Source organism: Uranotaenia lowii, chromosome 2 (assembly GCF_029784155.1).
Source record: "Uranotaenia lowii strain MFRU-FL chromosome 2, ASM2978415v1, whole genome shotgun sequence".
Taxonomy (NCBI): domain Eukaryota; kingdom Metazoa; phylum Arthropoda; class Insecta; order Diptera; family Culicidae; genus Uranotaenia; species Uranotaenia lowii.
In genome coordinates, this window is record NC_073692.1 from 45,185,018 (window position 1) to 45,245,965 (window position 60,948).

The 60,948-nt window shown below is 38.4% G+C and overlaps 2 protein-coding genes, 2 long non-coding RNA genes and 1 pseudogene across 7 annotated transcripts; 2 read left to right on the forward strand and 3 right to left on the reverse strand.

Annotated features, from left to right (window-relative positions):
• The first annotated feature begins 8,446 nt into the window (after window positions 1-8,446).
• Window positions 8,447-24,279, forward strand: LOC129745109 (repressor of RNA polymerase III transcription MAF1 homolog). The gene is made up of 3 exons (XM_055737955.1): window positions 8,447-10,011; window positions 21,046-21,323; window positions 21,705-24,279. Exons 1-3 carry the CDS (start codon window positions 9,667-9,669, stop codon window positions 21,766-21,768), a joined length of 687 nt encoding a protein of 228 aa, XP_055593930.1. The 5' UTR covers window positions 8,447-9,666; the 3' UTR covers window positions 21,769-24,279.
• LOC129745110 (uncharacterized) lies at window positions 21,599-26,912 on the reverse strand. 2 transcript variants are annotated; one of them, XR_008737078.1, is made up of 4 exons: window positions 26,005-26,912; window positions 25,593-25,869; window positions 25,448-25,523; window positions 21,599-25,353 (listed from the first exon to the last, which is right to left on the reverse strand). It is a non-coding gene; the product is annotated as an uncharacterized LOC129745110 (long non-coding RNA). The 2 variants fall into 2 exon arrangements; XR_008737077.1 differs by having other exon boundaries at window positions 25,593-26,912.
• Window positions 26,913-27,912: 1,000 nt separating this feature from the next.
• LOC129745366 (uncharacterized) lies at window positions 27,913-29,951 on the forward strand. The gene is made up of 2 exons (XR_008737122.1): window positions 27,913-28,399; window positions 28,472-29,951. It is a non-coding gene; the product is annotated as an uncharacterized LOC129745366 (long non-coding RNA).
• Window positions 29,952-30,050: 99 nt separating this feature from the next.
• Window positions 30,051-31,823, reverse strand: LOC129741334 (cell division cycle protein 27 homolog; annotated as a pseudogene).
• A 945-nt stretch (window positions 31,824-32,768) lies between these two features.
• Window positions 32,769-60,465, reverse strand: LOC129744714 (ubiquitin carboxyl-terminal hydrolase CYLD). 3 transcript variants are annotated; one of them, XM_055737378.1, is made up of 10 exons: window positions 60,321-60,465; window positions 53,185-53,843; window positions 51,928-52,939; window positions 36,112-36,448; window positions 35,859-36,046; window positions 35,645-35,799; window positions 35,362-35,580; window positions 35,069-35,303; window positions 34,679-35,002; window positions 32,769-34,610 (listed from the first exon to the last, which is right to left on the reverse strand). In XM_055737378.1, the coding sequence occupies exons 2-10, from the start codon at window positions 53,647-53,649 to the stop codon at window positions 34,417-34,419; spliced, it is 3,129 nt and encodes a 1,042-aa protein (XP_055593353.1). In that variant the 5' UTR covers window positions 53,650-53,843; window positions 60,321-60,465; the 3' UTR covers window positions 32,769-34,416. The 3 variants fall into 3 exon arrangements, with proteins under 3 accessions (XP_055593353.1, XP_055593354.1, XP_055593355.1); XM_055737379.1 differs by having other exon boundaries at window positions 53,185-53,687; window positions 60,321-60,456; XM_055737380.1 differs by having other exon boundaries at window positions 53,185-53,700; window positions 60,321-60,435.
• Between the last annotated feature and the right edge of the window lie 483 nt (window positions 60,466-60,948).

Genomic DNA, 60,948 nt, shown 5'->3' on the forward strand with positions numbered 1-60,948 from the left:
TTGAACTTTTTCGCCAAATCACGCAAGGAGATCCCAGGATTATTGTGAACTGATCGAATTACCTTTGCTCGCAGCTTCCGGTCATATGTTCCACTTTTACGCCTGGTTTGTTTTGCTCGATCCACCGTAAGGGTCTCCCGGTAACGTTGCAGCACCGAATTTATAGTCGATTTTGGATAATTCAGGAATTTCGCGATCTTTACTCCTGACCACGTCAGTTTCTTTACGTGAGTGTGCAGAATTTTCTCTCGCCTTTCGCGTTCCATCGTCGATAACTTTTGACTGACTGCTTCAATCTTGAAGAAATTTTCACCACTAAGTAAACGAACCATCCGGATCAAAACACTGTCAATAGATTCGTGATGTGACAACTAGGGGCGCTGAAGTAAATGAAAAGATGCGACCAGATTCTATGTGTAACAGACTTTAGCGTTCAGGCACATAGCTGTAAAATTTTGGTACAGCTACTTCAATGTATTTTGCTTTTAATAAAGAATCGCACTGCAGCTCTATCAACTCTAGTTGCAAATTATCAGCAGCATTTTTAGGAGCAAACGAAAATGGAGATACAAACAACGAAAATTCTTGCTCGTATGAATTAAGGTGACGAAAACGGCTTTCGAATGCGTCTAGTAACGATTCTATGTGAAGTACGTATATGCCAAATGATGCAGCCTCATTTGATCTTTTCAGTTCTTGACACGTAGAGAAGTTCACAAGGTTATTCTTTGGAAATTTAGTTGATCCATAACCGTAACGTCGCTTGAAAGTTTTTTACATCATCACAAGCAGTTATGATTTTTTTTTCTTTTCCTTGAAGCTTTAAGTTCTAGTCTTGCAGGTGGCCAGTGAGATCAACGTCAAATGCCAAATCCCGAACCCAGTCGTCTGCTTGAAAATATTCAACAGGTTCACCTTTCATTTCCAAAAATAATATTATTTCCTCTCGTAGCAAAAAAAAATCTTTTTAATATTTTGTGGCAGGAAAGTCAGCGTGCTTCTGTGTAGTAGGGAATTTTGTGAAAATTTAAGTTGGGGCTACGCGGGCCGCATTGACCAAAGCCGCGGGCCGCATGCGGCCCGCAAACCCCCAGTTTGACATGCCTGGTCTAGAACCATTTATTTTTTGAAGTTTTTCTAACCTTTTAATGGTTTATCCAAAGGTAAAACATACTTATCATTGTTAAAACACTTGTCTCATCTTTATCATTATTTCAACTCCATAAATTTTAACAGAAAATTTCCCTGGCTACATCTTTATCGAAAACATTAAAGTGATACAAATTGAGAGAAAAGAGTTGTAATGCCGCAAACAGAGTTATTATTATTTCATTTGAAAAATCTATTAAAAATTCTCATCGCTGATTGTACCAAGACCGAAAATAGTATCCTGACGACTGTGTTATTGATTGTAGAGTGTTTAATTGTTCAGGATGGTTTCTTTAAATTGAAAAATAATTTTTCTTACGTAAATTTGATCAAAATATTCTGAAGAAAAGAGCATACAGGTATATGGTAAAGGGTGATCGGTCAAAATTCGGTCAATATCAACTTGACGTATTTCTTTCAATTTTGCATTTAAAAAACCTGAACATCCCTCATTTTGAAGGTGTGTGTGTGTGTAGAATGTTGCTCCTATTTTGATTTTGGAATTCACTCTTCAGTTGTCAAAATGCCGTCCAAGGAAGAAGAGCAGCATATCAAAATTTTGTTCGCGCATCGCGAAAATCCGAGCTACTCGAACGCAAAGCTGGCAAAATCGCTAAAAGTTGCCAAATCAACCGTTACAAATGTAATTAAAGTGTTTGGATAACGTTTGTCGACAGCCAGGAAGTCTGGATCGGGGGGAAATCGAAAACCGGAAGTCGCTGAGATGACAAAGAGAGTTGCCGGTAGTTTCAAGCGAAACCCTAACCTCTCTCTCCGAGATGCCGCAAATAAGCTGGGTGTATCGTCTACAACCGTGCATCGAGCCAAAAAACAAGCCGGACTATCGACTTACAAGAAGGTAGTGACTCCAAATCGCGATCATAAACAAAAAAAGACGGCCAAAGCGCGATCCCGGAGGTTGTACCCGACGATGCTGACGAAGTTTGACTGCGTGGTAATGGACGACGAAACCTACGTCAAAGCCGACTACAAGCAGCTTCCGGGACAGGCGTTTTATACGGCTAAAAGAAGGGGAAAGGTAGCAGATATTTTCAAGCACATGAAACTGTCAAAGCTCGCGAAGAAATATCTGGTTTGGAAAGCCATCTGTACCTGTGGCTTGAAAAGCAGCATTTTCATAGCTTCCGGAACTGTCAACCAAGAAATTTACGTGAAAGAGTGTTTGAATAAACGTCTGCTGCCTTTCCTGAAGAAACACAGTTGTTCCGTTCTGTTTTGGCCAGATTTGGCATCTTGCCATTACGGTAAAAAGGCCATGGAGTGGTACGCCGCCATCAACGTGAAGGTGGTTCCCATGGACAAGAACCCACCCAACACGCCAGAGCTCCACCAAATTGAGAAATACTGGGCTATTGTCAAGCGGAACCTAAAGAAGACCAAATAAAACTGCTGAGGACGAGCAGCAGCTCAAGGCAAACTGGCTTTCTGCGGCGAAGAAGTTGGACAAGGTGGCTGTACAAAATCTGATGGCAGGGGTTAAGCGTAAGGCCCGTCAATTCGGATTTGGAAAAGCGGAAGCCTAACTGAATATTTTTCCTGAATTTTATACTAATTAAACTTGAAAAAGAAATTTAATTTGATTTTTAAATAAACAATTTCACCGATTTACACGCGTTTTCCCTTGACCAAATTTTGACCGTATCAGCTATTGCTATTTCTAAGTATTTTGGCATTTATCATTCTTGTGTATTTTTTTTTCAATTTGATCCTGTGTTCCTTTTTATATTTCTTACATTTTGATCGTGTTTATAACTTTTGTCATTTTTGTGCCCTTAGTTGCTCTAAAACTGGCTTAGTCCAGAGAGTTGATTTTCGGTAAAAATTGTATTCAGCGAAATAAACATTTTTTTAAATACATTGAGAGTCAGGCATCGACGTGAATTTGCTTCCTGTACCTATTTTACGTCTAAAATCTTTTTTATTTAACCCTCAACTGTCCCGAATGTTTATACCCTTTACAAGTTTAGAGCTCTAAGACAGTAAATTTTATACCCCTTACTTAAACCGTTATATCTCGCTCTCAATGGATTTGCTGATCTACAACCTTTTTCTCGAAGCATGTATTTTTTTAGGTTATTTTCTTCTCTGATCTTAAATTACATAAAAATGGAAGATTGTAGCTGAATACTCTGACTATCATATTTGAATTACGTTACGAGGTTTCAAAAACTATAAATCTTGTACAAATCGGTTGAGAAGCAAGAGAGATGAAGCGATTTTAGGCGAAGAGTGTCAAATTGACACTCTAGATCCCAAAAGGGAGTTTTTTTTTGTCTGGGCTTTCAGGGAGTGTCCAGAAAATAGCTATGATGTAAAATTGAAGATTATATGAATTTATCGAGTGTACCTGAAGAAATTTTTCTATTTGAATGTGCCTGAATAAAGTTACCAGACCTCGAAACTAGTTTAAAACTATAGCTAAACCGATCTTTTGTTTTCTTAAGGAGATCTTGTTGGGCAAAATTTTTCTGCAAAAAATTTTTTTTAATGTTCTTTCTATTTTGAACTTCGGTAACCAGCCAGAATATTAGAAATCAATTTTACATATTTCTGCCTTCATATTTAAAAAACAACTTTGAACTTCGAACCCATTTTAATTTTCTATGATGGCATGCTCAAATGCTACATTTTTCAGCAATTTTCCGACAAATTTTGACTAATTTACCCTGACAACAAGGAAAACACAACACGACAGGAAGGCCAAATATTCGAACCCATCTATAAGCAAAAAAATTGGGAAAACATATGTGTTTTTCAAATCCAGGAATCGCGAATATTCGCGACGTCTTTTGTTTTGTTCCACACTCTGCAATGCTGCTGCCTCGATGACAATCCCAACAAAAATTTCGTGTTACTGTTTCTCCGTGCCGATATATGTATGTTTGCGACAAGTTCGCACCATGTGCACACCATAAATCGTGATCACGATCTCAACCCGGTCCCAATACGACGACTTCTCCGCGCGCTGCTCAGCTTCTCGTCGTTCACCTTACCACGCACGTCTGATCAGTTTTGATGAACCATAAAAAAATGTGAATATCACACTTTCTGAGCTCTCGTTTTTTTTTTCTATCGTGCCTCCAAAGATACTTAAATTGTAATTGAACAATGAAGCCAAATCATCTCACTTATGAAGCCATTAGGTTTGAGTTCAATTGTCGCCGCCCGCGGAGTACTCTCGGCTTGACGACTTGCGGTTTTGTTCCATGAAAATTTCGTCTAGCAGCACAAAGAACACTCATACACTTCAATTAACGACGTTATTTAGGAAGAGTTACTATCTCAGGGGATTTTTACTGTACAAGATTTAAATATTAACCTTTGATTTGTATACTGTACCGTAGTCGTGACGGGTTAGATGTATCCAACCTATACGGAAAGCCCTTCAGTTTAGAAGAATTTCCTAATTCTCGAAGCGATTGAGCATAGATAACCCTGCCTGTATCGTAGGCGGGAGACTTTATATGCGCAAAAAGCGATTTGCAGCGCGGTAAAATTAGTCGGGACCGAATCGAGTGGCACTTGCCGGGACGACTGAGATACCTACGTATTGCCTACCGCTTAGAATGCTACCGAAATACTGACTAAACTAACCGATCCGGGATTGCTGCGGCCGTCGCCTGAAAATCGAGAAGATCAGAATCATCGCTATCGTACATATATCGTGCTTTGAGAATGAACAGAAAAAAAAAGTTCAGTCAGATCACGATTGCAAGTTTCTTCCCATTCTCATCTCGGTTTTTGCGCTCTACGATACGACGCGTGTGATCGCGATTTATCTGCTCTACTACAGTCCTACTTGAATTGTTATTTATTTTAATCTCTATTATTATCATTCTCATTCATCTGTTTTTCTCAACTGTGGCTTTCTTTCATTTTTCAATGAATAATTTCGCTCGTCATATAATTCCGTTTAAGGATTGTTATTTTTCAACAAATAAACTGAAAACTTTTGGAAAAATGAGTCAAGGTATAGTGAATTTTAATTCTAACTTCGTATTCTGAATCTTAGATTTGATTATGTATTCTGAATTTAAATTCTCTATCTAAATACCTGATCTGAATAAAAAAAAAACAAAAAGAGGTATATTGAATTCCACCTGAATATGAATCTTCTGAATTTGAAATTATATTTCCTACTTTTAATTTCAAATTTGAAATTTTAAATCTTTTTGATCCTAATTGCTAAACCTGATTGCTGCTGATTTCTATTTCAGAATCTGATTTTTAAAATGGAATTCAGGACATGACAAAAATGACAAACTTGTCAAAATTGTCTAAATTGTCATAACTGTCAAAACTGTCAAAATTTTCAAAATTTTCAAAATTGTCAAAATTTTCAAAATTGTCAAAATTGTTGAAATCGTCAAAATTGCCAAAATTGTCAAAATCGACAAAATTATCAAAATTGTAATATTTTCAAAATTGTCAAAATGGTCAAAATTGTCAATAATGCCAAAACTATCAAAATCAAAATTGCCAAAATTGTCGAAATTGTCAGAATTGTCAAAATTGTGTGCCATTGAACTTGCACCTAATCCTGAATTTCAATATCTAAGGCCTGTACTCGAAAAAAGGCACCTGAATAACTTTTGATTGTGTGTATTAGCTACGAATGTAATGTTTACATGTGCAAAATTTGACATTTTTTTCAAGTGGTTTTTAAAACAGCAACCAATTAAAAAAAATGAAACAAATTTTGCGCAAGGTAGTGGAAAATCCAGAAAAGTCCTGCAGTTAAAGCCTGAGATAGCCGGACATCAACTAGCTATTTGATTATTATTAATTTGGTAAAATCGTTGAAGCAGATCAAGAGAAGCTAGTGGTGATCTGCATGGAAATGAAATAAAAATGTAGTTTAATAGGCTCTATCAAAGCAAGGAAGGCGATTGGTTAATCCAATCCCAATCTAATCCTTTCGACTCAAGAAGTGGCCAAAAAGTTTAATTTTTATTTCTTATTTCTTATTCTGAATTCTGCATCTGAATTATTTTTATGATTTTTTTTAATGGCTATTTCGGTGAAATGTTATACAGACCCCGTTCGATTTTGGCAACAGACCCGTACATTTTGTGTTGCCAAAATCGATCGGTTTTTTTCTCAATTTTTTTTCCCAGTTATTTGTACGAAATATCTGTTATTATTATCAAACACGTTATTTTTGGTCAATTTTCGACCATTTGTAGTCATTTTTTTATCATCATGTTTTTGAAGCATTTTACACTTTTCTTGTTGTGTTTATAATGTTTGTTTTCATTTGTCATATTTGCTGTTTTTGTCGTTCTTCATAATTTTTTAGTTGTTTTTTTGTCATTTTCAGTCTTTTGCTTGAATTTGTTTTTTAACTTTATGCATTTTTCATCTTTTTGTCATTTTTGAGTACTTTATAAATTTTTTTAAAAACTTTTGTTTTTATTGTTGCATTTTATCACCACTTCAGAACATAAAAACGTATTTATGGTGTTTGTCTAAATTAAATTGATCCTGTTATAACGAAAACTAAAAGGTAATGTTGATTCTAAAAACCGTTCGATTTTGGCACATGTGCCAAAATCGGATGTTGCCAAAATCGAATGTTGCCAAAAACGAACGGGGTTTGTATTCTTTGAGAAAGATTATAATAAAATTGAAGATGTTGAAAATGAGCGAAAGGGTCATTTTAATCTGAAAAACTTTTCATCACATATCTGTAACAGGTGATACTGAGTCACATCGTTAATTTTGAAAGGTTACTAGAGCAAAATCTTCATACCAGATTTATGTCTATATATCATGTCCTCATGTCAATGCAGGTAAACCCTTCTTGGTACTCTTCAACTCGTGTTTTCATCCCAGACTACGATAATTCTTCTGTCCAGTTTGATTTGTCCATGCAGCAGGAAATTCGTGGAATCCCAAATTCGCATCGCCCACTTCAGATTCCAAGAATTTTCGAAGCTAAATATAGACACGTCGATGCTGACAAAATGTACTTTACCGATGGGTCTCTAATTGAGGAATCAACGGGATTTGGAGTTTTCAACGAAATAGTGGGCAATGAGAAGGCAGACTCTCTGGCAAAGGTGGGGGCGACGGAAGGCGACACGTATCCACGTGAAATCGTCTTCAACGAATTCTACTTCTTGGTACGATGAAACTCTCTTGTCAACTGGCAGCGCAAATGGGACGAGGATGACAAGGGTCGGTGGCTCCACTCGATTATCCCAAAGGTAAGCCTTAAACCCTGGTTTAATAGGTTGGACCTGAGTCGGGATTTTATTCGTATATTTTCCCGTCTCATGTCCAATCATTGCTCCTTAGACGCGGTACTCTATCGTTTTGACATTGCTGGCAGCAATTTGTGTAGTTGCGGCCAAGGTTACCATGACATCGAGCATATTGTTTGGTCGTGTGAGGTCTATCTTGTCGCCAGAACAAATTTAATAGACTCCCTTAGGGCCCGAGGAAAACCACCTAATGTTCCAGTTAGAGATGTACTAGCTGTGCTAGATTTGGACTACATGTTCGAAATCTACCTTTTTCTAAAAGCTATCGATCTTCGTCTATAATTTCTTTTTTATTTTCATATTTCCCTTTCTATCTTCCTTTCTCCTCTCACAAAATGTTAAGTTAAGAAAACAATTGTAAACAACAAAATCGATTTTGGCTCCTTAAAGCCTACAGGTATGAGCCGTTTCAAATAAAGAATTGTTAAAAAAAAGAGTAGTTTTGTAGTTAAAAAAATGTCATTTGACCCCCTCCGATACGTTAAATCAAAATATTTACTGATATTATATAACATCATGTTTCGAGTACATCAGCGTGTTGACTTTCGTCGAAATGGCAGACGAATTTTGCCAACATCCATAACACGGAACTTTAACATTAAATTTTTCAAAATATGCAAAGGGACGTTACGTAACGCCCTTAGAGGAGAGAAATGTTCAACATCTTGCTACGCCGTGTGGACTCTAAAGAGAAAAAAATGATACGGATGCGTTGCGTAAGGAGGAGGGGGTTTGAAAATGATCCAAAAATGCGTTCAGTAATATTTTAAGGTCCCTAATAAAAGTGCTTCATATACGATCTTATTTAATTTTATAGGGAGGACGGTTTTTAAGGAACTCCTCCTTGAAAAGCCTTTTCGGAACAGGCTCCCTGCTCATCAGCTCTTGGTCTCCTCCATCTCACTTGCTCTTTGGCATGTTATTATATCTTCTCTCTCGTTCTAGTTTTAGGAAACGATGCTCTGTGCTCAGCTGCAGCTCATTCATTCCCTTGCTCTCTGTGAATTTCTTCAACTTCACTTTAGTCACGAACGCCATTGAGAACGATCATCGGAAGATTTATACCAATCGAAATCCGCAAGCCTATGCTCAATATCGCATCCTAAAGTGGTTAAAATCGGTCTTAAAATTGTGCTGAAACATCCCTGAACGTGCTACCGTATATTTCGTGTATTCGGAAAGTGTTTTCGGTTGTTAATTTACGGTTTAATATCGCCTGGTTAAATTTACCAAGAGCAAAAATGATGGAAAAATATAAGTCCTCATCTTTGTACGACTATTTGTAGCTGTAGTGGTGCACCCGAGTTTCCCTTGCTAGTGAAACGATACGCAATCGATTGGTTGTGTGAGTGTGTGGAAAACGCAAAAGCCCCGAATGTGTGCTATCTCTCTCGCGCCGTGTTGACAAACTTGGCCAATCGGGAAGTATGCTTTGATTGTGTGAGTTAATTTGTTATGACTCTGTGAAGGGCGAGAAAGACGGTGAAGTAAAAATAGACCACCAGGGTGAGAAATTGAGGTAAACCCAAAATCGAACAAACGACGCGTTTGGGATTGTTGCTTGAAACAGCGAAATTTTTTTAACTGTTTCTATATAGCTTGTGTATCGCAGTGTTAAAAGCAGACAAGAAGAATAATAAACTCAGAAACGTTATTTGTGATTTAATCATTGTTTTTGATTACTGGATATCCAAGGAATTATTGTCCAGTTGATAAAGTAGCGGTAATTTGTTAAGTTACCGCCGGACTAGACCAGTATTCAATGTGCCCACAGAGAATACAGAACAACAGTAATCGCCGAATCGTCAGTACCACGATATTAAAAAAGAGACTGAGTGTACACCCGAAGACCATGTTCAGAATCGCTCCCCGAGTTAACAACAGTCTGATAAAGGAAAGGTCACCCAAGATGGTCAAGTACTCAGCAGCTCTTCCGCAGGTCTTTAGCTTGTTGCCACACCATCACAGCTGTTAAGCAGGGTCAGCTCCGTTTTGTGAAGAGCGTCAAACCTCTGTTGTACATCAACATATTAGCTTAGTTTTGTAAGCTCAACGGCATCGTTCGAGGGTGTTGAAAATTGTTCAAAATACGTTCAAAATTGTATAGGATCGATTACTCTGTCTAAACACAACCGTTACATAAGATTAACAAAGCAGTACTGAAACTAGATACTGTTAGAAGAAAAACAAATATATCAATCACATCATCCCATCCAAATAAATAATCGATATGAAGCTCTTGGAAAGCACTAGCTTTGAGGCTATCAATAATGCCCTGCATATGCAAACGGGCGATGCGACCATTCATGGGCGCATCGAAAGCTACAGCTGCAAGATGGCTGGCAATGATAAGGCCCTGTACAAACGGTTCACTTCCGAGCAGGGTCCGGCTGATTTGCAAGCCCTGTCTCCACCGCAAACGTTGCAGGATTTGTCGCCCCAGCTATTGCGTAGCTCCCTCTCAGGGGACGAAGGCGTCACCCTATGCGACACTATTTCGCGCAAGACGCTGTTCTATTTGATCGCAACGCTCAACTCAGCGTTTGAGCCGGATTACGATTTTAGCGATGCCAAGGTAAGTCACTTTATTCTACATCATTCTGCTTCATAGTACAAGTACTTCCATCAACAAATCGTCTGATAGGTATTTACCTACTTATTGTTGACATACTTGAGAGATTCTCATAAATTGTATAATATTCTTATTGTGTGACAAACATTGTTTTGTCGCTTGACGAGCACCAGAATGCATCCCATTAACCAACAATAAAAAAAAACCATCACACTTGGGTTTATTATTTGTTACTTTGTTTGTTTTGAACAGCACCCAAAGTAAAATAAATTAATGCGCAAACGAAACCAAACCTCCAACGAGCAGCTCAAACTGTAATAGAGGTACAGGAAGAGAATCGAAGAAAGCGTTTTCGTTCTCACCACGGGGTTTGGTACCTGCTCTATTTTTAGGACATATTTTTGTTGTTTATTTTCTTCGGGCGTCCGTTCATTGCCCAGGCGGATAAGAAACAAGTGTATACATCTAGATGGTACATGGAAGCTGATTTTGTTTTTTTTTTTTGTGTGATTGTTTTGCTTTTCACTTGCTCGTTTTTGCGCAAACATGCCCCGCAATAAAAGGTAACTCTTCCTTCTTGTCCCTTATGACCTTGAACAAAACATAGATTGACTGTTCAAGAAAATATAAATTTTCCTGAGGCCTTGATGGCTTATTTCAAAAACTGTATTTTAAATTATTGTTTCGATGATCGATCATCTTCATGTTGTGAAACGCTGCTTTGATTTTTTTTTTAAACAGCCAGCCGTAGTAACTGTAGCTAGTTTTCAACCTCATAGAGCCACAGTCATCGATGGGCGGCCGGTTTTCGAACCGTAGCTTCCACCGATGGACGTACCACTACGTCAGTTAAAATACTATGTACGGGCATGGGCACGGGGCTCGGATAAAGTAATGTAATACACCAACACACAGATGAAGGAACGTTTCAACACGGAACATTGGCCTATTCCAAGTACGAACGTACGCAACTGTGCCTTCTGTATCATAAGGTCGAATGTTTTTTCGAAGAAATGCTGGGAGAAAGAAATACATATCTACGGATAGCGTTTTCACTTTTGTTTCTGAGCTGTATCAGTACGCTTCTCCACTTTAAGCATTTTATTTGAACTCAGATGAAAGAGTTGTACATCTCTGTTGGAAGTTAACATACAACCAAGGTCCAAACCAACAATAGGGGGTAAATAACGCCCCTACATGTTTTAATAATTTATAGCTGACCCGGAGTGCTTTGCTACACCTGGTAAAATTAATGAAATTTATAAATAAAATAATTTAAATTTTAATTTTCGTAAATTGGGTGAATAGGGACATAGAGGCGTATCGGGACACAAATGGGAAAAAATGTTGTGATCCATTCTTGTTCCTTGATTTATTGCATAAGAGCAAATATAAATGTTATTTATGTTGCTTGAATAAATTAAAATAAATGTTATTTCAAGCATGAAAAAAATCCCCAAATTACATAACATAAGAAACGTTGTTTGGCATCCCTTCAAATAGTGATGTGGCACGTCCACATGTTTGATATATGGTGAACATTTTTTCAACATGATTTTGGCAAAAAACATGTTGACAATTAATTCAAACTGCTTCGAACGGGGATACATTTTAACAAAACATTCCTTATGAGGTTAATTACATAACATAACAGCAAAAATGTTTAATATGCCCTAAGATTGTGGAAAATATTGTTACTTTTAACACATAAAACCGCGAAGCAATCTAAAGCCGGGAAACACCGAAATTCGGCATACTTTTCAGTACGCGCTGGAAATTTTTTTTTTACAAATTTATTTTTTTTGGGTTACCGAACGTGTTGTATTAAATTTTATAGAAAAGACTTTTATCATGTAATTTTTTATTGACATATTTCCCTTTCTATCCACCTTTTTCGTCTAGACTAGTGTTAAGCTAAAAATACAAATTGTAAAAATACAAAACGAGTTTGGATCCTTAAAGCCTGAAGGTATGAGCCGTTTCAAACAAAGAATTTACAAAACAATGAAATTTATAACATTGGAGTTATGCTTCTAAAAGTACCACATTCGCGGCAAGCGAAGAAACGAGATTTCTTGTATTTGATCCACAATGTGTTGAGATGATCGTAGAGCAATAGGGCTTTCAGCTTTCGCAGGAAGTCTATCAATCGAAACCTATTTTTTTAGGTTTTTCTTCAACATTTTTTTGAATATCAGTGAAGGTGCTAAAAATGTGATTACTGGGGATTAGAAAAATCAAAAAATATTTGCCAATTGAAAAAAAACATGCACTGATTTGTATTTTAAATTTCAAATTGTGGGAGCTAAAATGAACGGATTTTTTTTTTATTGTTGAACATTTGCTAAGCACACGAATTTCTCAATAAATGAGCAACCCACCTGTTTGGTGCACAAAAATTAATGTTTAAAAATTGATATTAAACCTTTCAACTTTTTTTTATCTTTGCATAAGTTGGGTCCAGGTCAACACAATACACCATTTAAAATCAAACGGGAGAGCAGCATTTGACAGAAATATTACGGATTACTATAATCATTTTCCCGTTCATTATTTCAACTGTTTTGCTTTCAGCCAAAAACAGCTGTTTAATGTTTTGACAACAACGTTGAGAGTATTGGTGAACTTCTCGCAAAACTGACTTTCTTCTCAGGGCGACTCCGTCCGTTTTTCGAGCGAACCTAGGTTGCCTCTAGAGCAATAAATGAGCACGATGACAGCAGTTAGAGCGAACCTAGGTTGCCTCTGGTTTGCCTCCAGGTGAAAAAAAATACGGTATTAGATAAATGTCATTTTCATGTGCCCACACATGCATTTTAATGCCCACACATAATCACCAGATATATGTATTTCAAAATGTGCTTGCTCATATAGCTCTTTGCGCTCACGCAAAAACAATTTGAAGAACTCGTCTCCCCGTTTGCACTCACGCAAACATCACACATATGCGTTCACGCAGTACTCCGTTAGCTCTCACGCATCTAACGGCATCTCATCTGCGCTCACGCAATTTTTTCGCAGCAGGAAATAGTTTGCGCTCACCCTAACAACTTGTGCTCACACAAGGAATTTCCCAACAGCACATGATTTGCGCTCACGCTAACAACTTGTGCTCACACAAGGAACTCTGCTACAGGACATGATTTGGGCTCACCCAAACAACTTATGCTCACACAAGGAACTTCGCAACAGGCGATTTGCGCTCACGCAAACAACTTGTGTTCACACAAGGAACTTTACTTTCACTTAGCTTAGCTTGATTGACTACTCACATCCACCTTAAGTCATTGAAACCGAAATGCCGTTAAAAATTCGGAATTATACATTTTTTTTTTTTGTAAATTCTTTATTTGAAACGGCTCATACCTTTAGACTTTAAGGAGCCAAACTCGTTTTGTTTGATAACAATTGTGTGCTTATATCTAGTTCAATTTTAAAGGAAAAAGAAGATAGATAGGGAAATATGAAAATTAGAAGAAATTATAGACGAAGATCAATAGCTTTTAGGAAAAGATATATTTCGAACACGTAGTCCAAGTCTCTCACACCCAGCACATCTCTCACTGGAACATAGGGTGGTTTTCCTCGGGCCCGAAGGGAGTCTATCAAATTCGTTCTAGCGACAAGATGGACCTCGCACGACCAAACAATATGCTCGATGTCGTGGTAACCTTGGCCGCAACTACACAAATTGCTGCTAGCAATATTCAAACGATAGAGTACCGCGTCTAAGGAATAATGATTGGACATGAGACGGGAAAATATACGAATAAAATCTCCACTCAGGTCCAATCTATTAAACCATGGTTTAAGGCTTACCCTTGGTATAATCGAGTGCAGCCACCGACCCTTGTCATCCTCGTCCCATTTGCGCTGCCAGTTGACAAGAGAGTTTTTTAGAACTAAAAAGTAAAATTCGTCGAAGGCAATTTCACGCTAGTACGTGTCGCCTTCCATCGCCCCCACCTTTGCCAGAGAGTCTGCTTCTCATTACCCTCTATCGAGCAATGAGAGGGAACCCAAACAAAGGTGATGATAAAGCGACGTTTTGATAAAGCACTCAAACTATCCCGTATCTTCTCGAAGAAGTATGGCGAGTGCTTTCCCGGTTTTATTGAGTGGATTGCTTGAACAGAACTCAGACTATCCGTTACAATAAAGTAGTGCCCAACTGGCCTTGAAGCTATACTGTCCAAAGCACAATGAATAGCTGCTAACTCTGCTATATACACAGAGCATGGTGACTCGAGGCTGTAAGAGGCGCTAGATATTTCGTTGAACACTCCAAATCCTGTTGATTCCTCTATAAGTGATCCATCAGTAAAGTACATTTTATCAGCATCGACGTGTCTATATTTAGCTTCGAAAATTCTTGGAATCAGAAGGGAGCGATGAGGGACCGGGATTCCACGAATTTCCTGCTGCATAGACAAATCAAACTGGACAGAAGAATGATCGTAGTCTGGGCTACAAACACGAGTTGGAGAGAATGAAGAAGGATTTACCTGCATTGACATGATGACATGGTATATAGACATAAACCTGGTTTGAAAATTTTGCTCAAGTAGCCTGTCAAAATTTACAATCACCAGTGGGTTCATGACCTCACACCTGATGAGGAACCGAAGTGATAGTAGATTGAATCGATCTTTCAAAGGGAGTATTCCTGCCAAAACTTCAAGACTCATGTTGTGCGTTGAGGGCATACAGCCCAAAGCGATGCGAAGACAACGGTATTGGATACGCTCGAGTTTGAGGAGGTGAGTTTTGGCAGCTGACTGGAAACAGAAGCTATCATATTCCATCACTGAGAGAATAGTTGTTCGATACAATTTTAAAAGATCTTCTGGATGGGCTCCCCACCTGGTGCCAGTGATTGATCGGAGAAAATTCATTCTTTGTTGGCATTTTCCTTTCAGATACTCAATGTGGGCTCTCCAAGTACACTTGGAATCAAACCAAACCCCAAGATACTTAAAACACCTCGGTTGAGTGATCGTTCGGCCTAGAAGTTGAAGCTTAGGTTGAGCAGGTCTACGTTTCTTAGAGAAAACAACCATCTCCGTTTTCTGAGGAGAAAACTCAATCCCAAGCCCCAAAGCCCAGGATGACAATCTGTCTAAAGTATCTTGTAAAGGTCTGAGCAGATGAGACTCAGTAGAACCTGTGACAGACACCACGCCGTCATCTGCAAGTTGTCTTAGAGTGCAGCCTTCAGAGAGACAACTGTCGATGTCATTTACGTAAAAGTTGTACAAAAGTGGACTCAAACATGAACCCTGTGGGAGGCCCATGTAAGAGGTCCTTTTAATTGCAATATCTCCCTGAGCAAAGTTCAAATGTTTCTCACAAAGCAAGCTGTATAAGATGTTGTTCAATAGAGGAGGCAGACCCCGGGAGTGCAATTTGTCTGACAACACCTCTATTGAAACTGCATCAAAAGCTCCCTATATGTCTAGAAACACTGAAGCCATTTGCTCACGTTGAATTATACTTTTAAAATGATATAAAGTTCTTGCTTTCCATAGTTCATTTCATCATAATAGTACTAAAGTATTTCGAATTTCACACAAGGAACTTTACTTTCAATATACTTACTAAGGATGCAATCATCATCCCATGAAACTGACATTCAATCATAAAAATCCCTCGAGATTTTCGCATTGCTTTCACAATTACCAATTTGTAGTTCACAGCAGGTTGCGAGGAACGAAAAATAATGTGTACTGCAACTGCCGGTACAGGTACAGTACAGCTACCACCTAGGGAAATATCGAATAAATCTGATTTCTTTGGGTGGAAGATTCGTATCAGTAAATCATCAACGTTTTCACATCCCATCCTCGTCGCCAATTTGTAGAGTGCAGTTAAATCATTTCCCGATTTGGAAACGTTTATTCTTCTATCAAATACTAAGCTTCTAATTTTCACGTTTTCACTCCTAAACTGTCAAATCACTTCCTTCATCTTTTTCAATGCCGTCTTTGATTATCCATAAACTTATATTTGTTATTGATGTAGACCAGTGATTTCCAAACTTTTTTCACTCACCGCCCCTTTTGCAAAATTTTCGAGCTCAGCGCCTCCCTGGGCAAATTTTCAGAAATTAAAAAAAAAATTATAATCTCGATTGTTAAAAACCATTAGCTTTTGGCTTTGTGTTCTTGTAAGACTAAACTCAAAATTCATTCAAATTTATATGAGGTTCTCAGAGCCAAATGGGTAGGGGGTTTTATAAGTGTAAAATCGTTCGATTTTGATTAGATAATGTCAAACGATTCTTCATGTTTCAAACTATATTCCGTATTTTTCAGATTTTTAGAATTTTATTTGCATACTATTTGTTCGAAAGATAAAGGCAAATTATTGAAAAATGACCAAACATATCAACTTGTTTTCTCGAAATCAGCTTTTATGCATTTATACCTTTTTTACTCTAAGGGCCTCATTCATATTGCATAACCTCCAGTAATAACTTAATTCTATGTAAAGTTTCCTGGAAATTTACTTGAAATGATTGATTAGTTTGTTTTGATATAAAATCATATATCTTAAATTTTGGTAAACAAAATTCTATATTCACCATTAATTAGCATAATTGAATACAAACTTATTATCAAGCCGGTAAAATAACGAACAAAATAGTATTTTTCTTGATATCTGAATTTGAGTCCTGTTCAAAATTATGCAACAAAAAAAATCCTTCATATTTTCTTTCCAAAAAATCTATTACTTAATCACAGATAATGCCTTTTTATACAGATTCTTTCGAAGTTTTGTTTTGCAGATTTTTTGATACAATAGATTTCAAAGATTATCAGGAGCAGCCATATAAAATTGATCTTTTTAAGTATAAAAAAAAATTACAAAACAAGATCCACATATACAGCGTATACAAAATCTGGGACAATTTAAAAAAAAAATTAGAGCAAAAATTTATTTGCAGCTTTATGCAATTATAGATATTTTAATCTTGAACCTGATGTATAGTTCTGTAACGTAATTTTATTCTTTTGCATCGAACTTACTAGTTATTATTTCTAATCTACATTGTGTCGTGATTTGTGAAAATATGAAGTACGACCTCACCGCCCCCCTGAGCCCTTTTAACGCCCCCCAAATTTCAAAAATTGAGCTCCCCGCCCCCCTGGAAGCTCTCAACGCCCCCAAGGGGGCGGTAGGGACCACTTTGAAAACCACTGATGTAGACAATCACAACCAGTGATGGTAAATTTCGCCCGTCACGCTTGACTCAACTAGTTTTGTTTCATCAAACAACTGGCACTGTTCTCAATTGACGGAGCCTTAGGCTGATGTCATGCTGAAGCAACTAGCAACGCGACCTACAACGCAACGTTCACACGACTAACCAGCTCTCATTTGATCTCCATGGAAATCGCGCAGACCTGTCATACTGGTCGCTTTGTATAGCGCGACCAATCTGATGCCAATGTGTTTTGTAGCGCGACTAGTAGGAAATCCAATAGGAATATTGTTTTTTCTCGATTTGAAGCAGTGATTCCGGGTTTTAAGCACAATAGTAAGAAGATCTGTCCTAACTTGTGATAATAAACTAAAAAATATCTTAATCGGCGAGAAAATTTTCATGAATTCTTAGTTCCGGCAAAAAAAACAAGGAATTTTGTCGGTTCAAATTTTGGCATTCTTGCAATCCGGGTCGTGATTTGATGAGTTTTTGATGGCTCCCGAAAGAAAGGAGACGATTCAAAGCATTATCAGATGTAGAGAAGTGATGATTTGTAGGGAATTTCAAAGTCACATTTCGCGCCAGCATGACATACCAATGCGTTGCAACGCAATCTTATTGGAACGTTGCGTTGCGTTGCTAGTTGCTTCAGCATGACATCAGCCTTACTACTCGCATGACGGATAAAGCACGACAACAATCAACATTTCTCCATCATCGACTGGCGAAGCTCCTACACATGGTCAAAGTTTCTCCTGAGAGTGACTGGCAAATCTCTTCACACTTCGATCGGCTGCTGACGGCAGGTACAACTAATTGAACGACTTGCTGGCAGAGAGCAACAATAGCAATAAAAAACTGAAAACGAGCTTGCTGGCAGGAGCAACAATAATAATAAATGCTTTTCTTGTTCGTCTTCGGTCGTCTTCGGCTTGCTGGCAGGAGCAACAATAATAATAAATGCGTTTCTTTTTCGTCATCGGTCGTTTGAATGCGATTGCTTGACTACACGCAGAGAAAACTTGGATTTTGAAACAAAACAAAACTGACTTTGATTCAAAACACTCAGTTTTTTGAATCAAACTCCTGTTTTCTTTGAATCAATGAATTCTCGTTCTGATTCAAATGAATAATTTTTGAAAGAAAGAATTAATTTTTTGAACTGAATAATTTTGGAATTTGATTTTAAACAAATTCTTTGATTCAAAAGACATTTTTTCAATTGCAAATGTCTTTTGAAACAAAGTAAATTTTCTTTCAACCAAAGAAAAATGTTTTCAACAGAAAGGAATAATTTCATTAAGTTAAAACTTCAAACTTAGAAGATAATTTGGATTGAGCAAGTACCGAATTTCGAATAAAGTTTGGCCGGTCGTGTTAAAAATCAAAACTAGTGAATCAGAGATAGCTATTTAGGAGGATTCAGGATGAGGAATGCATACCATGGTAAGTGCGTGTTAATCCATTAGTCAAAAAGTGAATATTTAAGATTTTATATAAACTTTTGCATTGTTACAGGACCACGGCTGATTCCGCCCAAAATCCAGCGGTCTGATTATCTTCGGGCCGATTTTCAGCGGCAATCACCAGTTGGATGACCGGAGTTGCTTCCGGAAGTTTATTGAGCGGTCCAAGAAGAATGCCCTCAGGCCAAAATTTAGGACCGGTTAATTCCATTATAGTGAAGCAGTGTTTGTGTTAAGTTTGTAATAAAAATGAATTTAAGATGTAAATTGTTTCTTTTTATTGTTCAAAATTCCTAATTGGAACTTCTGAACAACAGAAAATATTTCTTCCAATTGGAATAAAAGGAAATAGATCAATGAACCAATCCTTTTAAATCTAAATCTAAATTACATTGTAGCAAACGAAAAAGACTTTGCATCAAATGAAACTGTTTTTTGTTTCAAAGCATTAAGATTTTGACTCAAAGATTTTTCAAAAGAAAAATTCTTTGAAACAAAGGAAAATGTCCTTGAACCAATGGAATTTTTATTTATCCCAAAATCAAAGGAAAAAATCCTTTGTTTTTGCTGCACTTTCCTTTGAAATAAAAAATCTTTTTTCTGCGTGTAGGTTATTATTTTAGCTTCAAATGACTGGGGAATGAATGACTGGCAAACGAAGTGACTGGTCGTTAAGGAACAGTCAATTGAGTTTGACGGACCAAGAGGCTTCACAGTCACAGCTTCACGCCTCATGACGATGACTTTTGCCAAGCCTGATCACAACACTTATCATCGAGAGGCGATCCTACACGTATGTCTGTCTGTCTGTCTTTCTCCTATAGAGTAGACTCGCAAACTACTGCACCGATTTTCTTGAAACTTGGCAGATGGGTGCTTTTGAGGCCGGGGAAGGTCTCTATTAACAATTTTTTGCATAATTTGAGAATTTATCAAGCAAATGGAACCAAATTTGACATTCGTGAGCATATGATACGAGAAATGGTTGTATGATTATTTGAAACCCCCCCGTTATTTTATTGAAGACATTATATTGAAAGAGGGTAGGAAGGCTTCCATCCCAAACTGGAAAAAGATTAGAGCACAAGAAATGGTTCTATTATTATTTGTTATTTGAAACACTACTTTCGTCCAATATTCTTTCATATTTATAGGAGGGACAGGGGCCCTAATACAATTTGTAGGCATAACTTGAGAATTAATCAACAAATGGAATCAAATTTGGCATGGGAAGATATTTGGGTATGAGATGATATGTTTCTAAGATTGTCATAAACCCTTCCGGCTGCAGTGGCGAGAGGGGAGGGGATGAGCGGGTCCCATATAATTTTGTTGTATTGCTCAAGTACTAATTAACCAATGGAAATAAATTGATATGTTGTTAAGGTGTACAGGTTATTATAACCCAGTTACCCACTCGGCCCATAACCTGTTAAGATGGATAGGTTATGACATCCCAATTACCCACTGGGCCCATAACCTGTTAAGATTGATAGAGTAATCGATTAAAAACGCGATTTGAAACTCTTGTTTAAGGTTTAAGGTAACTTTATTTGAGACGAACACAAGGTATAGCTTATAACTAGATCGGTTACATTAGTGATGTTTATATTTATTTCATGCACTTTCTTCCACGTGCTTATTTCCTATTTGTAGAACCATGAACATTTAATCCAGTTGTCCACTAGATTCCGTTCAATATTGTATCAAACATTGTATCCAATCTCGTGCAATGTTCCGTGCAAGTTGTCCGTTTGACAGATGACAGCTGACAGATGAAGTCTCCACATGTGGCTGTGTTATTGTTTGTAGAATGTCAAATTGATATTGTGTTCAATTCACTCGACTTGCATCTAACCGATAGTTCCCGAGTGAAATGATTTCTCAACATATGTAAGATTATACCTACAAAAAATGGATAATTTTCAAAAATTTCATTTATTTTAAGAAAGTGAGCAAAGCACACCAAGTCAGCTAGTAATAAAATACTTAATTGACATATTGAGATATGTCCTCTTTGCTCTCTCATCAAGAAAGCCATGTATGAGCATGTATGAGAAAAACCGTTACTTACATGATCTAGCTAGCAATCAAATCAGTTGTGCGCCAATCTCGAGATGAAATCTGGAATGGGCTGTCCGGGATTCCACAACTCCATGGACGTTTTCGCACAAATTAGCCAACTTGTGATCTCGACCTTTTTCCAGTATTCATGTTGATCGAAACATTCCTTTCTTAGATTTATCATGGCAGTTACCTAGGTCCTGTAGCTGAGAAAAACGTTTTTGTAATTATTCTATCTTGAAGTCCAACATTGATGCTGATAACTCAACGGTATTTCTTTCCATCTCAACTCGTTTCCAGAGTCACGAATTCAGCAAGGAACCGTCGTTGCAGTGGGTCCTGAACTCGATCGAGGGGAACCTGTCGGCGGTGGCCGGCGAGCAGTACCACAAAATTCGTACCGCTCTCTGGTCCACCATCGAGGACGAAATTTCGCTGAACGACTGCGACATCTACAGCTACAATCCGGACCTGAATTCCGACCCGTTCGGAGAGCCCGGTTGTCTGTGGTCATTCAACTATTTCTTCTACAACAAGAAGCTTAAGCGCATCGTCTTCTTCACGTGCCGGGCCATCAAGTAAGTATTTTTTCATGTCTTTTTTTTTTGGGTGATGTGTATGAGAAAGTAAACCATTCATCTAAAGCTACTGGCCTAATTCTTATCGTCATGAAGCGATTTCGTGAACCTAGACAAAAACGATGAAAATAGATAACAGCCGATAATGGTTCTTCAAATGGTTAAGATATTAGGAACTGTATCTGGTAGATGCAAAGACTTGATAAAATGACTGCATTTACAAATAGCTTGAGGGAAACGAATGCCCGTTGAATCATACTCTAAAAGCCTCAGAGTTCAAAGTGATAAAAATCTTTATCAATTCCTCGGTTGAATAGGATTTGGATGTTCTAGCAACAACTCCCTAGAATAGATTCTTATCTAGACTGTTTGTCGTTACAGCTCGGTTTATGCTGATTCTGGATTCAACAGCGATTTCGCTATGGAGGATGAAGAATGCTATTAAACTACAAAGGACAACGAGACGGACGCGGTGCGTGGTAATGTCTTAACAGTCCGAAATACAGATCAAACCTTATTTTCATGAAAGCAACGATAATTTCCACTTTGATGCTTTTCGACTTCCTTTCGGGACAGAAATCTTAACAGACAATTATCTATCTACAGAGAAATAGCACTTAAGGAATCAGGTTTACTTTTCTTTTTTTTTTTTAACAATGCATACATACTAAAATCATCTTAATGCTAGGCAAACAAATTTGTTTTTCTTCAATGAAAAGTAAGGTCTTATAAACGGTTTTCAAGTTTCGTTTCACGATAATTAGCAGAACTAGAAACACAGTTGAAGAAACCAATAAATATATCTACCGCAAAAAATATCTAAGAAATATTTTGAACAATTTTTCGTAAACACCTCACAGCACCGCACCGTTACGTGAAGGCAGGTGAGAGCTGCGGTGTGAGAATTCACGTAACAGTGAGTGCGCGATGCTGGCAATGCGTAGCCAACTGGTAAAGAAGCATATTATATAAACAACACAATAACTGGAAGAGAATTTTTGCTTAGATTTTTAAGAATGCTCTTATATTAACAAAGATATCAATCAATGTTCTAGAATAAACTTAGAAATATGCTTGTACTCCAGACTGCAAATGAAGTGAAATTGATAATCCAACAATTGAATGTTGAAATCTCTGATTTGATGAGACCATTCTATGGTCAAAATGTGTTATGAAGTAAATGAAAAGAAAAAATATGCTAGGGTCAGTTACATTTCAGATTGCAGTCGCCAGTTGGTGAAATTGCCCCTGATTTTGTTTGTCAGTAAGTTGCTTTTCTGATAACGAGGTTAATTGGAGAACGTATAGCCCTAAATATGATCTATCTATTGGTCGAATTTAGAATAAAAAGCAAACTCTTTGAGTGAATACCGATATTGAAAAGCTCTACTCCAGAATAAGTAAAATCAAACGAAAACGTAGTTCTGGATTGGGTATTCGCTGACAAACATTAACAGTATTCTAGTACACTCAGTGGGATAGGGCGGTTCTCCTGGCAGTCGGAACATTTCCGTGTTTTGCTACAGAACGTGTTTTCTGCCGGGTTCGCAAGTGAGAACTATTTCTTTGACTGTACTCTGTGATATTAGCTCATTAAGAAACATTTAGCCATGTAAGACATAACCAACATCATATTCTGGTAACGTTTATTTTTCCGGAGATCTTTTTTGCCTTGCAATATATTTTTGTTATATGTAGGTTTTTTATACTTTTTTCAGTAGCTCCATTTTTTTAACCGCACATAGTGAACCACTATTTGAAAAAAGAAGCAAAACTAGTAAAGTGTAAACTTGTCAAAGTACAAACAATTTTCGGATAGAAGAACAAAAGAAAATCATGAAGCAAAAGATAATTAATAATAATTCGATAGATGGACAACATTTTTTGGATGGTTCACTCTAAAACTCCTAAATAAAAACAAAAATTAATACTTTCACATATGATTTATTTTATAGAAGTTTGTACCTGTGTTTCCAGCCAATTTTTAGTTTCCTTGTAACAATTTCTTAGTTGAAGAGTAAATTAAACATCCGTACAACCACAAACTTTGTTTTTCATAAACAAGTTATCCCAGTAGAAAGTTACATAATAGTTCTAACAAACAATTTCTTATGGTTAATTTTGCACATATCTTGAGAGTACGATTTACAATCACAGTATACATTTTCGTTACTCACTATCGATCTTTTCCTGTTCCATATGAACTTTTGAGTTATGAATGAACCAAACAGTCAGCTTTCACCAATTGATGGTCGATCACATGTGAGCACATGTTCGCGTATGACATAGTTAAGTGAAACATATTTACAACATAATATCGTCGATTATGATCTCAGCTCAAACTATCGATCACTCTTTTTGGTGGCTGTCCGGACAGTCACGAGTAAAATAGGGCAACAAGCAAAGCCATTTTCTAGTGATACACAAAAACTGACTGACTGATAAGCTGGGTTCTGTGGGTACCTTCACAGCGCTTATCAGTTGTTTTTTTGTTCAAGCTCTTTATTTTAAATTTTGTGTGATCACGTTAATCACAGATGCGTCGGTTTATTTACCTCTGACACTAAAAATAACACACAGTTTTTTTCTGTACTTCTCAAGGTATGTACAAAACAGGACACCTTATGAAATTTAACTTTTGCGAGCTAACTCATCCACATTCAATGATAAAAGTATGTTTTAATAAATTTTCCCGTTGAAATCCCTCTGGACGGCGAGGGCTACGGCAGTTAAATGATTAGATGCAGCATATAATAGAAACACTCGTATATGTATTACTCGTTAGCGGTAAATTTGGATGATAAATGAAGCAAATCATTGAACACAACATATGAAGTATGATGCTATTTTAACGTTTTCTTAATGTTTGTTTTTGGATTAGGAATTTGCTCTTCTGAACTACATAAACTTAACTATCTTAAAATACTGTAGCTATTAAAACCATTGAAAAATATAACCGATGCTTGTTCCTCTGTATATCACAGTTCCCTATAAACTATTCGCTTTTTCACTCTAACATAATAAACAATGTTAACGTTGACCTCACTTCGTTCTTGATAAACTTCTTAGGCTCTTAGGTCTGATAAACTTCTTTCGAATAGACGATGCTCAAATTACTTTCTTCGAACGATTTTACGTTTTTAAATAAGTACACCAAAGGTTATTTACACGTGTAAAAAATTCGTGCTAATCGCAAAACACCGTGTAAATAAACGCACTTTCTCTGAAACTGTGAAACTTGGGACAATTAGTCATGTAACCCGAGACCTGGGACTTGGGACATAAAACCCTACACCTTAGACTTTGACACTTGAGGCCTAGGAAATGAAACATGGAGCCTTTTACCTCACACTTAAGACCTCTTAGACCTTGGACATGATGCCTGAAATCTAAGATCTGGATCTGGGACATGATAACTTATACTTGAGACATAAGACATGAGACTTGAGTACTTGAGACCTGGCCAAGGCCTGAGATCTAAGGCATAAAATGACACGTCAGACATAAGAAGACACAAGAAGAAAATTGGCTCAAAGGAGAAGATAGAAGTTTTTCTTCTTTCTTTTTTTCTCCTGCTCCTCCCGCTCAACATGTGCAATGCTGAAAATAAGTCGTGATTGTGCACTTACATCATGTCCTCTCCGGAATGGCATCGCATGTGTAGCGAAAACGCTCATTCGGTCAACAATAAACCATGCGATGGTACTCGCGCGTGGTTGGCTCTGAACAGTGCCGGTTGACTCCCACGCTTCGATGGCTGGATGATGAGGAGAATCTTGCTCCCGGAAACTGGAGGTAAACGCTGCGCCATGCGCGTTTAAAATTTGTGTCGCCCTCCTGAGCGGATTTTGCTCCACTACGACGATTCCTGGTCAGCTTGCGGGTTCTGCTCACGGACTCGGTCACTGTCCGGTTCCTGTTCGGCTTGCGGATTCGGTAGCCGTTCGGCCTTCGGATGATGCAACCACCCGTGTTGTTGTCAGTTGTGGAGAAGATGCGGAGAGGACCCATAAAACTACGAAGACGAAAACTGCAAAAGGAAAACAAAGAGAAGAAGAAAAAGATCCCTGTGGCCATTTTCGTTTTGAAACCCTGGCCATATTGATTTTCTTGATGTTGCTCACCCTTTTCACTAGGGGCTCTTTTTAGGCTTTCTTTTCCTTTTTCCAAGTGATTTTGTATGCCTCGTGGTGGGCGTATCTGGTAGGCACAAACGAATAAAATTATAATTCGTTTTGTTTCGCAAATTGGTTTAAATGTTGGACTCACCGACTTTGCAGTAATCTTTTTTCCGTGCTCTTCTTGTATACGGACCGTTCTTTTGTTCCCGTACGGTTGGCGTAAGAAAAATGGGAATTTGTTCCGTTTTCTTCTTGGATCCGATTTTAATTTTCGACTCACCGATCTACTGCACTTAACCGGCTCGCCAGAATCTGGTATGGAGGTATCACCCGGAAACAGCAGTGAATCACTTTTTTTGCCTTAAGCAATCGTACCAGCTATGTGTTTCCAGATTAGTCAACTGCATCGCAAAACGAAGTGCCGGCTGATTGGTGAGGGACAAAAATTCCAGTATGTGGTCAAGCCTCTAAACAAAATGCTCATCGCTCTTTTCAACACCTTAGTAACTTTCTTCCTACGGTCTATCCATCTATTATTTCAAATCTATAATAATACTCACCGATAAAGCCGCTTAAAATTTTTAAGAAACAATGTCCATGAGAATATCATAAATGACGAAAAGGCTAGGCTAAAAATGATCCTAGGACTAAGGTCTCGCGCCAAATTTGGCGTTTATTCACGATTCCAGCGTAGGTAACGTAATCATCTTCTCCGTTCTTCGTAAGTTGAAAACATTAATATTGCTTATTGAAAATGGAAATTCGAACACCAAACAACTGTTTCAACTTAGTGACGATATCGGCGAAAGAAAACTCACGTGGATGGTTTGGCAGACAGAAATTCACACACTTTTCGTGAACGTTAATGCTGAGGCTCCTCAACAGCAGGCGAATTTCTGCATCCAGATTTTCTCCGTCTTTCAAGGATAGGTCCTCGTACTTCTGCAACCATCGATCGAATACCAAACCGTTTTCGGAATCGTAACAAAACTCCTTGATATTTGACGCCAATGACTCGATGATGAATTCTGGACCGCTTGCTGGCTGGACCGGGGCTTCTTGATTGTTGAACTTTCAAAAAATTGTTTTACAAAAGTGGACTTTATTCGACAAAAGGCAAAACTGAAATGAACTTAATCTTCACTTGTTGATTTTCCTTAGTGATTTATTGTTGCTATCCTAGTAGGGAAACACTCGCCTACTAGTCGGTTGGTAATGAAACCTAAGAAAACTTCACAATCTGAATTTTTCGTTGGTTTTCGGTCGGAACTAAGCGTGATTGGCCTACTGCCCAAACACATAGAATAAGCTTAAAAATTCTTCACAAAAATGTAGGTGCGGTTATAGGAAGTGATCGCTCAATCATTCTGAATAATTTCAGCTATATTTGCATCTTAAAACACTTATTCGAAATGAACTATGCAAATTTTATGTTTTCCGCATACACTGCACATTGTTGTTTAACATCAGAAAGATACTTAGCTGTCATGAAGACATGCGATAAATAGGGGTGCGGTTATATAAAGGCCCTTATTCTGCGCCGCGCGTGACGTGATGATTGTAACCTCACCTCGAAGTCACCGTGAGATTTGTCACCTTATTCCCGTAGTCGACGTGGGTAAAGTGACAGAGGTTCATTCTGGGTGAGTGGCCGAATGAACGCATCTGTCAAAATGGTAGAATTTGTTCTGTATTGTTTTTTTTTGGCTCGCAATTCGAATTTTCCGAGCTGATTTTCCAAGTTTTTTGTGATAATTTCGGTTCGTAACTGGCCATCAACGGGTCGTAAGGTGACAGCAAGCAACAAAAAAAAAAAAAACGGGCATTATTGTGCGCCCTAAGTGAAAACGATGAATCCGGAATTCGCATCGAATAGAACAAAAAAAAGCACAACAATTGATGGCTGCTGCTTCAACCAGCCAGGTCACAAAAGGCGGATTTCATCGCGGGACATGGCGAAAGACGTGGGATACTGCGAGTGAGGAAGAATAGTTTAGGGCAGGACTTCGAAGCCGAACCTTAAATTCCCCTTCCCTTACTCGGTGCAAGGGAAATTTTCCTCCAGCGACGGGAATCGAATAAAATGGAGTGAAGTGCTATATAAGTGTGTTTTTTTCTTCATGTTGAATATTAACAGTGAAATAAAGTTAACCGTCGCCCAATTTTATATGCTTTTTATTAATAACGTCTTGTAAAAAAAATGTTTCGCTGTATGAATAAATTTAAAAATACAAATATGAAAGTGATTTTTTCTTAATTGATTCTTAAACCATCATACTGTAGTGAAATTCGTTATTTACAGCCTAACTTCTCCGTTTTCAATAAAATTTCTTTTAAATTTCTATCTCGTCACCACCTGAAAAGGTACCGACAATTGTCACCTAAAATGGTCACGCAAATGCGACGATTCTCACTCAAGGTGACTACGAGAATAGGGTAAGAACTCACAACGTTCCAGGGCTGATAGATCTAGGGTGGAACAACTTTGACACAAAGTAGGCAAGGTGGAGAAGTGGGCACGCATGCCAAAATTTTGACAGCTTATTACATTGTTTACGTTTTGTGTCAAAGAAAATCAACGAAAAGTATGACGAAAAAGTCGTGCTTTGGTAGTGGTGTTTTATATGACGTCACCACCAACTTGATGTAAATCTTTTTTGTTTTTGTTTTACAACAAACAACAGTGACTGTAATGCCAAAACGGAAAAACAATCTCCTAGCTCCTCGGGCAAAAGTCGTGAAGCCCGATCTCCAAGCACTGCCTCCAGCAGCAGTTCCTCCTCAACGCCCTCCCTACTGAAGCAGAAAGTTAAACTGGAACCAGAATTTTTACCAACCATTCCCCAATTATCGCCCGATACCGCTGAACCAGGTCGTGATGGATTGTGTATTTTCCAACAACTTGACCACTTGATACTTGTACTATCAGTGAGTTAAGTATAGGAACTTTCGTCTGTAGGTGTTGCTGATATTGTAATTGGTGAATTATTGTTAACAAACATTCACATTTTTTCTCATATTCCACAGAATACTCCAAGGCAACCTGCAAAACACTTTATCTGTTGGACCCCCTCCGCATCAACCCGGAGCTGATCGAGCACATCCTACGATTTAACGTCGATGGCGATCATCAGTGGCCCCAGGAGGGAACGATTCTCATCTTCCTCCCCGGGCTGGAAGAGGTCAAGAACGTTCACGAAGCCCTGCTGGATAGTCGCATGTTTGGCCCCCGAGAGGATCGCTTCCTGCTGATACCGTTGCACTCGACGCTGTGCAGCGAGGAACAGGCCCAGGTGTTCCGAAAAACTCCCAAGGGAAAAGGAAAATTATGCTGAGTACCAACATCGCTGAAACTTCGGGTACCATTGACCATTGACGACCACCTAGTGATGAGAACATTGATGCCGCCAAGAAACAACTGACTGCTTCGGGTCATCATTTAGCAGCATTATCGGTAGATGTGCGGATAGGAAAGCTCATGCTGTTTGGAGCTATTTTTCAGTGCCTGGATAGTGTGCTAACGATAGCGACTTGTTTTAGCTACAAGAGTCCGTTTGTGTCTCCCTTCAACAAAAGGAACGAACCAGAAAGTAGAAAGCGGCTGTTCGGTATTGCGAATAGCAATCATTTGACGATGCTTAATGATTACAGGAAATGGAAGGAGACTTCGAAGCGCAGTCGATATGCGACCAACTGTTTTGCCGAAGAGAATTACCTGTCGACCAAAACGCTTCACACGATCGATGAAATGAAGCAACAGTTCTTGGAATTGCTGGTGTCCATTGGATTTGTTCCACTAGATTTGAGTAGTCATCGGGGGAAATTTATTAAAGATGAGCTACAAGTAGCTTACCGGAACGGAAATAAATTCTAACGGAGAGAATAACCGGCTCCTAGCGGCCATCCTATCCGCTGCCCTCTACCCAAACGTCATAAACCCAGAGAAAAGTTTCATCAGTGGAGCGAGTGGTGCGGTACCCAAACTGCCTCAACCGTCCGATCTTCGTTTTAAAACCCAACAGGATGGATACGTTTTCTTTTATCCGTCCTCGATAAATGCCACATGTGGCCACTTCAATTCCACGTACCTGGTCTACCAGAAAAAAAGTTAAAACGTCCCGGATCTACATTCGGGAAACCACAACGGTTCCGCTGCTGCCGATGGTCCTGTTCTCGGGCAGCGATCTGCAGATAGAACTGTACTGGATGGTGGATTGAGCTGCAGGCGGAAATGATGAAATTCTTACGCCTCGAGCTGGCTAAAATTTTGGAGCTTAAAATTTCCGATCCGTAACACTAGGTTACAGCTGTTGTACTTTAGAAGAAAAGGAATAAATGTTACATGTTTGTATTTAAAAGAATATTTCCTAATACATACAATGTAAAGCTATAACGAGCCAAACTCGTTTTGCATTTTTACAATTTTGGTATGCTTAGCTTAACACTTGTTTAGAAGAGAAAGAAGGATAGAAAGAGAAATATGAAAATAAAAAGAATTACAGATGAAGATCAATACCTTTTAGGAAATGATATATTTCGAACATGTAGTCCAAATCCATCACAGCTAACACATCCCTAACTGGAACGTCAGGTGATTTTCCTCAGGCCCGAAGGGAATCTATGAAATTCGCTTTAGCGACAAGGTGGTCCTCACACGACCAAACATACCATGCTCGATGTCATGGTATCCTAGGTTTTTAACATTATTGTATTCTATTCAATTCGACAAAAATGCTGGTTCTGTATTAAAATACTGACAAAAATATAAACCAAAACTTTGTGAAATATTTTTATTTTTGAATATTGATGAAAATTACGGAAGTTTATAAAAAAGACTGGTTGAACGATTTATATTATTTTATCAACATGAATCAGCCGGAAAATGTTAACGGCAGCTTCATAATCTCGTATCTCGTGGTGCGACAGGGCGATCATACTTTTAACCCAACTGCTGTTGTAGTGATGCGATGGAACGTTACTGAAGCGTTCGATAGCCTTTGCGCACTCGTAGCTCTGTAACCGAAGATAGTTCTGGCCGAGTTCCCGCAGCAGTGTCATCAAGCCATCGGCGCTCTGTTTTTTTCATGGCCAGCCCGTGCTGTGCCATTTTCTGGGCACTGTTGACACTGTTGTTGATGAAAACTTTTTCACTTAACGTTTCACTGGAAGTGATGGTTTCGATCTTCTCCTTTCCATCGCTTCCGGTTGAAGACTTTCGTTCATGGACATTTTCCAGCAAGCTGGCCGTACTACTGTTTAGATTCTTGCAAATTCTTATGTTAGGTTTAAGCGGCGGAGATCGAGATGCCACGAATTTATAATTCAGTTGAGGACTCTTGGTGTTCTCCTTCACTGAATAGTTGTTGTTGCTAAAAAGCCTGGAACTTCGCCGTACATTATGGGCCTGCAGGGCACCGCCGGTCGTGTTGGATGTTCGCAGCGTCATCAACTGGCTGCCTGTCTGACTAAACACAATCGGTTTGGTGTTTGTTTTTTGTAGCTGCAGCAGCATCATTGTTGTCTAAAAAGAAAAAAACTGAACTTAATACGGCAATAGGAAATCGGGATAGCTAATGCTTACCGTAGTATCCATTTTCCTTTTAATTATGTTGCACATTGTACCTAAATTGTGGTGGCCACGCAACTTTTAGTTACTGCACAGGAGAGCAATTTTCTGCTGTTCACTTTCGGCTATGATTTGCTGTTGCTGTATCGTATTCAGCTGTTGTTGGATTTACGAACCGGGAGGTTGTTGCGGCTGATGACAACCGGTGGCCAAAGTCGAGAACTGCTGTGGCGAAGGTGGCATTATCAAATTCGATTGGTCACTGCTTAAAACTGGACTATGCATTATAGGTAAAACATCGAAACTAGGAATGGTAGGACTCATGGTGGCTAGATACTTAAACTGTTGCTTCCGGAAAGGGGTCCCCACTTCCGCCCCTGCACCACTGCCTGGAGTTTGTTCAACATCTGTTATACTAGATATATTCTGACTCTGTTGGAGCTAAGGTTGCTGTTGTGGAGCATTATTTGGTGTATTGATTATATTCTGTATGGGACCCCAATCTGATCTAGTGGAGTAGATAAATGACTACCGCTAATTAACTGTTGATGCTGCTGCTGTTGAAGCTCGATTCCGACGTCCGGGTTAATAATAAAACTGCCACCACCTCCTACTCCTCCTCCCCCACCTCCGCCACATCCATTTCCGAACCAAACCACCGACGAGTTTAAGGCCGTTGGCTGACTAGTGGCAAATATATCGGTGCTCGAAAGCTGAAACACTTCCGTCGGATCCGGTTTCTCTCCACGCTGGCATAGTTCGGCAACGATTGCCTCATGAATGGGTTTAACTTCACCGCCCTCCGACTGGCATCGTTGGCCAGTGCCGCACGTTCAGTCTTTTAGCAGATCCTCGACGACAACTTCAGCGCAAAGCATCCGATATCGCCGAACTCGACACTTCGTCCAGATGCCGTACCCGCAAGAGATCATCGTTGATTAGAGTTTGCTCAGCTTCTGAGCCAGAAGGAACAGACTTTCCTCGGATTCCGCTGTAGGGGAGAAAGATGTTAGAATTTATGAAAAATTTACGAAACCAAAACGAATTTTAAATACGCACTGTCACTGAACCGATATTATTCAGTCGCTCAATAATCTAAAGCCGGTGATACCTGCGTGCTTGATGCACTTTGATACCTTCTTGTTTTGTAAACAATGTCACAGCATGGCTGATTGGGATTTTTGACATTTTACACCACCCTAATCTATCAGCCCTGACAACGTTCATCCGAAGTGACGTTTCTCACCTAAACCGACTGCTAGAATAGAGTGACTTGGGTGACTCGACTATCGTCACGTCACTCGAGGCGCAGAATAAGGGCCCTTGTTTGTGTATTTATTCGAAAGTTTACATTGAATGAGGCAGTTTTCGGAAAAAAGTGAAAATTCAATTTTCAATTTTGGAAATTTAATAATAGCGGGGAATGGGAATAAAAACAGTTCTATCAGATTTTAAGGAACGAGTCCTACTGGAATTTCATTTTTCAACCATTCTCCATCGTTTCCATTAAGTCACAATACCTAATTTCGTCGCGTTGTTGAGTTGTTGACGAAATAAGATTTTTCACGTTCGTTTTCAAGTGAAGTGTACCTAAATGGCCTCCTTTAGTGAGAAAATGGCTACTCTGAGGAAAAGATACCATTTTTGCATAAAAAGCAAAAAGACATTCGTACAGCGCATTTATTCACTGCTTTAAAAGCTTTACGAATATTATTAAATGTCATCGAAAATAAAATACACATACATTAATTGTTGCATTTTTTTTATATTTTCAATGTATATTCAACTAGGTACAATTTTGTGTCAACAGATTTGGTGTACAAGGTCATACAGTACACACGATAAAGGTACCTTTCTTCAATCAAATATTCAGTCCACTAAACGATCAACGACCGTCGTCCTCGTTGAGAATTCTCGTTCCACATCTAATAGCGCTTGAAAAATTATGCCTTGATAATTTATTTCATTTGTGAGGCATGCAACATGCTAGATTTTCTATTTGTATGTTAATATTGCATCAATCCGACTGACAACCGTCTGTTTGTCTGTAGTTTCGATACTACAGAAGTTGAAGTGTTGCTTTCATATAGTTCCGATAGGTAGGTACGCAAGTTGTGAAGGTAAATTAAACACTTCAGATCACAAATGGAAGAGCATGCATTTCTTTTAGATTGGTAAATATTGCATGATGTTTTGTATTAGTGTACGACAACAGTTTCAAAAATCATCTGAATTAAAGATTATATTTTTGATACAGTCTACGGTTTTTTGTATTAGATACTATTTTAAGTTATTTCTGATTGAAAGTGAATAAACGAAACCATGGGAGCCTCTGAGGTTGCTAATCGTTTTGTCAGCCGCTGCTTACAATATTAGATTTTTTTTTGCATTTTTAAATTTTAATTAAAGCTTTCAAGTCACGTCAATTTTGTATCTCTAATTATGACTGCTAAACAACCAAAGTGGTTACAATTAAAGTACGAACATTCAAAAGCTACTTATTGTGATGTTTGCATTGCATTCTTTTTAGAATTACTAACGGTTTGTCTTTCAATATTTGTTTCTCCTTTGTATCGTTAGATTTGAACTATTTGATTGCTAGTTGAGAATACTTGCAATTAAAAAAAATAGTTTTGTATATGAGTCCAAATATATGTAACGGTTACTTCAAAATTTAGGTCTTAAGGCCCATTTACACTTCACGTGAAAATTTTTTATTTCGTCAATAACTTAATGACGCGACGAAACTAGGTGTGGTAACATAGTGAAATCGATGGGGAATTGTAGCAAAATGAAATTCCAGCCGGACTCGTTCCTTAAAACCTGATAGAACTGTTTTTAATTTGATTCCCCGACTGAACCAAAGCAATCGAAAGATTCCTTTTAATTCAACCACGGTACACACGGTACATACCGTGGTTGAATTAAAAGGAATCTTTCGATTGCTTTGGTTCAGTTGAATCATTCAACCAAGTAGGCTCATACCACAACAGATTGATTCCCCGCCATGAATGAATTTCTGCAGTGAACAACGGATGAATCAAAATAAAAATAGTTCTAGGAGGTTTTAATGCATAATGAACGGCTGTAATTTCATCTTTCAACCATTCCCCATCGATTCCACCATGTTACACAGGCTAGTTGTGTCGCGTTTTTTAAGTTATTGTTTTTTTACGTTCATTTTCACTCGAACTGAAAACCGGGCTTTATACAAAATAATGACGAGATGTTTCAGCAAACCCTTCAAGATTACGATCGATTATTATTTCGTTGCTACGTACTTGGTACATATAAGTATGCAGTTACAAAGGTGTGTAATTAAATGGGTTCCTGAAATAATGGATATGAGTTTGATAGGACAGTTATCGTTCCTTTGGAAAAAAAAGTAATCAAATAAGCGAATAGTCTATCGATACATCATCACGTCCGTACTCTGGTACATACACATGTACGCGTCGCACAGCAATCTTTTTGCGTGCTCTGGCAACATCTTGTCGTTGGTAGCCTCCTCGTTCATCTGACGAGCTCCTTCTTCCGAGAGCCACAGCGGTAGATCGGGCACAGGAATCATTTCCGGAATGTTGTAACCGTTTTGTTCGCCTGAAAAAGGTTAATAGAAGAAAAATGCGTTATCTATAGAAGCACACAACACGGCTAAATGTTAAAACCTTTTCGGTCGGCCATCGAATCAAAAAATACCCAGGGGGCATCCTGCCCGGAAGCTGTCTTCACAAACGCAACATAGTGCGAGGTTTCGATGCATACGACGGCAAACAATTCCATGTACAATCGAGGAATACGATCATTCAGATCTAAACACTTGATTTCACTCGGAACGGACAACGGATTTGGCTTATGTTTATGACGGTCCCCACGGAGGTGAGCTTGCTCGAAGCAGGTATCACAATAGCCGATGTTTTCCAGTTGATTGGTGTAACAATCGTGACACTCCTTATCTGCTAGTTTACCACACCAGGAACATTGCCGAGGTGCTGAAAAAAAAGGTTCTGGTTAGATCTATTGAATACAATTTTTAAGCAAACAACTGGTAACCCTACAATCTTCAATAATGTCGGTAACTTCCAATATTTGAGACGGCAGAATCCTCGGGTACATTTTGAAATTTTTACCAAAGCGTGGCATTTGTATTATAAGACAGGACGGGACCTCTTTCAGCTTAATGCTTGATGTTAGGAAACTTTGCTCAAACAGTTGCTGCACCGAGGGCAACTTCAAACTGTCATCTTTTTCGACAAACAACTGGTAATAGAAAGTGTCCAAACCGGAGCTCAACTGGTGGGAAAATACTGTTTATTATTTCTGTTAATCGCAATTCAAATCTTATCGGTACCTTTAGAAATGGATCCGCTCTCAAAATCTGTGCAAGAAGACTGTTCAGAAATTCTTCAGGATCTTTCTCTTCACTTGTTAATCCGGTTACAGAGCTGAGTCTATCTAATAGTTCTCGTAATTTCATAACTCGGTCAGCCCGTACAAAGTGGTTTTTCCGGAGGGGATTAACAATTTCTTCTCTCAGTACTCTTTGAACTTCTTCGTATTGTAGATTATCCTGAAATTAGAAGTGAAGGTAGATTACTTTTATATTTCCGAAATATTCGTATGAGCACGCTTACTTCTTCCTCGCGTGGCCTGTAAAGCAAGGAATCAAACACGCTCGTGAACGTGAACATTGAAAAAAGAGTGGCGTCCAAATAACAAGAGTTGTGGTGTCCTTGAATGCCCTTAAATTTTCCACAAATGGCTTTTAAATCGTTTTGCTCAAGGATTTCTGCAAATAAATCACACATTGAATCATTCAACATACAGTCAAAATGAGGTGAACCCAACTTAAAGGAGCAATATCTTCGGTTACAGGAGGACAATCCACTTTGCCGAATGTATTGGTCGCAGTAGATTTTGAAGAGGAAGCTTTCACAGAGTTGATTGAATGCGGTCCACTATCATCGAATCGTTTGTCTTGTCGACATTGCTCCGGATAAACGAAAATCCCTCGTTTGAAGTTACATTCAAACAATCTAAAATGATTTTTACAATGTTTGATAAGTATCTATTAACTTTACCCAGGAGTTATGAGTCTTACTTCATTCCATTATGAACACCGTCGCTAGTTTCAATGTCTATGAATGGTTCATCCTCCAGCTCTACGCCAACCATGACTCGCGTGTTGCTGCTGCTCATACCTGGTGGGTGCAACGGACCTATCCAACGTATCACACCCAGCAAACTGTCCTTTTCTTCGATCTCCACTTCCACCATAGAACCACATCCTAGATCCGGATTGTCGGGTAGTGTGTTAAGAGGGGAAGGTTGAATACAGTCGTTAGGAATCAGAAGGTCTGAAGCTTGTTGCACCGGCTCAGGCAGAAGGAATGGCGATGACGACCTAAGCCCAGCTTCATGGTGGACATCGTTTAATTCTGTAAAAAAAGAAGTTAAAGTTAGTGTTATACAATAACCCTGATAAAAACTATATGAAGCACCGGTTACGGTAGATAATCCCTTCAATACATCGGATTTATTTTGCTCGAGCCGTCTTGTGAATATATCTCTTTGAAGAGGGACGTATAATTTGAAACACCTTTTAAGTTTTTTTCCGATTTTATCAAAGAAAAACCACATCATGAAACAAGATTTTAAAATCCCGAAACGTAAACATATATGAGTAACGAGGTTATGTTCATGAACGAGGTTAAATTTTGTTCGATAACTTCTGATGCAATGCACTGAACCAAACCAGAGAATAAAAGGGAGCTATATTCATCTATAGACCCATCCAAACGGTCCAAAGCGTCCAAAGGTCTTTACAAACTTTTAAAAACATATAGGTACTTTTCCAGCTGGATCGAGACACATGTCGAGACCGGCCGTTATGTCGCCTATTTTTTCCCATTCAAAATGCTTTTTTTCTTCCCGCTTCCGTCCGCTAAATCCTTTCTTCATATGGAATTCTTCTTTAAAAACTACACTCCTACACTGAACTCAATATCACGCTTAAAAACACTAGAAGATTCACTTAAAAGTGAAAACTCATTGATTTTATTTTATGCATTTCGAGTAGCTTATGTACATTTCACTTGCCTCTCACTTAAGTTTCAAGTAACCGAGTCAATATATTCACTAACTCATCACTTTAGTTTTAAGTGACCGACACTGAATGTTTTTGATACTCACTTGAAATTGACTTGACCGCCACTTAAATTCACGCAGAGAAAACTTGGATTTTGATACAAAACAAAACTGACTTTGATTTAAAACATTCAGTTTTTAGAATCAAACTCCTGTTTTCTTTGAATCAATGAATTATCGTTCTGATTCAAATGAATAATTTTTGAAAGAAAGAATTAATTTTTCGAACTGAATAATTTTGGACTTTGATTTTAAACAAATTCTTTGATTCAAAAGAAATTTGTTCAATTGCACATTTCGTTTAAAACAAAGTAAATTTTCTTTCAACCAAAGAAAATTGTTTTCAACAGAAAGGAATAATTTCTTTGAATTAAAATTTTAAACTTAGAAGATATTTTGGATTGAGCAAGAACCGAATTTCGAATAAAGTTTGTCCGGTTGTGTTGAAAATCAAAACTAGTGAATCAGAGATAGCTTCAGGAGGATTCAGGATGGAGAATGGTAAGTGAGTGTTAATCCATTAAACAAAAAGTGAATGTTTAGGATTTTATATTAACTCTTGCATTACAGGACCACGGCAGATTCCGCCCCAAATCCAGCGGTCTGATTATCTTCGGCCCGATCTTCAGCGGTAATCACCAGTTGAATGACTAAAGTTAGCAACCGGAGCTGCATCCGGAAGTCTATTGAGCGGCCCTAGAAGAATGCCCTCAGGCCAAAATTAGGACCGGATTATTCAATTATAGTGAACCAGTGTTAGTGTTAATTTTGTAAATAAAAATGAATTTAAAATGTAAATTCTTTCTTTTTATTGTTCAAAATTCCTAATAGGAACTTCGGGACAACAGAAAATATTTCTTCCAATTGGAATAAAATGAAAAAGGTTCAATGAACCAATCCTTTTATATCTAAATCTAAATTACATTGTAGCAAACGAGAACAACTTTGCATCAAATGGAACTGTTTTTTGTTTCAAAGCATTAATATTTTGATTCAAAGATTTTTCAAAAGAAAAATTTTTTGAAACAAAGAAAAATGCTTTTGAATCAAAGGAATTTTTATTTATCCCAAAATCAAAGGAAAAAATCCTTTGTTTTTGCGGCACTTTCCTTTGAAATAAAAAATCTTTTCGCTGCGTGTTCAAGTGAATTTTTGCAAAGCGAATGTTAACTTTGTCGGGATAGAGTATTTCCTGAGACAGATTGTGGTAGGGTAGCGTTTTGTTTTTGTTTTGAAAAATGTAAACACCAACTGGTCGCCATTTTGATCTTTGATGATAAGCACTGTTCAATGCTTTCTTTTAAAAACTTCTTTAATTAAAATCATCAACATACCTTCATGTCTCAACTTGTTATGAATTTACAAATCATTAAATATAGAATTTATATTCTCCTCACCAAATTGCGCTTGCAAAACCACAACAATTGCATTGCCAATTTTATTTCGTTACTATCTGGTCATTGAACATACGTAATTTTGTTGTTATGTTTACCCTACCACGATGTGCCGAGAAAATGTAAACATGAGAAATCAGCTGTTCGTCTGACAAGTGGGGAAATGCCTTATTGAGTGTTTTATTGTGGTTTGGAAGAGAAACAACAGATTTGTGTTTTAATTGGTAGGTGCATAATAAGAGTGTTTTTAAACAACTATTTTTTCAGAGCTTCACAAAAACATCGGTTATTCAAGTGCAGTGGAATTAAAGCAGTGATTAAAGGAAGTTTCATAAAAAATGAACGTTCCTAAAATTTGTTTTTTTTTTAATTTCTAGGTGTTTCAGAAAAGAGCAACCAATATGTCTCGCAACAGAGAGAAAGTGCATGCACCTGTAAAAAAAAACAAAGTATTATATTAACAAAGTAAATTTGTGATTGATATCCCGAAATTTCATCGAAAATTACTATAACTGAAAGCAACTGAAAGCAAGTCTCAGCCACCAAAATCGCAGTTCAAGTTGCCAAGTGTGGACGAGGCTTTAGAAATTACATGATCAAAATTCAGTTTAGATCTCACTTACATTTTGAGTGAATATTATTTTCAGTATAGCAAATCTTCGATCGTATTATCATTTTTTTACCCGACTCTCAGCGTTCAGCTATTTTTTTTTATTCGACATGCATACTGAAGAGAGGTCAGAGTAGTATTCAGCTATTAAAGATAATAGAGTATAGGTTTGTTCAACAAAACTCAATCGAAATCAATTGAAATGGATTGACAGTTGATCAGCTGTTTTTCCAATTGACTTCGATCGATTTCTATCAGGCTGCTGAATGAACAGCCAGACACTAATACTAACGTGCTGTGTTTATTGTCATTTTGTTATTCAGCTATATACACTATGAGGTTTCGGGATTGATTGTCTTATTTTAAAAAGCAAAATCGGAATGACCTTTAATTTAATTTTCAATTAATTTTTCAATTCCCCATGCGTCTCCGCTAGAATTGAAAATACAAAAAAAAAACTGAGTTTATGTTCCGTCCCCACCAAAAAGAAAATAAAAAAAAAACGATGCATATAAAGTTTTTTTTTTAATAAAGCTAGCGTTTTATTTTTATTCAATATTTTATTTCTTATATCAATTTATATCAACTTTTATCAATTTATTTTGCGGTTAACTTTTCAAAAAAACTAATTTGCTAACAACGTTTTTTTTCACTCCCCGGGCGGGAGCACCGTATGACGGTAAAAATCTAGTCCGCTTAAATCGACATTTGCTTCGGTGCAGTAACTACACTGAAAGATGCTATTCGAAATACTGCATCTCCGACACAGCACCGCCGACACCACGTCGCCCGACATCACTTTCACTGGCACAGCACCATCGACTCAGAATACCTGGCAGAGTACGACTTTCACAGCAACACCGACCCAGCATGATTTGCACAGCACCACCGACACCGCAGCACCGACCAACACAGCACCACCGACACCGACTTAGCACGGCACAGCACCACCGACTCAGTACACGACAGAGGACACCGCACCGAATGACACCACTTTCAAACTTGAAAATTAAACAACAAACCGAATCAGCTGTTTTTTGACAGTAAACAACTGCATTTGTGTTAGTGCGATAGAAACCGATAGAAACGAATCCTGCTCTCGAGCTTGATCGATTTCGATTGGTTTCGATCGATTTCGATTGGCTTCATTGAACGTCAATTGGATTAGTTTCGATCACAACATTGGCTGAGTGAACAACAATTTACCAATCGAAATCGATTGAAACCGATTTCAATTGGCTGTTGAACAGGCTTTATATATAATTACGATATCTCATAGCTCTCTGCTCCCTGTTGCCTCCCATGGTAACAAATAGCTACCTACTTATCCATGTAGCAGCCACATAAAGATTATTTTCAGTGTATGCAAGTGACTTGTTTTCATTGAACGTGTTTCTGTTGCTTTGCGTCGGACAAAATTTAATTTTTAAAAGTTTGAATTGTTTATTCGTTGTTAAATTGTGAAAGATTGAAGAAATTTATCAATCAAAATCCGTATGAGGCATTACATGATGTGCTGTTGGTAATCCGCCTTCAATGAACTTTAAAGAGGACCGCAAAACAAGAAAAACTTCCACCATTTTTCTGGTAAGTTCGTTCCAGTTTTTTTTAATTCGACGGTTCATTTACGGGATTCCCATTTACCATTTACCAAGCACAAAAGCCTCGCAAATGCTTAGAGTGTCAAGCTAGGTATCTGCCGCTTTCAAATCTGTTACGGGAATACCAACAAAGGTACCGATACCAGACCAAAACTCGCAAATGAAATTCAATATTTATATATCAGAGGCCAGAGGTGCCATGGGCCAGGTGGATTTTTTTTTTTAAATCACCATTTTTCTGTACACCACTGTGTTGATGAAAATTGCAGCGCTGCTCTGTTATTTGCATAAATGAAGGCGTACACAAATACTGTATGCGCCTTGCTTTATGCAATAGATAAAAGCAAAATCTTTGCAGGGCTACTCATCCTATGTCGAAATACATCATTCAAATACACTCTCATCAATTAGCTACAAAATCTGAATATAATTTGCGGATTTAATAAAAATCAGTACAATCCAGTACATTTAAATAAAATTCAAGGCAAGTTCTGGTCCATAACTTTTAGGAAAATTTTCAGTATGAAATTTAGTACGATTTTTTTAAACTCACTAGAACAAAATTAGAGAGCGTTTTTTTTTATTGGTTGAGAATGGTTTGAGTTGGGTAGAATTATCGGATAACTTTATCATGCATTACATCTATGTAACTGTTCTTAGCAAATCTTAGCAGATGCACACAAGTTTAGTCCAACATCGATCACAGTTACTCCGGATAGGGTTTTCATTATCGAACAACATTTATGATAACAATCATAAGGCTAGCAAGTTCATAAACTATGTTCAAGATTGTAAGTAATTTGTAATTTATTGATTATCAACTTCAACGTAGCCTGTTAGTTGCAATTAACTTTATAGTCAGGTTAAGGAAAACAATTCTTGAGAATATTCTACTTATTGAGTGTTAATAAATAGAAGAAAAACAAACTATATTATCAACTAAACTCGATTCAAGGCCGTTTTGAAAGCAGTCAATGAACTAGCCTGCCTTGTCGATAAAGGCAGGGAGTTCCAGCATGAAGCGCCGTAGATCAGGACACTTTTTCTTGATGTCGTAGTATGCTGTGGTATAATAAAGCATTTCGCTCGATCATTTCTTCCACGTTGTAAATGGTTGAGGAGATATGTTGGCAGGCATTCGTTGTATACTTGTCGCATAAAACAACATATGCGTCTGTGATAGTAGTCCAGGAGATCGCAACCAAGGATACGTTTTCTGGCGACCTCTGTAGTTTCCCTCCGTCTCAGGCTGTACACAAATCTTGCGGCTGATTTGAAGCACCTAAGCAGTTGGTCTTTTCTGGCTGCTGATAAACCCGGAAAGTAAACTACATCGCAATACAGGAACATAGGGATGATGACAGCTTGGACTAGCTTCAACCGAATCGGGACCGTGAGGACGGGTTGGAACTTTCGGAAAGTTCTGAGGGTTTGGAAAACTTTCGCTGATATCTCGTTCACGTGGTTGGCCCAATTTAGGTTGTGATCCATCGTAAGGCCCAGGTTTTTATCGTAAGCTGAATAGGCTGGTTACAAAAACTATGTTTTCTGATGGGGTTTTGTTGGGATTCGGTGACAGAAAGTTCTTCCTACTCCATTGTTCGATTTTCCTCAGCTCCAAATTAATTCTCGCCACAAGTCGATCGATTTCAGACACATGTCCATTCGTGTATATTTGTAGATCATCAGCATACAGCTGATAACTACAGTTCAATAAGGAAGGAAGGCTGTTTATATACAAGCTAAATAGTAGAGCACTTAGACATGAGCCTTGTGGTGTTCCATCTCTAAGTGGTAGTTCGTTTGAGATTTGATTGTTACAGCGCACCACTTGGCAACGGTCTGATAGAAAAGATGCTACCAAATCTATAGCAGGTATGGAAAACCAAAATTCCGAGCTTAGCTTTCTAGCTAACAACTGATGGTTGACACAGTTAAATGCCAAAGAAAAGTCAACTAGGACCATAACTGTGCATTGGCCATTATCAAGGTTATTCTGAATATCGTGTGTTACTTTTGCTAAAGCTGTCGTCGTGGAATAACCTTTGCGATATCCGGATTGATTGTCGGCAAGAAGGGGAGGGTTGTGTTGTGTGAGATATTCAGTAATTTGTGCTAGCAGAACCTTTTCAAACAGCTTGGACATAGCAGGAAGAACACTGATGGGTCTGAAGTCTTTAGGACCTGTCGGGCAGTTGACTTTCGGGATGGGTGTAACAATAGCCTTTTTCCAAACAGTTGGAAATCTACTATTGGCTATAATGCTATTGAACAGATGACATAGTACAGGTAGAATAAACGGACACAACATCTTGAGGAAATTTACTGGAATGTCGTCTGAGCCGGTCGCATTAGATTGGATTTCGTAAAGCTTTTTGGAAATATCGTTAACGGATGTGCTTTGAAAGTAGAAATCACTGTTACCATTGTTGTTATTTTCGTTGTCGTCTGCATCGAGTGCATTAGTGTAGTTTGAGTACGATTGAGGTTGTGACTGAAGAGCAAGATGTCCGTTTGTAAAAAAGTTATTTAGAACGTTGGCATCGAAGTCTGGGCTAGGAGTAGTCGTCTTGGAATTGTTATGTATTCTTTCTCTTCGTAAGTTGCACCACAGTTTTTTGGGAGGCAAGTCGTTCGAAATACATCTGTCGGCATATCGCTTCTTAGCCTTGGAGATCAAAGTTCTGACCCTGTCGCGTATTGTGATGTAATCTGTCCATTGAGGATCTCCTTTGAACCGGTTGGGATTACGTACATAGAGCGAGTATGCTAGATCCCTAAGTGCAATGGTACGCTCTATCTCGCTGGTGATCCAGGGTGTGCGCTTATCACGGACATTAATAGTTCTTTCTGGAGCATGTGTGTTCAGAAGGGATTGGAGTTGGGTTGATAGATGTTCGGTTTTCTGATTTATATCACGAGTATCAAAAAACGGTGCAAAATTGATTCTCTGGAAATCGAGGTGTAGCTGAACTAAATCAATTCTTTCTATGCTGCGCACTTTTATACTTTGTGGAGGAGGTTTAGGGACACGAATATCAGCCACAAAATATACAATTTCGTGGTCCGAGATGGAGTTGGCAGTGGCAGTCCTTGCTTTTAACACATGTTGCGGAGTGTCTGTGATAAGCAGATCAATAGTAGTAGAGCAATGTTCGGTTATTCTGGTAGGAGGGGTACGCAAAATGGTAAGGTTGAACGATGAGTGAATCCGGTTGAGTGCTAGTAAGTTTGGTGACGACTGCTGTGGCGCCACGTTGATGTTGAAGTCTCCCAAGATGTATATTCTATCGAAGTCGAAAGCAAGTAGATCCGACAAAAATTTCTCGTACGTTTGTGCAAAATGTGGGTTCGTCTCGCATGGATTATAGATGACAGCGACACAGATGTTCAGTAGATTAATTTTAGTTTGAACGGCTAAATATTCCAGTCTTTGATTCACAGGGACCTAAGGATCGGTGTTGCTTTGATACCTTTTTTCACATAAAGCCCTATTCCTCCGTGTGACCCCGTGCGTCTCTCATGTTTGTTAGGGAGTGAGTGACGGATGAAATTGTAGGATGGGATACGGATCGGGCCAACAGGTGATGATGGTTTCAGCATAGTTTCAGTTAATCCAAAAAAAATTATACTGTTTTTTGTCGAGAAGCAACTTAATTCCATCAATATGTTTCTCTAGGCTTCGAACGTTCAGGTGACCAATACATAAATTAGATGAGTTAGAGTTAGACATGATAGTAACTGGAAAAACTTCGACGGATAGTAGTGCGTTTTTAGCTATATTAGTGTAGAGTTTGATAGTTCAGCCTCTGCATCGTAGAAAACAGATAAATCGTTGCATTCTTTTTCTTGACGTGTCAGCTCCTGCAGATGTTCAATATTCTTGACTAAAATGTATTGATTTTGTTTTGGTAGGCGGATAGAAACTTTCCCGTTACGAATGAAGACAGATTCCACAAGTTTTTGATGTTTGAGTCGCAGAGCGAGATTACGGATACGAAAAACAGGAACGGACAAAACTTCATTTAGTGTAAATCGGTAATTGAGAGAAGTTTCTGGATCCAGGTTACAGAGTTTGCTATCCTTGAACATTTTATAATACTGTTGCAGTACCTTATTCCTCAGATGGCAGTCATCAAGAATGACAATTATCGTAGGAGAGAGAGAACGATCTGACCACTTTGAAGGTTTGACAGGAAGACGGAAACAGTGGGTTACGTGTGACATCGCTTCGGGGATATTGAGGAGACTCAATACTTTAAAGATAATGTCTTTCAGGTTCTCGCTCTCACGGAAGGGAATTTTGTTGATTGCGATTCGAAAATTGTTCAAGTCACGGGAGTACATTTTGGCAATCTTAGCAGCAGATTCAATTTGTTCAAGATTACTGCCTACGTTGTCAAGTAATTTACTCTGGATGTTACGTCGTTCCATTTGTCGATTGGCTTCTGACAGGTGATGCCGAAGATTGTCTATCTGTTTCTTGTTGTTGGCACGTAGATTAGCTAGGTCTTCTTGTAACTTCTTCAGATGGGATGTCAGTTCAGCTATTTCACGATTTGGTCGGAAAGTAGACTCGAAGGGATAGTAGGTGTACTCGTACGAGTCGGAGTGAGGATTCCACGTAAGCAGCAGTTTTCACAGGCATAATCGTAGTTGTCTAACTCGGGTATTAGCGAATCCTGAATCCGTACACATCGAGTGTGAAACCATTTATTGCATGCATCGCAACCAATCCATCCGATAGATTTCGTGTTTTTGGTATCTCCTTTGGATCCTCTGACGGGAGGATTCTTCCGACCACAGCATCCACATACTTCACGGTCGCCCATGATGGTGATATATGCACTACACACCACGAATTCCACACAATCACACAGACATATAGACACTTAGCACAGCCTCAGTAGAGTCAAGCTTCGAATTGAGGTTAAGTGTGCGATTTTAAAACTTTGCTATTAAGTCCAGATTTTAATGTTTAGCACTTAAAAAGGAGAGTCTCTTGCTGTTAGATATATATTCTTCCACTTTATACTAAGTTCCGTAATTTAAGTTGAGTTAAAACCGGAAAAATTTATGAAAATATATCGCGGGCGAAACGAGCGTCTACTTTAGGCAGTGATGCCGTATATAGTACTAAAAGTTAATAAAACCTGATAGTTTCATATTAGTAAATTTTAATTTATGCCCAAGTCCAAGGACTAATAAAATCGTGTACACGAGTGGCGATTCCCGCTCGTTTACGATTTTTACCCGTAAAGGTTCGCCAAAGCGCGAGCAGGCTGTGAAAAAAATCCCTTAGGTTCGCGACCCATAGGAAACACGAGCGAGGCAGTCCAACCAACAGACGATTCTTTTGGATTTTGAATCCTGTCTCGCTCGTGGAAATCGTAACATACATGAAAATTTTTCCCCGCGATTTTGGCTCACGAACCATTTAGCGAAAAGGTTCATGAACTTTTTTTTGGAAGGGAACGCGTGGTTATTCGATTTTCTTCCGTAGGCAGGCTGTGCGTCTCTTTAGGTACGCGTACGGGTAATAAATTGTGCTTCAAGCAGCAGCAGGAAGTTCTTCATTTTCCACTGTTCTTTCAACTATTGTATGGAATATTTCTGTTTTATTTTTAAGTTTATTAAAAAAAAATTTATATTAGATAACTTACAGCGTTTTAAGACTAACTCTAAATATCAAATCAAATTCATTCTGCCATGTCAACTCCTGGGTGGTCAATTGAATTAAACAAAGCTTTATGACAAACTTATGGATTAGAATGGACACAATGAGGCCCTAATAATGATCTTTAACAACCGTTTAAGGAATAAATAATCAAATCAAATCTTAGAGCCTTACAATTTCATCCAAATCACTACATTTCTGTACTAGAGGTTGAGTGTAAAATTCCACAACTGTTTTTTTAAATTTGGAAAAGACAACCACGATTCCATATGTAAAGTTTCAATAAGAAAACACATGCAAACGTATCAATGATTATCTTGGATTAATATGAATATCATAAAAAATTGATAAATTAATTCAATAATAATAATAGTAATAATAAAGAAGAGTTTTCAAGTAATTTTTCTTTAAAAAAAACTTTCTTGAGGAGTTTTGGCTTGAGGGATACAAGTATCTACGGAAACTTGCTTTTTCACCACCTTATTCACATGCCCCTAAAAGGATGAAGAAATAATGAAACCCTTAATTCCAACGGCTTTTGCAAAGAAATGAATTATTTTTAACTTATAAGAAGACGAAACAATTTTCCAAGGAGAATTTTTAGAGAAGAATTATAAGAGTGCGTACTTTATTTTGTCAAATCGAAAACGGACTTTGACCACTGTTCAGGCTCGCCCCTGATGGCAGGATCGATAGCATCAGAATTTCTTTGATGAAATAAAACACACTCATCCTTAAAAACATTATAAACTGTTTAGTGGACTGTATAATGACAAATGACTTGGACTTTGTTACAAGGACTTTCCGACTAATACACTGACCTTTGGTCTCTCTAGACCTTCGACACTGGCCGCTCGGGCCTCTGACTCTGGCCCAGAGGGCTGCTGAATTCGTTACCTTCTCCGCTGGTGGTTGGATGAAAAAAGAGACCAAGTCAAGGATCGACGGTGGCTCGATCCTTCGGAAAAACCTCTTGGTGTCTGAGGAAAACCGATCATTTTGGCGCGCATTACCGCCGTTAATGCGCACAGCATCGCCCTGTTGCTACTGGCTCATTTCGCTTCTTAGGGTGGTTCATGGTGACCCGTTCGTTCCAGAACAACCACAATAACGGGACGGTAGTTTTTAAATATTACAATAAATTCATGTTATTCTCAATTCAAATCTTTTTAAATAAAAAAATGAGTATGATACTCAATCAATGATAAAAACCGATAGAATTATTGATACGTCGGAAAATAAATAACAAATTTGCATTGTTATTTTTAAATTATAATACTCTCTAACATTAACTCTGAATCCGATCTTGATCTTACTACTGGATTTGAAATTACCGTTTATTGTCTGAATTTCCTTCGATTGAGCTTCTTGAATTGATTTCGGCAATTTTTTATCTACCATTTTTTCGTAATTTTTATCTACTTATAATCTGAAGATTATTTTTCGATCATCAAAATTCACAACGCAACTTTAAAATGAATAACTCCATATTAATTATTCATTATGTATGATAATATCAAAAGTTTGCTATGTACTTTGTTCCAATTTGTTATTTTTTGCTAAGCTTCAACAGAAAAGGGTATATTTACGAAAATTAAACCAATTCCAAATATATTTTAATTGACAACGTGCTCTGTATTTATGTACACCGATAATGGAAAACTAGACAGAATTTAGAGTTTTGTAGTAGAATTCAACTACAACCGGTTTTGTGCTCATAAAAACGACTTTTTTTAAGCAAAATTATTGCTTCAAAAAGATGCAATAATTAAAAAAAAAAATCTAATTCATATTCAACCCGTTTATTGAAGGCTTTTCCTATACAATTGTCAAATCAAGATACTCGAGAATTCGATTGAATTGAAGTTGGGGTCCGTACCAAGATTGCCGAAATAAATTCTGTGTTTTTGAAAAAAAATCTGACTTTCTGTGATTTTACCCAAAAATTCTGTGATGGTTTTCTGTGATGCTATTTCCTTTAATCTTATTTAAAATTCATGATAAGTTGGGTTTTTTTTCACATTTACGTTGGATACAATCAATAAAATTTACCGATCTTATCATTCTTTTTTAATTCCATGTAAAAAAATTTAATTCTATATTGAGCAAAATAATTAAAATTTTTGAAATCCATATTAAATTCAAACATTCTGTGAAATCTGAGAATTTTTCAAACTTCTGTGTTCTGTGACACAGATTCTGTGATGAGAATTATCTCAAAATTCTGAGAAATTTCAGTTTTTTCTGTGATTTTGGCAACCTTGGTCCGTACTTTGAAAAATCAATATTATTGATGATATAACGAAACATCGTTGAAAAATTTATTCTATTAAATTTCAAAAGCTCATCAACGTTATTTTTTTCAATAACTCCATTCTGCTTTTTTTTAATTTGTCTTTCAAATTTGTCTAAGAAGAACGGTGTTTGGAAAATGGGCGGTTATTTTTATATTTGGAGACCATACAATTGACTAAATGTCCATTGTAGACACGTGATTTGTTATTTTTGGGATGAATAAACCGAGAAGGTTTTAAATTACATAAAAAGATTAACGTACATACGTAAGTTGGGAGGCATAATTCATTTCGCACTGCGTAATATTTCTACTAAATATCAAATGGAGCAAAATTAGTAAAAATTTTAGTAGCTTTTTCAAAAACTCTGTTATTATTTGTTTTCTTTGAATACTCCAGAACAATTTGTTGCTTGGCCCGCGAGCCAATCTTAGTTCTGAAATTTCGCCCGCCTGTTGAAAATATTGGCCACCCATGCTATAGTTTATTGCAATACACCAATATTTCGTTGCATCCAAAATCAGTTGAATGAAAAAAAAATCTTTTTTATTTCAAAACAGAAGTAAAAAAGCAGTTTTCAAAAATTTAAAAGCAAATTTTTCAATTATAGTTATCCTTAACATTAATTTTGAACTTGATCTTGATTAAAGTTATGGATTTGAAATCTACGTTTATTGCCTGGATTTCCTTTGATTGAGCTTGTTGAATTTTTTTCCTGCTATTTCCAATTCGTCAATATTATCTGCTCATAAACTGAAAATGATATTAGAGAAATAGCGTTTCTTTCTTATCTGATGTTGTCCGATTTCCCGGTTTTATTCGGGTTTGCCTGGACATTCAATACAAAGTTTTGAAACAGTCCGGGACGGCCCGGTTGTCTGGATTTCATTGAAAAATGCCCGGATTTTGCACGGTTATATTCACTTTATTTGGAAAATCAAAATAACAAACTCCTCCAAAACGGAATTTTTTGGGAAAAAATAATCATGAAAGGTGTTTTGGATCTTAAAGTACGATTCAAAACCTGTCGATAAGTTCTGATGAGCAAAAAAGTTTTTTTGCACGGATCATGCTCGGATTTATGGACATTTTTAAAATTAATTGCCCGGATTTTGCTAGGTTTTTATTTAAAATTGCCCGATTTGTTCGGCTCGGAAACGCGTCAAGCGAAAAAACTAGATATCTTGTATTTGGTCCGCAATGAGTTAACATTGAAATTCTGAATTATCTTAATGGTTTTCTCTCGCTTTTAAAACTTCATCGCACGGTTAGTTAATGCCTCCTTTTTTCTGCCATGACATGAAATTTGAAATTCCAAACTTATATAACTTACTCAATTTGAACTTCGGAAGAAAATTGAAAATAACAAAGCGGATACAATTAAGATGTCGAAGTAGCACATTTCTAGATTGGACTTGTATTTTTTTTTTATCCTTCCCTCACCCCATACATCTTTTTAGGATGCGGAGGAACTTTTTATCCTTCGGATAATTAAATCAATATTTTTTCTATCTGTTACTGGGCCAGATTGCATCCTTTCGAAACTCTATATACAAATTTGCCAAATTTGACGTTGTTTAAAATCAGAAAGGACAAACTTCAATTCACAAATTATATACATCGTTTAAATTTACAACATTTTAAATTATTTTCAAGAAATTGTTATGAAAACTTTGAAAAATCGATTTATTTCATCTGTCCACGCGTTGCATTTGGCGCAATCAACAACCATGTGGAGACAAAATAACGAAACGGAAAACACGACCATCAAGTGTGCAATGCGTTTTCCAATTTGGTTCACGAACCAAAATCGCGAGGTTCGCGAGGTTTTCTGCCACAGCTCGCTCACGATTTTCTGGCGATCGGATTCCCCTTGAAAAAAATCCCCTACAATCACGTGTTTGCTGAGTCGCGAACCTACTGTGGTCAGAACTTTTGTGAACTACGCGCGGTTTTGTTTCTTGACTGCTCCGATTTGAATACGATTTTTTTAGTCCTTGCCCAAGTCTGAAGTTTTTATAGAACATAAGCCTAAATACCTTCATAATCCACCTGATCAGAATGATCGCCCCAGTCGAAGTGCTCTAAGACAGTCAACGGAATGTTATCCAGAAGATCAAGATCGACCGACTCAGGAACCATGATTCCTTCGAAATTCAACACCACTCTTTGTTATCTAACACTTAAATGTAACTGATCCTGATCAAACGGTTACTGTACCAATATCACACGGATTATATACGATCATCTATTTTGAATGCAATCAAGCACGGGAATGAAGATTCACTTTTATTCACTACTTCTTAGTGACACATGAGCTGAGTCTCGCGTTTTATGTCTTAGTCACAAGGAACGCAAAGTTCAACCGAATAAAAGTTTTTAGAAAACACCTTTGATTGTTCGCATATTTCACAATAATTATCCCAAGTTATAGGTATCCCATGGAAGTTTTAATCGATATGAAAAAAAATACTAGCTCTCCGCTGCAACGTTTAGCCTCACTTATTGCGGAAGAAGAAATGGAAAATATGTGTCATCACAGCGGCGCGCGATCGTGAGTGGCTATTTTTAACGCACACGAGATTTTCAACTTTGATCGACTTTGTTGAACGAATGCGCAACTACCGGCAAATGCTGCGCTGCTGTAACCATCTCACGTTGTCCATATTCGCCTTTACGAAAATGTGTATGGTGGTCAAATCACGGCTCTTGTTGTAGAAAAGAAAAGTTGGAGAAGTCATCAATGAATTGTTTTGCTTGGGTCTAGAATAGAGCCGGGCGAGTATTTTTTTTAAATTGCTAAATGGTTGTTGTAAACATAATTTTAAAACATAATTAAATATGCATGTGGTATATGCTTTGCTGTGGTGCAAATTATAACTGCACGTATGACTTTTTTTAAGTAAATCGTAGCGTCAATTGATAAATACCTAATTGAAACTCCAAAGAAAAAACTAGAGTTCTGAAAACCTATCCGGTACTTGTGTTCGATGACATTACTCTTGGCACAGAAGGTATATGTATTCTACACCAGACCTAGCTACCAAGCCAGGTCAAGTTAGGCAGAATCTTGTTTTTAATTGGTGAAACTAAAAGTATTGCCAGTATTGCAAACATCTTATGTTCATTATTCTAATTAAATTCAAAGTTTCATAAAGGGAGCAATTAACTAGTGTGGTAAAATGTCTACTCACTGGTCATCGTTGAAGCATCCATCATGTTCCTTTGCTCCCGCTTGCGATTGGTCTCCCGCGGCTTGGAATGTGAAAAATGACTAAGTATGTTGAGGGACTTGTTTCGTTCGAATTTCCCGGAATGATAACCATGACTGCTCGCACTGTTGCTGCTGCTGCTGCTGTTGTAACCACCTGTTCCACCTATTGGCGGGGGACCCACTATTTCGTTCGGGTCAAAACGGGTGGTAGCAGCTTGAGCCCTTTGGTCATTATTCAGTATTGTTGCGGCATGGCCCGCCTGCGTTGGCCAGTCTTTGCCGAGAATGTCCTTAAGGTCAACATCACCATGATCTTGTTCCGCCAAAGTAACCGGCGGATCAACTATTATCACATCGCTTGCACCGCTCGTTGCCTCCTCAATATCGGTTTTGTCGATAACGTAAATTAGTTTAGACTTGGACAAGGACTTTTTTCGGTGTTCGGAATGTTTTAAAGTGCTATTGTTGGAACTGTTCTGTGAACTCCTCCCGGAGCGATAGCTATCTTCCGTGAAACTATCCATGTTATATCGATGTTCATCACAAAGACGTTCCATCGGATTACTATTCAGCCGGCTGGAACTGCCCGTACTGCTGCTGCTATCTTGTTTGCATAAATTAGGACTCGATATCGATGCTGCCATCTTTTTGTAATACCCAGCGTCCATTGTTCCCTCAAAGGGTTTGGAAAAATCTACCGAATTTCTGTTCGTTCCTGTGAGATCTGGTGTGTAAGATCGGGTTGGAGTGTCTTCTTGTGAATTACTTTTGATACTTTCAAAATATCCTAGCTTTCCACCGGGTCGTTTGAATTTTTGTTTGGCTCCACAGAGAAAATCATGCACGATTCCTTTCTTAGTATTTTTCGAACCCGAATGTGTTAGTTCATCGAATTCAAGATAGTTTGCAGTGACTATCAGCGCTCGATTGGTATCGATTTCACAGTAGGATTTTATATAGTCGATATCTTTTTGAAGTGGTTCATAACAATGCTGAAAATTAATCAAAATATTATTTGTCATCCATGCATCAGAATCTATTGATAAGTTTTTTTTTGTTTTAAAGCTCAATTTAGAAAACGATAGTTTTGGAAAATACACTATCCTACTAGTTTCAAATCAATGAAAGAACCAATTCTGTTTAGTAAAAAGCATATTTTTTGAATCATTATCTGTTCTATCCAATCGACAAGCACATTCAAATTGGTAAGAAAAGGATGAGAAAAAAGCAACATTACCGTCATTTCCAGCGCAAAGTGGTACCCTGGTCCCATTTCGGTTATTTGTCCAATGTAGCGTATGGTGCAGTCACATACTTCACTCGGATAGCCAAAGGATCTTGCCAAAACGACCTTCTGACCGGGCGTTAATCGCGTTACCCAGGTACCTCGTTTTGCGTCCTTTGCAAAGTTTATTCTTTCCTCCGGATCCACAATGGCTATCACGAAGGGCCACACATCGCCCGGAACTTTCTGCAGGTGGCTAACAGGAACTTGGAATTGGTGTGTGGAAAAGTCATGCTCCTCCGGGTTGTGATAGTTGTGTATGCCAACAATTGCTATTTTATTCGACACCTGTTCCGTTATCTTCAGGGTCCTTCCTGGATCAATGGTGAATGAGTTGTCGTCCTCGATAGCCACATTTTCCACGGACACTAGTTTGGCGTTAATTTTCCTCAGACTTATAGCAAAATTGGCCGTCATCGCAAAATCCTTGAACCGTCTCCAGAGGGCATCTGAACCTATTCACAACACCTGTTATTTGGTTTAAGTGGAGAATCTCGCGCACCTTATTGCTATATGCTATATGATGGTTGCAATTATTATACGAACTGGTGCTGCGACAGGGGGGAACTGTGTGGTATTGTTTCTTACATGGAAACAGAATCTATCGATAGCTAAAAGCAATGCAAGGACAGAAAAAAAAACAAGCAAATATTACAAAAAAAAGAACTAGCAAACTGCAAGCAAATAAAGAATACATGCAAGTGTAATGAGTTAAGTATTTCTGTAATAGGTGCTGAAAAATTTACCAACCACTTTTCTAATTTTAATCCCCAAAACCATAATATTGAACAGATAGTTATTGTTCCTTTCAACCAGTCTTAGCTTAGACAAACATATGTTTGATTTTTTTAAGTACAAGATCTAGCAATCAATTGGAGAAGTGGTAAAGCAGGACAATTTTTCGGTTTGATTCGCCCAAAAAACAGTAAACGGACCACAAACATCGTGTAGGTATTTATGATAAAAAAAAGTTGTCCACCGAGAAAATAAACAAAATACGGCGGTTAAATCGTGCGCAAAATAGATGACCCATAAGCGGGTTGAAATTTTGAAAAACTTCGTGAAGGAAATCCAGACGATCTTTTTTTAGCGGGCATCTAGCGGATCTCCTGTCAGAAATTTTCCATTCAAAATACTCCCCTGAGTGTTTCGAGGAAAAACGAGAAGATGGAACTTTCAGAGGCTTTTCAATGTTCAAACTCTGTTTTGGTTACATTGTGCCTTTAAGCGAAAACTGTGATGGAGTGATAAAAAGTCTCAGAAATTAGTAAGGTTTTTATCCAGATTTACCAAATCATGATCCAATCATGATACATGCATTTCTGTACAAAACGAGTACTGCAAGATTGAACGTTCAATAATTGAAACATTGGCGTTAGTAGAAATCTTATTAAATTTGCAAAATTTCTAGAAAATACAGATAATGGAAGCTGCCACTCTTCCAGAAATCGTCAAAGAACACTTATTTGAAAACAATTATAACAATCATTGAACTTTATTTGTCTTTCATACAATATTTCTCTCAATAAAATAGTCAGTTTGCTTCATCCGGTCATAAAAGTTTCATCAAGTTTTTCAGATTGTTGCTTCAAGATTCCGAAATTCTTGAAGATGACGGTTTTTTTAAAATTTTATAGAAGGATAGAAAGAATTAGGTGGTAGTTCAATTAATATCAGACTATCGATCGTAACGATTCGCAATCATACCCCGGCTGTATCAAACACGATGATAAAGAACTGAGCAGGCATGCAATCCATCGATAAATCCGTTCTAAGTCTAGGGGAGCTTTTCTGAGCGATCACATACCATCTTTTTGTTTGTTCGCTCGTGTTCGCTACGTATCCGAATCCTGAATTTCTAGCGCCTTTTGATGACACCGGCGATATAGTGCCACGTTTGCAATCCAGTTACCAGGCCACCAGCGCAGATGATATTTCGAAGGCAGTAATTCACCAAAAATTGCAGTTTTCGCGTCGTCAACGCTTATGTGCCCCAAGTCTTGCGCCTGTACAACAATAGAGATTTGAAACTTGAGTTGAAGAGTTGGTTTTTCGGCACCAGCAAAAGGTAGTCCAATTCGCTGATTTGTTCCAGTATTATTCGTAGCCTCGTGATGTGGTTCACACATGATCGTCCGGATCGGAATCAAGCTTGTCGCCGTCGGAGTGTAGCGTCAATCTTCTCCTGGATCCTGTTAAGGATCACTTTGCAGAGTACTTTGAGAGTTGTACAGATCAAAGTTATGCCACGCCGGTTACCACACTCGGTCAGGTCTCCTTTCTTCGGGACCTTTACAAGGATATCCTGCATCCAGTCGGCCGGGAATGTTGCAGTATCCCAGATGTCAGCGAAAAGACGGTGCAACATTTGTGCTGACAAGGCAGGGTCGGCTTTGAGCATCTCATCAGGAATGCAATCGATTCCATTTCAGCCAGTGATGGCGCTTCCGAGTAGACGCCATTAATGCGACTTGCTGTTGGCGCTTCGAGCTGCGGTTTCTGTTGGTCATCGCTATTCGTTGTTCAAAATGCTCAATCCAAACGCTTGAGCTGATCTGTTCGATCTGTCAATAGCTGACAGACAGCTCGGTCTTTCAGCGGCATTCTTGTAGTAGTCCTTGCCTTGCACCACTAAAGTGGCGAGAAATGTCATATAATGATCAGACATCTCCAATAGTGGCGGTTTTTTCTCCCTCTTCAGCTAGGGAGTTAGTCGTTTGTTTTTGTTTTGTTTATTGATTTGTCTTTGGTGAATGGACCTTACAGACTTTGTATCTTAAGATTAAGGAACACTACTTATAGCTATTTTAAAACTACGTTTACACATGTTAAAATCAAACAGATGGTATACAGAATTGAAACGTTCACAACATTTATCCAACGGGTGATTTCGGCCATATGCAGTACGGTGATAGGGGATCCAGAGAAACTGGCGTTGTCGAAGTGTTCGGGTCGAGACGTACATGTTGACACGTTGGAGAATATATGATGAATCAATTCGGCAGGTTAGGGTATCGAAAATTAAAGTTTGCTGCAACTCGGCTCGACGCTTTTCGAGTGTCGCTAAATTCATCAGGCTGCATCTTTGTTCGTACGGTGGTAGTCGATGTGGATCATTCCAAGGAAGCTGTCGTAAAGCGTATCTAACGAAACTTCGCTGAACTCGTTCGAGGCGGTAGGATTGGGTGTTCTGAGAAGGAGCCCAAACCTGCACAGCGTACTCCATGATGCTACGCACTGAAGAGCAGTAGATGGCTTTAAGGGCATATATATCGTCGAAATCAGAAGTGTTTCGGCGCAAAAATCCAAGAGCTGCGAAACCTTTTGCAGCAGTAAGCGCAATGTGCTCAGAAAATGTGAGTCGGCTATCCACTTTAACACCTAAATCAACAATAGACTTCACGTTCTCCAAGCTCACTCCAGAAAGTTGATAGTTGTAATGAACAATATTACGTGAACGTGAGAAATTAACCACTTTACATTTTTTTGCGTTCGCCGCCATTCCATTTGAGTGGCACCAGTCCTCTAGTTTGGCGATGTCAGTTTGTAGGGCGAGGCAATCAAATTCGCTAATCACTTTCCTATAGAGTTTCAGATCGTCGGCATACATAAGCGTGTCAGATTGAAGCGTTGCACACAAGTCATTTACAAAAATAATAAATAATAAAGGTCCAAGGTGACTACCTTGCGGTACTCCAGACGGCATGTCAAATTTCTTCGAGCGTGAATTTTTTATTTTTGTGTACGCCTGACGGTTAGCAAGGTACGACGCAGTCCATTCAAGCGACCAGGATGGAAAGCCAAGTCTATCCATCTTTGCAATCAGTATTTTGTGCGGGACCCGGTCAAAAGCCTTCGCAAAGTCGATGTAAACGGAATCTACTTGACATCCTTTTTCCAAATTGTTGTTCAGCGAGCTCACGTAGCACATTAAGTTGGTGACAGTTGACCTTTTTTTAACGAAACCATGTTGCGAGTCAGCGATGAAAGGTTTGATGGCAGCATACATACGTTCATGCATCAAAACTTCGAAGATTTTGGAAATTGCACAGAGTATCGAAATCGGTCTGTAGTTTTCTACACAATGTGCGTTTCCTGATTTGTAAATCGGAGTGATAGCCGCAATACGCCAGGCGTTAGGAAATGTCCTTTCTCTGAGTGAGCGATTAAACAGGTGACAAATCGGTGCAGCTAGGGATGCAGCGCAATTTTTTTGTACTGATGGAGGTATATCGTCTGGTCCAGTACCTTTAGATGGGTCGACTGTCGATAATCTTTCGAAAACTTCCTGTTCAGTGAGAGATGGCATAGGTAAGTTGACGTCGTGAGATTGTATAGAGGCTAGATAGATGCTATCTGTTTCAAAGTCGGCGGAACTAAAAACGCTTTGAAAAAAGTCAGCAAACATATTCGTAGATTCCGTCAAGTTACTTGCAGCTACGCCATTAAAACTGATGTCCACAGGAATAGTTGCATGTCTTCTCTTGCTTTTAAAGTGTTTCCAAAACGACGAAGGATCGCGTTTCAGGTTCTGTTGAAGGCGGCTGATGTGTTGACGATAAAGATTGTCGTTCAGTTCTTTAAAATCTCGTTCCAAAGACCTCAAACGGCGTCTTTGATCTTCGGTACGATTCTTAGTATAACACTTGCGGGCCTTACGAAGCTGGTTCCGTAATCGTCTGAGATCAGAGTTCCACCATGCGTGTTTAAATGACTGGGGTTCCGGAGAGCTCTTCAAAGGAACGTATTGTTTCAAAACGGAGTGGAGTTTTCTGTAGAATGCATCGACTGCAACATTGACGTTGTCGTTAGCACCGATGAATTCCCAGTTTGTGGAGTCAAACGCAGCAGCAATCAAGTCGAAGTTACATTTACTGTAGTCTAAGACGAAGTCAAATCTTCCTGTGCAATCGGTCGGCGAAGAATTGGAGTGAACTTCCACACATAATACGTACGGCTTGTGATGACGGTCGGTAGGAATAATCGAGACCGGAGATTCGAACATGATCACATTACCAGGATCATTGCAGAAAGCAAGGTCCAACAGGCGCATATTGTTGTCCAGGCTCTTTTTTCTCGTCTACAAGCTCGTTTAACCGCCTTTTTCCAGTTCTACATATCGTAGGCGGGCGACTGCTTTGGCTGACTCGGTACATGCCTGCTCAATTCCGACTTTCTCCGATCATCGACCATCCTCCAGGTTTCATCCGACATCCATTCATTTCTTCTTCCACAGACTTTACCGAGAGTACAATGGCCCGTCGTGAAAAAGGCATTCTCGATTCTACACCACTGTTCTTCGACTGTTCCGTCTGTCGGCAGTTACGGCTTTCTCCTTTCGCCGTCGGACACGCGCAACTCTCAGTCATAACTCATCAAAATGAGGTGATGGTCAGATGCAATGTCTCGCTTCGTTCGGCGCACAACACTGGACCACTGTAAGATTTATAATCCGTGTTCTAACGATTATTCTTTCGTTTATCGGTTCTCATCTTATGAGGGCCGCATGGACCTGCGGGCTGAAAAAGTCCTCGTATGCCAGAGTAAAGCAGTACTTGCCGGGACTGTGTCTTGTGTTCTCCATAGGCCAGCGGACTTCGCTTCAGTCCCAATATCTCTAGCATGAGGCGACTAGCTTCTACAGCAAGTTGAGCTATCTTACCTAGCTGGGCAAGGGTCAAAACATTCCAAGTTTCGTTTCTAGTCCGTGTTAACATGCTAAAATAATTTATTTATTTGGTTTTTCGTCTCACGACATTTACTCGGTCCATGGCAACCGTTCTCCAACTTCTCGGGCATCCCACATACGCCAGATCATGCTCCACTTGGTCTAACCACCGCGCTCGTTGCGCGCCTGCTCGTCTCGTTCCTAGCGCATTGGCAGCGAACATCTGTTTTGCAGGACAATTGTCCGGCATTATTGCAACATGTCCTGCCCAGCGTATCTGTCCAGCCTTAACCACCTTCTTTTTTTCATGCTTTAAGTCGTGGCCAAAGTTCCAATTCGGTTATTTCTTGTCTCAGTATCCGTAACGATTGTTTTACTAGGAGCAGTAGGTTGTTAGCCCAAGGGCCCTACCCGCGATTGGGCTGATATCTTTTTTTTTGTTTCGTTTATAGTCGTTTTATCATCTTTATGGCATTCGCGACTTGGGCTGATATCTTGGACTTAGCTGGCGGGAACAAAAATTTGCTAGTGATGAAAATGCTTATAAGTTAAAATTCTACTCGCTCATTTTCCCCATCATTCATTTCTTCTCTGGTAAAGTATCACAATCAAAACCTTAGAAAAATTTTTATACCTTCTTACTTTCTATCCGTCTATAAAATTTCATAATCTTGAAATGTTCTTACTAAAAAGGACATCACTTTCACCGATAAGACCGTAAAACTAATGAACAAACCATAACTAACGGGAAGTAAATTCTTCATAAACAAAATATCTTCATAATTTCCAATTCAAAACGAAGAACAGGTTTCAAAAAAAACCTGCCGGCCCCTTGTTCCTTCAGCTGAACCGACTAGCAGTGTGCGTGACATTTTACTGTAGCTGGTGGCAGCAACGAAGTACAATAAACTTCACTTTTTCGTTTTGTTTTCATAGGAAATTTCGCAAGGCACAATCTGCATAGACGAAAAAAAAACAGGAAAAAAATCGATTATTCGTCATCGATTAGAACGTTGCCCATTACTGGAAAAAGTTAAAAATATATCCATGTTTTCAATGCGCCTGTTTTCCCAAATGCATTTCAATGTCCTTGAAATTATTGAACTGAAGAGGCTCCAGTGCCATGGACAGACATTGGATTCACGTTTTTCTTTTTCATGTTTTTCGCACACTTTGTACCTAAATCGCACCGACAGAACTTTTTGCATGAGAATTTTGCAGTTTCAAAGTTCTGGTAAATTTCCAAACGTGAAAATATCGAATTTTTTCACCATTACTTATTCTACCAGAAGAGCCAAACTTAAAACAAAAAAGACAACATGCAAAACTAGTGCAGGGGATATACTCCCTCAACAACAACCGTGCCTACTTAAATTTCTAATGCCTTTTGATCTAGTAGAGTTGATCTCCGATAACTTACGTTTAATTTAGCTATTCCTGTTCTGCAACCTTGTAATTAAACACAATATTGAACTTTGAAATTCCATCCATCGACGAAGTGCGACGTACGTATCAAGACTCATTGGATAGAAGAAAATTTATGAATGGAAACGATAAATTGGAAGAATTCACACATACAACAACAATGCCTCGGATGTCCAGTTCAGTTATCCGTGCTTGCTTGCGGTGATTCATACAAGACGTTTCAATGTATTGTTTTGTTTTCATTTCCTCTCGGGCTGCGGGCTTTCGTTTTATTTTCGGTTCGCACACGAGCAACCACTTTTAGCGAGGAAGAGTTTGAAGAATAACCATTTCCATCGATTACACATTTAATGGTTACCCATAAGTATTCAAAAGTTATGTTTACATTTAAGCAAAGACATTCAATGTTAATATTTGGCTGAGTAAAAGTTTTTCGAAGCAAGTGCTTTTGTCAAAAAGGTAATAGAGATGCCAATCACCCGTGGATTGTCATAGTTCTCTGAGATATCTTTTCGCCCTGGAATCCAAGTACGATCTATAAACATCGACCAGATAGATGCAATCACCGCGTTCCTACATGGTGATTTGGAAGAGGAGCTCTTCATGGAGCAGCCGCCATGCTT

Coding starts and splice junctions, on each gene's coding strand:
- LOC129745109 (XM_055737955.1), top strand. CDS start 9,667: ATGAAGCTCTTGGAAAGCACTAGCTTTGAGGCTATCAATAATGCCCTG. Junction 10,012..21,045: donor ACGATTTTAGCGATGCCAAG/GTAAGTCACTTT, acceptor ACTCGTTTCCAG/AGTCACGAATTCAGCAAGGA. Junction 21,324..21,704: donor TTCACGTGCCGGGCCATCAA/GTAAGTATTTTT, acceptor TTGTCGTTACAG/CTCGGTTTATGCTGATTCTG.
- LOC129744714 (XM_055737378.1), bottom strand. CDS start 53,649: ATGACGGCCAATTTTGCTATAAGTCTGAGGAAAATTAACGCCAAACTA. Junction 36,449..51,927: donor GGATGCTTCAACGATGACCA/GTGAGTAGACAT, acceptor CTTTTTTTACAG/AATTAAACGATGTCCACCAT. Junction 35,304..35,361: donor GAGCGGATCCATTTCTAAAG/GTACCGATAAGA, acceptor TTTTCCCACCAG/TTGAGCTCCGGTTTGGACAC.